Source organism: Antedon bifida, chromosome 8 (assembly GCF_963402885.1).
Source record: "Antedon bifida chromosome 8, ecAntBifi1.1, whole genome shotgun sequence".
Lineage (NCBI taxonomy): Eukaryota > Metazoa > Echinodermata > Crinoidea > Comatulida > Antedonidae > Antedon > Antedon bifida.
The window spans coordinates 6,713,816-6,785,904 of NC_136233.1; positions in this window are offsets into that span (position 1 = coordinate 6,713,816).

The window sequence follows — 72,089 nt, forward strand, 5'->3', positions numbered from 1 at the left end:
TTCACACAAAACATCAAAGTGTACAGAATAGCTTCAAATCGCATTTGGAGACGTTTTAGACCATTTTGTGATTTTCGAAAAAACTTGTTAACATAAAAACACCAAAGAGCTAAGAATATCTTCAAATCGCATTTGGAGACGTTTTAGACCATTTTGTGCATTTCGATGAAACTTTGTTACACAAAAACATCAAAGTGCTTAAAATCACATTTGGAGACGTTTTAAACTATTTTGAGCATTTCGATAAAACTTTTGACACAAAAACAGCAAAGTGCACAAAATAGCTTATTATGGTATTTGAAAACGTTTTAGACCATTTTGAGCATTTTGAGAAAACTTTTTCACACAAAATTTCATAGTGTACAGAATAGCTTCAAATCGCATTAGAAAACGTTTTAGACCATTTTGAGCATTTCAATAAAACTTTTCACACGAAAACATCAATGTGCACAAAAGAGCTTAATATGGTATTTAAAAATGTTTTAAACCATTTTGAGCATTTCGTTAAAACTTTTCACACAAAAACATCAAAGTGTACAGAATAGCTTCAAATCGCATTTGGAGACGTTTAAACCATTTTGTGATTTTTGAAAAAACTTGTTAACATAAAAACACCAAAGTGCTAAGAATAGCTTCAAATCGCATTTGGAGACGTTTTAGACCATTTTGTGATTTTCGAAAAAACTTGTTGACATAAAAACACCAAAGTGCTAAGAATAGCTTCAAATCGCATTTGGAGACGTTTTAGACCATTTTGTAATTTTCGAAAAAACTAGTTAACATAAAAACACCAAAGTGCTAAGAATAGCTTCAAATCGCATTTGGAGACGTTTTAAACCATTTTGTGATTTTCGAAAAAACTTGTTAACATAAAAACACCAAAGTGCTTAGAATAGCTTCAAATCGCATTTGGAGACGTTTTAGACCATTTTGTGCATTTCGATGAAACTTGGTTACACAAAAACATCAAAGTGCTTAAAATCACATTTGAAACCGTTTTAGACCATTTTGAGCATTTCGATAAAACTTTTCACACAAAAACAGCAAAGTGCACAAAATAGCTTAATATGGTATTTGAAAACGTTTTAGACCATTTTGAGCATTTCGACAAAACTTTTTCATACTAAACATCAAAGTGTACAGAATAGCTTCAAATCGCATTTGGAGACGTTTTAGACCATTTTGTGATTTTCGAAAAAACTTGTTAACATAAAAACTACTAAGTGCTTAGAATAGCTTCAAATCGCATTTGGAGACGTTTTAGACCATTTTATGATTTTCGAAAAAACTTGTTAACATAAAAATACCAAAGTTCTAAGAATAGCTTCAAATCGCATTTGGAGACGTTTTAGACCATTTTGTGCATTTCGATGAAACTTGGTTACACAAAAACATCAAAGTGCTTAAAATCAAAATAGAAACCGTTTTAGACCATTTTGAGCATTTCGATAAAACTTTTCACACAAAAACATCAAAGAGCACAAAATAGCTTAATATCGTATTTAAAAACGTTTTAGACCATTTTGAACATTTCGACAAAACTTTTTCACACAAAACATCAAAGTGTACAGAATAGCTTCAAATCGCATTTGGAGACGTTTTAGACCATTTTGTGATTTTCGAAAAAACTTGTTAACATAAAAACACCAAAGTCCTTAGAATAGCTTCAAATCGCATTTGGAGACGTTTTAGACCATTTTGTGCATTTCGATGAAACTTTGTTACACAAAAACATCAAAGTGCTTAAAATCACATTTGGAGACGTTTTAGACCATTTTGAGCATTTCGATAAAACTTTTCACACAAAACATCAAAGTGTACAGAATAGCTTCAAATCGCATTTGGAGACGTTTTAGACAATTTTGAGCATTTCGATAAAACTTTTCACACAAAAACATCAAAGAGCACAAAATAGCTTAATATCGTATTTAAAAACGTTTTAGACCATTTTGAGCATTTCAACAAAACTTTTCACACAAAACATCAAAGTGTACAGAATAGCTTCAAATCGCATTTGGAGACGTTTTAGACCATTTTGTGATTTTCGAAAAAACTTGTTAACATAAAAACACCAAAGAGCTAAGAATATCTTCAAATCGCATTTGGAGACGTTTTAGACCATTTTGTGCATTTCGATGAAACTTTGTTACACAAAAACATCAAAGTGCTTAAAATCACATTAGAAACCGTTTTAGACCATTTTGAGCATTTCGATAAAACTTTTCACACAAAACATCAAAGTGTACAGAATAGCTTCAAATCGCATTTGGAGACGTTTTAGACCATTTTGAGCATTTCGATAAAACTTTTCACACAAAAACATCAAAGAGCACAGAATAGCTTCAAATCGCATTTGGAGACGTTTTAGACCATTTTGTGATTTTCGAAAAAACTTGTTAACATAAAAACACCAAAGAGCTAAGAATATCTTCAAATCGCATTTGGAGACGTTTTAGACCATTTTGTGCATTTCGATGAAACTTTGTTACACAAAAACATCAAAGTGCTTAAAATCACATTTGGAGACGTTTTAGACCATTTTGAGCATTTCGATAAAACTTTTCACACAAAAACAGCAAAGTGCACAAAATAGCTTAATATGGTATTTGAAAACGTTTTAGACCATTTTGAGCATTTAGACAAAACTTTTTCATACTAAACATAAAAGTGTACAGAATAGCTTCAAATCGCATTTGGAGACGTTTTAAACCATTTTTTGATTTTCGAACAAACTTGTTAACATAAAAACTCCAAAGCGCTTAGAATAGCTTCAAATCGCATTTGGAGACGTTTTAGACCATTTTATGATTTTCGAAAAAACTTGTTAACATAAAAATACCAAAGTTTTAAGAATAGCTTCAAATCGCATTTGGAGATGTTTTAGACCATTTTGTGCATTTCGATGAAACTTGGTTACACAAAAACATCAAAGTGCTTAAAATCACATTAGAAACCGTTTTAGACCATTTTGAGCATTTCAATAAAACTTTTCACACAAAACATCAAAGTGTACAGAATAGCTTCAAATCGCATTTGGAGACGTTTTAGACAATTTTGAACATTTCGACAAAACTTTTTCACACAAAACATCAAAGTGTACAGAATAGCTTCAAATCGCATTTGGAGACGTTTTAGACCATTTTGTGATTTTCGAAAAAACTTGTTAACATAAAAACACCAAAGTGCTTAGAATAGCTTCAAATCTCATTTGGAGACGTTTTAGACCATTTTGTGCATTTCGATGAAACTTGGTTACAGAAAAACATCTAAGTGCTTAAAATCACATTAGAAACCGTTTTAGACCATTTTGAGCATTTCGATAAAACTTTTCACACAAAACATCCAAGTGTACAGAATAGCTTCAAATCGCATTTGGAGACGTTTTAGACCATTTTGTGATTTTCGAAAAAACTTGTTACCATAAAAACACCAAAGAGCTAAGAATATCTTCAAATCGCATTTGGAGACGTTTTAGACCATTTTGTGCATTTCGATGAAACTCTGTTACACAAAAACATCAAAGTGCTTAAAATCACATTTGAAACCGTTTTAAACCATTTTGAGCATTTCGATAAAACTTTTCACACAAAAACAGCAAAGTGCACAAAATAGCTTAATATGGTATTTGAAAACGTTTTAGACCATTTTGAGCATTTCGATAAAACTTTTCACACAAAAACATCAAAGAGCACAAAATAGCTTAATATCGTATTTAAAAACGTTTTAGACCATTTTGAACATTTCGACAAAACTTTTTCACACAAAACATCGCAGTGTACAGAATAGCTTCAAATCGCATTTGGAGACGTTTCAGACCATTTTGTGATTTTCGAAAAAACTTGTTAACATAAAAACACCAAAGTGCTTAGAATAGCTTCAAATCGCATTTGGAGACGTTTTAGACCATTTTGTGCATTTCGATGAAACTTGGTTACACAAAAACATCAAAGTGCTTAAAATCACATTAGAAACCGTTTTAGACCATTTTTAGCATTTCGCTAAAACTTTTCACACAAAAACATCAAAGAGCACAAAATAGCTTAATATCGTATTTAAAAACGTTTTAGACCATTTTGAGCATTTCAACAAAACTTTTCACACAAAACATCAAAGTGTACAGAATAGCTTCAAATCGCATTTGGAGACGTTTTAGACCATTTTGTGATTTTCGAAAAAACTTGTTAACATAAAAACACCAAAGAGCTAAGAATATCTTCAAATCGCATTTGGAGACGTTTTAGACCATTTTGTGCATTTCGATGAAACTTTGTTACACAAAAACATCAAAGTGCTTAAAATCACATTTGGAGACGTTTTAAACTATTTTGAGCATTTCGATAAAACTTTTGACACAAAAACAGCAAAGTGCACAAAATAGCTTATTATGGTATTTGAAAACGTTTTAGACCATTTTGAGCATTTTGAGAAAACTTTTTCACACAAAATTTCATAGTGTACAGAATAGCTTCAAATCGCATTAGAAAACGTTTTAGACCATTTTGAGCATTTCAATAAAACTTTTCACACGAAAACATCAATGTGCACAAAAGAGCTTAATATGGTATTTAAAAATGTTTTAAACCATTTTGAGCATTTCGTTAAAACTTTTCACACAAAAACATCAAAGTGTACAGAATAGCTTCAAATCGCATTTGGAGACGTTTAAACCATTTTGTGATTTTTGAAAAAACTTGTTAACATAAAAACACCAAAGTGCTAAGAATAGCTTCAAATCGCATTTGGAGACGTTTTAGACCATTTTGTGATTTTCGAAAAAACTTGTTGACATAAAAACACCAAAGTGCTAAGAATAGCTTCAAATCGCATTTGGAGACGTTTTAGACCATTTTGTAATTTTCGAAAAAACTAGTTAACATAAAAACACCAAAGTGCTAAGAATAGCTTCAAATCGCATTTGGAGACGTTTTAAACCATTTTTTGATTTTCGAAAAAACTTGTTAACATAAAAACACCAAAGTGCTTAGAATAGCTTCAAATCGCATTTGGAGACGTTTTAGACCATTTTGTGCATTTCGATGAAACTTGGTTACACAAAAACATCAAAGTGCTTAAAATCACATTTGAAACCGTTTTAGACCATTTTGAGCATTTCGATAAAACTTTTCACACAAAAACAGCAAAGTGCACAAAATAGCTTAATATGGTATTTGAAAACGTTTTAGACCATTTTGAGCATTTCGACAAAACTTTTTCATACTAAACATCAAAGTGTACAGAATAGCTTCAAATCGCATTTGGAGACGTTTTAGACCATTTTGTGATTTTCGAAAAAACTTGTTAACATAAAAACTACTAAGTGCTTAGAATAGCTTCAAATCGCATTTGGAGACGTTTTAGACCATTTTATGATTTTCGAAAAAACTTGTTAACATAAAAATACCAAAGTTCTAAGAATAGCTTCAAATCGCATTTGGAGACGTTTTAGACCATTTTGTGCATTTCGATGAAACTTGGTTACACAAAAACATCAAAGTGCTTAAAATCAAAATAGAAACCGTTTTAGACCATTTTGAGCATTTCGATAAAACTTTTCACACAAAAACATCAAAGAGCACAAAATAGCTTAATATCGTATTTAAAAACGTTTTAGACCATTTTGAACATTTCGACAAAACTTTTTCACACAAAACATCAAAGTGTACAGAATAGCTTCAAATCGCATTTGGAGACGTTTTAGACCATTTTGTGATTTTCGAAAAAACTTGTTAACATAAAAACACCAAAGTGCTTAAAATCACATTTGGAGACGTTTTAGACCATTTTGAGCATTTCGATAAAACTTTTCACACAAAACATCAAAGTGTACAGAATAGCTTCAAATCGCATTTGGAGACGTTTTAGACAATTTTGAGCATTTCGATAAAACTTTTCACACAAAAACATCAAAGAGCACAAAATAGCTTAATATCGTATTTAAAAACGTTTTAGACCATTTTGAGCATTTCAACAAAACTTTTCACACAAAACATCAAAGTGTACAGAATAGCTTCAAATCGCATTTGGAGACGTTTTAGACCATTTTGTGATTTTCGAAAAAACTTGTTAACATAAAAACACCAAAGAGCTAAGAATATCTTCAAATCGCATTTGGAGACGTTTTAGACCATTTTGTGCATTTCGATGAAACTTTGTTACACAAAAACATCAAAGTGCTTAAAATCACATTAGAAACCGTTTTAGACCATTTTGAGCATTTCGATAAAACTTTTCACACAAAACATCAAAGTGTACAGAATAGCTTCAAATCGCATTTGGAGACGTTTTAAACCATTTTTTGATTTTCGAACAAACTTGTTAACATAAAAACTCCAAAGCGCTTAGAATAGCTTCAAATCGCATTTGGAGACGTTTTAGACCATTTTATGATTTTCGAAAAAACTTGTTAACATAAAAATACCAAAGTTTTAAGAATAGCTTCAAATCGCATTTGGAGATGTTTTAGACCATTTTGTGCATTTCGATGAAACTTGGTTACACAAAAACATCAAAGTGCTTAAAATCACATTAGAAACCGTTTTAGACCATTTTTAGCATTTCGATAAAACTTTTCACACAAAAACATCAAAGAGCACAAAATAGCTTAATATCGTATTTAAAAACGTTTTAGACCATTTTGAACATTTCGACAAAACTTTTTCACACAAAACATCAAAGTGTACAGAATAGCTTCAAATCGCATTTGGAGACGTTTTAGACCATTTTGTGATTTTCGAAAAAACTTGTTAACATAAAAACACCAAAGTGCTTAAAATCACATTTGGAGACGTTTTAGACCATTTTGAGCATTTCGATAAAACTTTTCACACAAAACATCAAAGTGTACAGAATAGCTTCAAATCGCATTTGGAGACGTTTTAGACAATTTTGAGCATTTCGATAAAACTTTTCACACAAAAACATCAAAGAGCACAAAATAGCTTAATATCGTATTTAAAAACGTTTTAGACCATTTTGAGCATTTCAACAAAACTTTTCACACAAAACATCAAAGTGTACAGAATAGCTTCAAATCGCATTTGGAGACGTTTTAGACCATTTTGTGATTTTCGAAAAAACTTGTTAACATAAAAACACCAAAGAGCTAAGAATATCTTCAAATCGCATTTGGAGACGTTTTAGACCATTTTGTGCATTTCGATGAAACTTTGTTACACAAAAACATCAAAGTGCTTAAAATCACATTAGAAACCGTTTTAGACCATTTTGAGCATTTCGATAAAACTTTTCACACAAAACATCAAAGTGTACAGAATAGCTTCAAATCGCATTTGGAGACGTTTTAAACCATTTTTTGATTTTCGAACAAACTTGTTAACATAAAAACTCCAAAGCGCTTAGAATAGCTTCAAATCGCATTTGGAGACGTTTTAGACCATTTTATGATTTTCGAAAAAACTTGTTAACATAAAAATACCAAAGTTTTAAGAATAGCTTCAAATCGCATTTGGAGATGTTTTAGACCATTTTGTGCATTTCGATGAAACTTGGTTACACAAAAACATCAAAGTGCTTAAAATCACATTAGAAACCGTTTTAGACCATTTTTAGCATTTCGATAAAACTTTTCACACAAAACATCAAAGTGTACAGAATAGCTTCAAATCGCATTTGGAGACGTTTTAGACAATTTTGAACATTTCGACAAAACTTTTTCACACAAAACATCAAAGTGTACAGAATAGCTTCAAATCGCATTTGGAGACGTTTTAGACCATTTTGTGATTTTCGAAAAAACTTGTTAACATAAAAACACCAAAGTGCTTAGAATAGCTTCAAATCTCATTTGGAGACGTTTTAGACCATTTTGTGCATTTCGATGAAACTTGGTTACAGAAAAACATCTAAGTGCTTAAAATCACATTAGAAACCGTTTTAGACCATTTTGAGCATTTCGATAAAACTTTTCACACAAAACATCCAAGTGTACAGAATAGCTTCAAATCGCATTTGGAGACGTTTTAGACCATTTTGTGATTTTCGAAAAAACTTGTTACCATAAAAACACCAAAGAGCTAAGAATATCTTCAAATCGCATTTGGAGACGTTTTAGACCATTTTGTGCATTTCGATGAAACTCTGTTACACAAAAACATCAAAGTGCTTAAAATCACATTTGAAACCGTTTTAAACCATTTTGAGCATTTCGATAAAACTTTTCACACAAAAACAGCAAAGTGCACAAAATAGCTTAATATGGTATTTGAAAACGTTTTAGACCATTTTGAGCATTTCGATAAAACTTTTCACACAAAAACATCAAAGAGCACAAAATAGCTTAATATCGTATTTAAAAACGTTTTAGACCATTTTGAACATTTCGACAAAACTTTTTCAAACAAAACATCGCAGTGTACAGAATAGCTTCAAATCGCATTTGGAGACGTTTCAGACCATTTTGTGATTTTCGAAAAAACTTGTTAACATAAAAACACCAAAGTGCTTAGAATAGCTTCAAATCGCATTTGGAGACGTTTTAGACCATTTTGTGCATTTCGATGAAACTTGGTTACACAAAAACATCAAAGTGCTTAAAATCACATTAGAAACCGTTTTAGACCATTTTTAGCATTTCGCTAAAACTTTTCACACAAAAACATCAAAGAGCACAAAATAGCTTAATATCGTATTTAAAAACGTTTTAGACCATTTTGAGCATTTCAACAAAACTTTTCACACAAAACATCAAAGTGTACAGAATAGCTTCAAATCGCATTTGGAGACGTTTTAGACCATTTTGTGATTTTCGAAAAAACTTGTTAACATAAAAACACCAAAGAGCTAAGAATATCTTCAAATCGCATTTGGAGACGTTTTAGACCATTTTGTGCATTTCGATGAAACTTTGTTACACAAAAACATCAAAGTGCTTAAAATCACATTTGGAGACGTTTTAAACTATTTTGAGCATTTCGATAAAACTTTTGACACAAAAACAGCAAAGTGCACAAAATAGCTTATTATGGTATTTGAAAACGTTTTAGACCATTTTGAGCATTTTGAGAAAACTTTTTCACACAAAATTTCATAGTGTACAGAATAGCTTCAAATCGCATTAGAAAACGTTTTAGACCATTTTGAGCATTTCAATAAAACTTTTCACACGAAAACATCAATGTGCACAAAAGAGCTTAATATGGTATTTAAAAACGTTTTAAACCATTTTGAGCATTTCGTTAAAACTTTTCACACAAAAACATTAAAGTTTACAGAATAGCTTCAAATCGCATTTGGAGACGTTTAAACCATTTTGTGATTTTTGAAAAAACTTGTTAACATAAAAACACCAAAGTGCTAAGAATAGCTTCAAATCGCATTTGGAGACGTTTTAGACCATTTTGTAATTTTCGAAAAAACTTGTTAACATAAAAACACCAAAGTGCTAAGAATAGCTTCAAATCGCATTTGGAGACGTTTTAGACCATTTTGTGCATTTCGATGAAACTTGGTTACACAAAAACATCAAAGTGCTTAAAATCACATTAGAAACCGTTTTAGACCATTTTGAGCATTTCGATAAAACTTTTCACACAAAACATCAAAGTGTACAGAATAGCTTCAAATCGCATTTGGAGACGTTTTAGACAATTTTGAGCATTTCGATAAAACTTTTCACACAAAAACAGCAAAGTGCACAAAATAGCTTATTATGGTATTTGAAAACGTTTTAGACCATTTTGAGCATTTTGAGAAAACTTTTTCACACAAAATTTCAAAGTGTACAGAATAGCTTCAAATCGCATTAGAAAACGTTTTAGACCATTTTGAGCATTTCAATAAAACTTTTCACACAAAAACATCAATGTGCACAAAAGAGCTTAATATGGTATTTAAAAACGTTTTAAACCATTTTGAGCATTTCGTTAAAACTTTTCACACAAAAACATCAAAGTGTACAGAATAGCTTCAAATCGCATTTGGAGACGTTTAAACCATTTTGTGATTTTTGAAAAAACTTGTTAACATAAAAACATCAATGTGTACAGAATAGCTTCAAATCGCATTTGGAGACGTTTTAGACCATTTTGTGATTTTCGAAAAAACTTGTTGACATAAAAACACCAAAGTGCTAAGAATAGCTTCAAATCGCATTTGGAGACGTTTTAGACCATTTTGTAATTTTCGAAAAAACTTGTTAACATAAAAACACCAAAGTGCTAAGAATAGCTTCAAATCGCATTTGGAGACGTTTTAGACCATTTTGTGCATTTCGAAAAAACTTGTTAACATAAAAACACCAAAGAGCTGAGAATATCTTCAAATCGCATATATTCATTTTGTGCATTTCGATGAAACTTGGTTACAGAAAAACATCAAAGTGCTTAAAATCACATTAGAAACCGTTTTAGACCATTTTGAGCATTTCGATAAAACTTTTCACACAAAACATCAAAGTGTACAGAATAGCTTCAAATCGCATTTGGAGACGTTTTAGACAATTTTGAGCATTTCGATAAAACTTTTCACACAAAAACAGCAAAGTGCACAAAATAGCTTATTATGGTATTTGAAAACGTTTTAGACCATTTTGAGCATTTTGAGAAAACTTTTTCACACAAAATTTCAAAGTGTACAGAATAGCTTCAAATCGCATTAGAAAACGTTTTAGACCATTTTGAGCATTTCAATAAAACTTTTCACACAAAAACATCAATGTGCACAAAAGAGCTTAATATGGTATTTAAAAACGTTTTAAACCATTTTGAGCATTTCGTTAAAACTTTTCACACAAAAACATCAAAGTGTACAGAATAGCTTCAAATCGCATTTGGAGACGTTTAAACCATTTTGTGATTTTTGAAAAAACTTGTTAACATAAAAACATCAATGTGTACAGAATAGCTTCAAATCGCATTTGGAGACGTTTTAGACCATTTTGTGATTTTCGAAAAAACTTGTTGACATAAAAACACCAAAGTGCTAAGAATAGCTTCAAATCGCATTTGGAGACGTTTTAGACCATTTTGTAATTTTCGAAAAAACTTGTTAACATAAAAACACCAAAGTGCTAAGAATAGCTTCAAATCGCATTTGGAGACGTTTTAGACCATTTTGTGCATTTCGATGAAACTTGGTTACACAAAAACATCAAAGTTCTTAAAATCACATTAGAAACCGTTTTAGACCATTTTGAGCATTTCGATAAAACTTTTCACACAAAACATCAAAGTGTACAGAATAGCTTCAAATCGCATTTGGAGACGTTTTAGACAATTTTGAGCATTTCGATAAAACTTTTCACACAAAAACATAAAAGAGCACAAAATAGCTTAATATCGTATTTAAAAACGTTTTAGACCATTTTGAACATTTCGACAAAACTTTTCACACAAAACATCAAAGTGTACAGAATAGCTTCAAATCGCATTTGGAGACGTTTTAGACCATTTTGTGATTTTCGATAAAACTTGTTAACATAAAAACACCAAAGAGCTAAGAATATCTTCAAATCGCATTTGGAGACGTTTTAGACCATTTTGTGCATTTCGATGAAACTCTGTTACACAAAAACATCAAAGTGCTTAAAATCACATTTGAAACCGTTTTAGACCATTTTGAGCATTTCGATAAAACTTTTCACACAAAAACAGCAAAGTGCACAAAATAGCTTAATATGGTATTTGAAAACGTTTTAGACCATTTTGAGCATTTCGACAAAACTTTTTCACACAAAACATCAAAGTGTACAGAATAGCTTCAAATCGCATTTGGAGACGTTTTAGACCATTTTGTGATTTTCGAAAAAAACTTGTTAACATAAAAACACCAAAGTGCTTAGAATAGCTTCAAATCGCATTTGGAGACGTTTTAGACCATTTTGTGCATTTCGATGAAACTTTATTACACAAAAACATCAAAGTGCTTAAAATCACATTTGGAGACGTTTTAGACCATTTTGAGCATTTCGATAAAACTTTTCACACAAAAACGGCAAAGTGCACAAAATAGCTTAATATGGTATTTGAAAACGTTTTAGACCATTTTGAGCATTTCGACAAAACTTTTTCATACTAAACATCAAAGTGTACAGAATAGCTTCAAATCGCATTTGGAGACGTTTTAGACCATTTTTTGATTTTCGAACAAACTTGTTAACATAAAAACTCCAAAGTGCTTAGAATAGCTTCAAATCGCATTTGGAGACGTTTTAGACCATTTTCTGATTTTCGAAAAAACTTGTTAACATAAAAATACCAAAGTTTTAAGAATAGCTTCAAATCGCATTTGGAGACGTTTTAGACCATTTTGTGCATTTCGATGAAACTTGGTTACACAAAAACATCAAAGTGCTTAAAATCACATTAGAAACCGTTTTAGACCATTTTGAGCATTTCGATAAAACTTTTCACACAAAACATCAAAGTGTACAGAATAGCTTCAAATCGCATTTGGAGACGTTTTAGACAATTTTGAGCATTTCGATAAAACTTTTAACACAAAAACATCAAAGAGCACAAAATAGCTTAATATCGTATTTAAAAACGTTTTAGACCATTTTGAGCATTTCAACAAAACTTTTCACACAAAACATCAAAGTGTACAGAATAGCTTCAAATCGCATTTGGAGACGTTTTAGACCATTTTGTGATTTTCGAAAAAACTTGTTAACATAAAAACACCAAAGAGCTAAGAATATCTTCAAATCGCATTTGGAGACGTTTTAGACCATTTTGTGCATTTCGATGAAACTTTGTTACACAAAAACATCAAAGTGCTTAAAATCACATTAGAAACCGTTTTAGACCATTTTGAGCATTTCGATAAAACTTTTCACACAAAACATCAAAGTGTACAGAATAGCTTCAAATCGCATTTGGAGACGTTTTAGACCATTTTGAGCATTTCGATAAAACTTTTCACACAAAAACATCAAAGAGCACAGAATAGCTTCAAATCACATTTGGAGACGTTTTAGACCATTTTGTGATTTTCGAAAAAACTTGTTAACATAAAAACACCAAAGAGCTAAGAATATCTTCAAATCGCATTTGGAGACGTTTTAGACCATTTTGTGCATTTCGATGAAACTTTGTTACACAAAAACATCAAAGTGCTTAAAATCACATTTGGAGACGTTTTAGACCATTTTGAGCATTTCGATAAAACTTTTCACACAAAAACAGCAAAGTGCACAAAATAGCTTAATATGGTATTTGAAAACGTTTTAGACCATTTTGAGCATTTAGACAAAACTTTTTGATACTAAACATAAAAGTGTACAGAATAGCTTCAAATCGCATTTGGAGACGTTTTAAACCATTTTTTGATTTTCGAACAAACTTGTTAACATAAAAACTCCAAAGTGCTGAGAATAGCTTCAAATCGCATTTGGAGACGTTTTAGACCATTTTCTGATTTTCGAAAAAACTTGTTAACATAAAAATACCAAAGTTTTAAGAATAGCTTCAAATCGCATTTGGAGACGTTTTAGACCATTTTGTGCATTTCGATGAAACTTGGTTACACAAAAACATCAAAGTGCTTAAAATCACATTAGAAACCGTTTTAGACCATTTTGAGCATTTCGATAAAACTTTTCACACAAAAACATCAAAGAGCACAAAATAGCTTAATATCGTATTTGAAAACGTTTTAGACCATTTTGAGCATTTCGACAAAACTTTTTCATACTAAACATCAAAGTGTACAGAATAGCTTCAAATCGCATTTGGAGACGTTTTAGACAATTTTGAGCATTTCGATAAAACTTTTCACACAAAAACATCAGAGAACACAAAATAGCTTAATATCGTATTTAAAAACGTTTTAGACCATTTTGAGCATTTCAACAAAACTTTTCACACAAAACATCAAAGTGTACAGAATAGCTTCAAATCGCATTTGGAGACGTTTTAGACCATTTTGTGATTGTCGAAAAAACTTGTTAACATAAAAACACCAAAGAGCTAAGAATATCTTCAAATCGCATTTGGAGACGTTTTAGACCATTTTGTGCATTTCGATGAAACTTTGTTACACAAAAACATCAAAGTGCTTAAAATCACATTTGGAGACGTTTTAAACTATTTTGAGCATTTCGATAAAACTTTTCACACAAAAACAGCAAAGTGCACAAAATAGCTTATTATGGTATTTGAAAACGTTTTAGACCATTTTGAGCATTTTGAGAAAACTTTTTCACACAAAATTTCAAAGTGTACAGAATAGCTTCAAATCGCATTAGAAAACGTTTTAGACCATTTTGAGCATTTCAATAAAACTTTTCACACGAAAACATCAATGTGCACAAAAGAGCTTAATATGGTATTTAAAAATGTTTTAAACCATTTTGAGCATTTCGTTAAAACTTTTCACACAAAAACATCAAAGTGTACAGAATAGCTTCAAATCGCATTTGGAGACGTTTAAACCATTTTGTGATTTTTGAAAAAACTTGTTAACATAAAAACACCAAAGTGCTAAGAATAGCTTCAAATCGCATTTGGAGACGTTTTAGACCATTTTGTGATTTTCGAAAAAACTTGTTGACATAAAAACACCAAAGTGCTAAGAATAGCTTCAAATCGCATTTGGAGACGTTTTAGACCATTTTGTAATTTTCGAAAAAACTAGTTAACATAAAAACACCAAAGTGCTAAGAATAGCTTCAAATCGCATTTGGAGACGTTTTAAACCATTTTGTGATTTTCGAAAAAACTTGTTAACATAAAAACACCAAAGTGCTTAGAATAGCTTCAAATCGCATTTGGAGACGTTTTAGACCATTTTGTGCATTTCGATGAAACTTGGTTACACAAAAACATCAAAGTGCTTAAAATCACATTTGAAACCGTTTTAGACCATTTTGAGCATTTCGATAAAACTTTTCACACAAAAACAGCAAAGTGCACAAAATAGCTTAATATGGTATTTGAAAACGTTTTAGACCATTTTGAGCATTTCGACAAAACTTTTTCATACTAAACATCAAAGTGTACAGAATAGCTTCAAATCGCATTTGGAGACGTTTTAGACCATTTTGTGATTTTCGAAAAAACTTGTTAACATAAAAACTACTAAGTGCTTAGAATAGCTTCAAATCGCATTTGGAGACGTTTTAGACCATTTTATGATTTTCGAAAAAACTTGTTAACATAAAAATACCAAAGTTCTAAGAATAGCTTCAAATCGCATTTGGAGACGTTTTAGACCATTTTGTGCATTTCGATGAAACTTGGTTACACAAAAACATCAAAGTGCTTAAAATCAAAATAGAAACCGTTTTAGACCATTTTGAGCATTTCGATAAAACTTTTCACACAAAAACATCAAAGAGCACAAAATAGCTTAATATCGTATTTAAAAACGTTTTAGACCATTTTGAACATTTCGACAAAACTTTTTCACACAAAACATCAAAGTGTACAGAATAGCTTCAAATCGCATTTGGAGACGTTTTAGACCATTTTGTGATTTTCGAAAAAACTTGTTAACATAAAAACACCAAAGTCCTTAGAATAGCTTCAAATCGCATTTGGAGACGTTTTAGACCATTTTGTGCATTTCGATGAAACTTTGTTACACAAAAACATCAAAGTGCTTAAAATCACATTTGGAGACGTTTTAGACCATTTTGAGCATTTCGATAAAACTTTTCACACAAAACATCAAAGTGTACAGAATAGCTTCAAATCGCATTTGGAGACGTTTTAGACAATTTTGAGCATTTCGATAAAACTTTTCACACAAAAACATCAAAGAGCACAAAATAGCTTAATATCGTATTTAAAAACGTTTTAGACCATTTTGAGCATTTCAACAAAACTTTTCACACAAAACATCAAAGTGTACAGAATAGCTTCAAATCGCATTTGGAGACGTTTTAGACCATTTTGTGATTTTCGAAAAAACTTGTTAACATAAAAACACCAAAGAGCTAAGAATATCTTCAAATCGCATTTGGAGACGTTTTAGACCATTTTGTGCATTTCGATGAAACTTTGTTACACAAAAACATCAAAGTGCTTAAAATCACATTAGAAACCGTTTTAGACCATTTTGAGCATTTCGATAAAACTTTTCACACAAAACATCAAAGTGTACAGAATAGCTTCAAATCGCATTTGGAGACGTTTTAGACCATTTTGAGCATTTCGATAAAACTTTTCACACAAAAACATCAAAGAGCACAGAATAGCTTCAAATCGCATTTGGAGACGTTTTAGACCATTTTGTGATTTTCGAAAAAACTTGTTAACATAAAAACACCAAAGAGCTAAGAATATCTTCAAATCGCATTTGGAGACGTTTTAGACCATTTTGTGCATTTCGATGAAACTTTGTTACACAAAAACATCAAAGTGCTTAAAATCACATTTGGAGACGTTTTAGACCATTTTGAGCATTTCGATAAAACTTTTCACACAAAAACAGCAAAGTGCACAAAATAGCTTAATATGGTATTTGAAAACGTTTTAGACCATTTTGAGCATTTAGACAAAACTTTTTGATACTAAACATAAAAGTGTACAGAATAGCTTCAAATCGCATTTGGAGACGTTTTAGACCATTTTATGATTTTCGAAAAAACTTGTTAACATAAAAATACCAAAGTTTTAAGAATAGCTTCAAATCGCATTTGGAGATGTTTTAGACCATTTTGTGCATTTCGATGAAACTTGGTTACACAAAAACATCAAAGTGCTTAAAATCACATTAGAAACCGTTTTAGACCATTTTGAGCATTTCAATAAAACTTTTCACACAAAACATCAAAGTGTACAGAATAGCTTCAAATCGCATTTGGAGACGTTTTAGACAATTTTGAACATTTCGACAAAACTTTTTCACACAAAACATCAAAGTGTACAGAATAGCTTCAAATCGCATTTGGAGACGTTTTAGACCATTTTGTGATTTTCGAAAAAACTTGTTAACATAAAAACACCAAAGTGCTAAGAATAGCTTCAAATCGCATTTGGAGACGTTTTAGACCATTTTGTAATTTTCGAAAAAACTTGTTAACATAAAAACACCAAAGTGCTAAGAATAGCTTCAAATCGCATTTGGAGACGTTTTAGACCATTTTGTGCATTTCGATGAAACTTGGTTACAGAAAAACATCTAAGTGCTTAAAATCACATTAGAAACCGTTTTAGACCATTTTGAGCATTTCGATAAAACTTTTCACACAAAACATCCAAGTGTACAGAATAGCTTCAAATCGCATTTGGAGACGTTTTAGACCATTTTGTGATTTTCGAAAAAACTTGTTACCATAAAAACACCAAAGAGCTAAGAATATCTTCAAATCGCATTTGGAGACGTTTTAGACCATTTTGTGCATTTCGATGAAACTCTGTTACACAAAAACATCAAAGTGCTTAAAATCACATTTGAAACCGTTTTAAACCATTTTGAGCATTTCGATAAAACTTTTCACACAAAAACAGCAAAGTGCACAAAATAGCTTAATATGGTATTTGAAAACGTTTTAGACCATTTTGAGCATTTCGATAAAACTTTTCACACAAAAACATCAAAGAGCACAAAATAGCTTAATATCGTATTTAAAAACGTTTTAGACCATTTTGAACATTTCGACAAAACTTTTTTACACAAAACATCGCAGTGTACAGAATAGCTTCAAATCGCATTTGGAGACGTTTCAGACCATTTTGTGATTTTCGAAAAAACTTGTTAACATAAAAACACCAAAGTGCTTAGAATAGCTTCAAATCGCATTTGGAGACGTTTTAGACCATTTTGTGCATTTCGATGAAACTTGGTTACACAAAAACATCAAAGTGCTTAAAATCACATTAGAAACCGTTTTAGACCATTTTTAGCATTTCGCTAAAACTTTTCACACAAAAACATCAAAGAGCACAAAATAGCTTAATATCGTATTTAAAAACGTTTTAGACCATTTTGAGCATTTCAACAAAACTTTTCACACAAAACATCAAAGTGTACAGAATAGCTTCAAATCGCATTTGGAGACGTTTTAGACCATTTTGTGATTTTCGAAAAAACTTGTTAACATAAAAACACCAAAGAGCTAAGAATATCTTCAAATCGCATTTGGAGACGTTTTAGACCATTTTGTGCATTTCGATGAAACTTTGTTACACAAAAACATCAAAGTGCTTAAAATCACATTTGGAGACGTTTTAAACTATTTTGAGCATTTCGATAAAACTTTTGACACAAAAACAGCAAAGTGCACAAAATAGCTTATTATGGTATTTGAAAACGTTTTAGACCATTTTGAGCATTTTGAGAAAACTTTTTCACACAAAATTTCATAGTGTACAGAATAGCTTCAAATCGCATTAGAAAACGTTTTAGACCATTTTGAGCATTTCAATAAAACTTTTCACACGAAAACATCAATGTGCACAAAAGAGCTTAATATGGTATTTAAAAACGTTTTAAACCATTTTGAGCATTTCGTTAAAACTTTTCACACAAAAACATTAAAGTTTACAGAATAGCTTCAAATCGCATTTGGAGACGTTTAAACCATTTTGTGATTTTTGAAAAAACTTGTTAACATAAAAACACCAAAGTGCTAAGAATAGCTTCAAATCGCATTTGGAGACGTTTTAGACCATTTTGTAATTTTCGAAAAAACTTGTTAACATAAAAACACCAAAGTGCTAAGAATAGCTTCAAATCGCATTTGGAGACGTTTTAGACCATTTTGTGCATTTCGATGAAACTTGGTTACACAAAAACATCAAAGTGCTTAAAATCACATTAGAAACCGTTTTAGACCATTTTGAGCATTTCGATAAAACATTTCACACAAAACATCAAAGTGTACAGAATAGCTTCAAATCGCATTTGGAGACGTTTTAGACAATTTTGAGCATTTCGATAAAACTTTCACACAAAAACAGCAAAGTGCACAAAATAGCTTATTATGGTATTTGAAAACGTTTTAGACCATTTTGAGCATTTTGAGAAAACTTTTTCACACAAAATTTCAAAGTGTACAGAATAGCTTCAAATCGCATTAGAAAACGTTTTAGACCATTTTGAGCATTTCAATAAAACTTTTCACACAAAAACATCAATGTGCACAAAAGAGCTTAATATGGTATTTAAAAACGTTTTAAACCATTTTGAGCATTTCGTTAAAACTTTTCACACAAAAACATCAAAGTGTACAGAATAGCTTCAAATCGCATTTGGAGACGTTTAAACCATTTTGTGATTTTTGAAAAAACTTGTTAACATAAAAACATCAATGTGTACAGAATAGCTTCAAATCGCATTTGGAGACGTTTTAGACCATTTTGTGATTTTCGAAAAAACTTGTTGACATAAAAACACCAAAGTGCTAAGAATAGCTTCAAATCGCATTTGGAGACGTTTTAGACCATTTTGTAATTTTCGAAAAAACTTGTTAACATAAAAACACCAAAGTGCTAAGAATAGCTTCAAATCGCATTTGGAGACGTTTTAGACCATTTTGTGCATTTCGATGAAACTTGGTTACACAAAAACATCAAAGTTCTTAAAATCACATTAGAAACCGTTTTAGACCATTTTGAGCATTTCGATAAAACTTTTCACACAAAACATCAAAGTGTACAGAATAGCTTCAAATCGCATTTGGAGACGTTTTAGACAATTTTGAGCATTTCGATAAAACTTTTCACACAAAAACATAAAAGAGCACAAAATAGCTTAATATCGTATTTAAAAACGTTTTAGACCATTTTGAACATTTCGACAAAACTTTTCACACAAAACATCAAAGTGTACAGAATAGCTTCAAATCGCATTTGGAGACGTTTTAGACCATTTTGTGATTTTCGATAAAACTTGTTAACATAAAAACACCAAAGAGCTAAGAATATCTTCAAATCGCATTTGGAGACGTTTTAGACCATTTTGTGCATTTCGATGAAACTCTGTTACACAAAAACATCAAAGTGCTTAAAATCACATTTGAAACCGTTTTAGACCATTTTGAGCATTTCGATAAAACTTTTCACACAAAAACAGCAAAGTGCACAAAATAGCTTAATATGGTATTTGAAAACGTTTTAGACCATTTTGAGCATTTCGACAAAACTTTTTCACACAAAACATCAAAGTGTACAGAATAGCTTCAAATCGCATTTGGAGACGTTTTAGACCATTTTGTGATTTTCGAAAAAAACTTGTTAACATAAAAACACCAAAGTGCTTAGAATAGCTTCAAATCGCATTTGGAGACGTTTTAGACCATTTTGTGCATTTCGATGAAACTTTATTACACAAAAACATCAAAGTGCTTAAAATCACATTTGGAGACGTTTTAGACCATTTTGAGCATTTCGATAAAACTTTTCACACAAAAACGGCAAAGTGCACAAAATAGCTTAATATGGTATTTGAAAACGTTTTAGACCATTTTGAGCATTTCGACAAAACTTTTTCATACTAAACATCAAAGTGTACAGAATAGCTTCAAATCGCATTTGGAGACGTTTTAGACCATTTTTTGATTTTCGAACAAACTTGTTAACATAAAAACTCCAAAGTGCTTAGAATAGCTTCAAATCGCATTTGGAGACGTTTTAGACCATTTTCTGATTTTCGAAAAAAATTGTTAACATAAAAATACCAAAGTTTTAAGAATAGCTTCAAATCGCATTTGGAGACGTTTTAGACCATTTTGTGCATTTCGATGAAACTTGGTTACACAAAAACATCAAAGTGCTTAAAATCACATTAGAAACCGTTTTAGACCATTTTGAGCATTTCGATAAAACTTTTCACACAAAACATCAAAGTGTACAGAATAGCTTCAAATCGCATTTGGAGACGTTTTAGACAATTTTGAGCATTTCGATAAAACTTTTAACACAAAAACATCAAAGAGCACAAAATAGCTTAATATCGTATTTAAAAACGTTTTAGACCATTTTGAGCATTTCAACAAAACTTTTCACACAAAACATCAAAGTGTACAGAATAGCTTCAAATCGCATTTGGAGACGTTTTAGACCATTTTGTGATTTTCGAAAAAACTTGTTAACATAAAAACACCAAAGAGCTAAGAATATCTTCAAATCGCATTTGGAGACGTTTTAGACCATTTTGTGCATTTCGATGAAACTTTGTTACACAAAAACATCAAAGTGCTTAAAATCACATTAGAAACCGTTTTAGACCATTTTGAGCATTTCGATAAAACTTTTCACACAAAACATCAAAGTGTACAGAATAGCTTCAAATCGCATTTGGAGACGTTTTAGACCATTTTGAGCATTTCGATAAAACTTTTCACACAAAAACATCAAAGAGCACAGAATAGCTTCAAATCGCATTTGGAGACGTTTTAGACCATTTTGTGATTTTCGAAAAAACTTGTTAACATAAAAACACCAAAGAGCTAAGAATATCTTCAAATCGCATTTGGAGACGTTTTAGACCATTTTGTGATTTTCGAAAAAACTTGTTAACATAAAAACACCAAAGAGCTAAGAATATCTTCAAATCGCATTTGGAGACGTTTTAGACCATTTTGTGCATTTCGATGAAACTTTGTTACACAAAAACATCAAAGTGCTTAAAATCACATTTGGAGACGTTTTAAACTATTTTGAGCATTTCGATAAAACTTTTGACACAAAAACAGCAAAGTGCACAAAATAGCTTATTATGGTATTTGAAAACGTTTTAGACCATTTTGAGCATTTTGAGAAAACTTTTTCACACAAAATTTCATAGTGTACAGAATAGCTTCAAATCGCATTAGAAAACGTTTTAGACCATTTTGAGCATTTCAATAAAACTTTTCACACGAAAACATCAATGTGCACAAAAGAGCTTAATATGGTATTTAAAAACGTTTTAAACCATTTTGAGCATTTCGTTAAAACTTTTCACACAAAAACATTAAAGTTTACAGAATAGCTTCAAATCGCATTTGGAGACGTTTAAACCATTTTGTGATTTTTGAAAAAACTTGTTAACATAAAAACACCAAAGTGCTAAGAATAGCTTCAAATCGCATTTGGAGACGTTTTAGACCATTTTGTAATTTTCGAAAAAACTTGTTAACATAAAAACACCAAAGTGCTAAGAATAGCTTCAAATCGCATTTGGAGACGTTTTAGACCATTTTGTGCATTTCGATGAAACTTGGTTACACAAAAACATCAAAGTGCTTAAAATCACATTAGAAACCGTTTTAGACCATTTTGAGCATTTCGATAAAACATTTCACACAAAACATCAAAGTGTACAGAATAGCTTCAAATCGCATTTGGAGACGTTTTAGACAATTTTGAGCATTGCGATAAAACTTTCACACAAAAACAGCAAAGTGCACAAAATAGCTTATTATGGTATTTGAAAACGTTTTAGACCATTTTGAGCATTTTGAGAAAACTTTTTCACACAAAATTTCAAAGTGTACAGAATAGCTTCAAATCGCATTAGAAAACGTTTTAGACCATTTTGAGCATTTCAATAAAACTTTTCACACAAAAACATCAATGTGCACAAAAGAGCTTAATATGGTATTTAAAAACGTTTTAAACCATTTTGAGCATTTCGTTAAAACTTTTCACACAAAAACATCAAAGTGTACAGAATAGCTTCAAATCGCATTTGGAGACGTTTAAACCATTTTGTGATTTTTGAAAAAACTTGTTAACATAAAAACATCAATGTGTACAGAATAGCTTCAAATCGCATTTGGAGACGTTTTAGACCATTTTGTGATTTTCGAAAAAACTTGTTGACATAAAAACACCAAAGTGCTAAGAATAGCTTCAAATCGCATTTGGAGACGTTTTAGACCATTTTGTAATTTTCGAAAAAACTTGTTAACATAAAAACACCAAAGTGCTAAGAATAGCTTCAAATCGCATTTGGAGACGTTTTAGACCATTTTGTGCATTTCGATGAAACTTGGTTACACAAAAACATCAAAGTTCTTAAAATCACATTAGAAACCGTTTTAGACCATTTTGAGCATTTCGATAAAACTTTTCACACAAAACATCAAAGTGTACAGAATAGCTTCAAATCGCATTTGGAGACGTTTTAGACAATTTTGAGCATTTCGATAAAACTTTTCACACAAAAACATAAAAGAGCACAAAATAGCTTAATATCGTATTTAAAAACGTTTTAGACCATTTTGAACATTTCGACAAAACTTTTCACACAAAACATCAAAGTGTACAGAATAGCTTCAAATCGCATTTGGAGACGTTTTAGACCATTTTGTGATTTTCGATAAAACTTGTTAACATAAAAACACCAAAGAGCTAAGAATATCTTCAAATCGCATTTGGAGACGTTTTAGACCATTTTGTGCATTTCGATGAAACGCTGTTACACAAAAACATCAAAGTGCTTAAAATCACATTTGAAACCGTTTTAGACCATTTTGAGCATTTCGATAAAACTTTTCACACAAAAACAGCAAAGTGCACAAAATAGCTTAATATGGTATTTGAAAACGTTTTAGACCATTTTGAGCATTTCGACAAAACTTTTTCACACAAAACATCAAAGTGTACAGAATAGCTTCAAATCGCATTTGGAGACGTTTTAGACCATTTTGTGATTTTCGAAAAAAACTTGTTAACATAAAAACACCAAAGTGCTTAGAATAGCTTCAAATCGCATTTGGAGACGTTTTAGACCATTTTGTGCATTTCGATGAAACTTTATTACACAAAAACATCAAAGTGCTTAAAATCACATTTGGAGACGTTTTAGACCATTTTGAGCATTTCGATAAAACTTTTCACACAAAAACGGCAAAGTGCACAAAATAGCTTAATATGGTATTTGAAAACGTTTTAGACCATTTTGAGCATTTCGACAAAACTTTTTCATACTAAACATCAAAGTGTACAGAATAGCTTCAAATCGCATTTGGAGACGTTTTAGACCATTTTTTGATTTTCGAACAAACTTGTTAACATAAAAACTCCAAAGTGCTTAGAATAGCTTCAAATCGCATTTGGAGACGTTTTAGACCATTTTCTGATTTTCGAAAAAAATTGTTAACATAAAAATACCAAAGTTTTAAGAATAGCTTCAAATCGCATTTGGAGACGTTTTAGACCATTTTGTGCATTTCGATGAAACTTGGTTACACAAAAACATCAAAGTGCTTAAAATCACATTAGAAACCGTTTTAGACCATTTTGAGCATTTCGATAAAACTTTTCACACAAAACATCAAAGTGTACAGAATAGCTTCAAATCGCATTTGGAGACGTTTTAGACAATTTTGAGCATTTCGATAAAACTTTTAACACAAAAACATCAAAGAGCACAAAATAGCTTAATATCGTATTTAAAAACGTTTTAGACCATTTTGAGCATTTCAACAAAACTTTTCACACAAAACATCAAAGTGTACAGAATAGCTTCAAATCGCATTTGGAGACGTTTTAGACCATTTTGTGATTTTCGAAAAAACTTGTTAACATAAAAACACCAAAGAGCTAAGAATATCTTCAAATCGCATTTGGAGACGTTTTAGACCATTTTGTGCATTTCGATGAAACTTTGTTACACAAAAACATCAAAGTGCTTAAAATCACATTAGAAACCGTTTTAGACCATTTTGAGCATTTCGATAAAACTTTTCACACAAAACATCAAAGTGTACAGAATAGCTTCAAATCGCATTTGGAGACGTTTTAGACCATTTTGAGCATTTCGATAAAACTTTTCACACAAAAACATCAAAGAGCACAGAATAGCTTCAAATCGCATTTGGAGACGTTTTAGACCATTTTGTGATTTTCGAAAAAACTTGTTAACATAAAAACACCAAAGAGCTAAGAATATCTTCAAATCGCATTTGGAGACGTTTTAGACCATTTTGTGCATTTCGATGAAACTTTGTTACACAAAAACATCAAAGTGCTTAAAATCACATTTGGAGACGTTTTAGACCATTTTGAGCATTTCGATAAAACTTTTCACACAAAAACAGCAAAGTGCACAAAATAGCTTAATATGGTATTTGAAAACGTTTTAGACCATTTTGAGCATTTAGACAAAACTTTTTGATACTAAACATAAAAGTGTACAGAAAAGCTTCAAATCGCATTTGGAGACGTTTTAAACCATTTTTTGATTTTCGAACAAACTTGTTAACATAAAAACTCCAAAGTTTTAAGAATAGCTTCAAATCGCATTTGGAGACGTTTTAGACCATTTTGTGCATTTCGATGAAACTTGGTTACACAAAAACATCAAAGTGCTTAAAATCACATTAGAAACCGTTTTAGACCATTTTGAGCATTTCGATAAAACTTTTCACACAAAAACATCAAAGAGCACAAAATAGCTTAATATCGTATTTGAAAACGTTTTAGACCATTTTGAGCATTTCGACAAAACTTTTTCATACTAAACATCAAAGTGTACAGAATAGCTTCAAATCGCATTTGGAGACGTTTTAGACAATTTTGAGCATTTCGATAAAACTTTTCACACAAAAACATCAGAGAACACAAAATAGCTTAATATCGTATTTAAAAACGTTTTAGACCATTTTGAGCATTTCAACAAAACTTTTCACACAAAACATCAAAGTGTACAGAATAGCTTCAAATCGCATTTGGAGACGTTTTAGACCATTTTGTGATTGTCGAAAAAACTTGTTAACATAAAAACACCAAAGAGCTAAGAATATCTTCAAATCGCATTTGGAGACGTTTTAGACCATTTTGTGCATTTCGATGAAACTTTGTTACACAAAAACATCAAAGTGCTTAAAATCACATTTGGAGACGTTTTAAACTATTTTGAGCATTTCGATAAAACTTTTCACACAAAAACAGCAAAGTGCACAAAATAGCTTATTATGGTATTTGAAAACGTTTTAGACCATTTTGAGCATTTTGAGAAAACTTTTTCACACAAAATTTCAAAGTGTACAGAATAGCTTCAAATCGCATTAGAAAACGTTTTAGACCATTTTGAGCATTTCAATAAAACTTTTCACACGAAAACATCAATGTGCACAAAAGAGCTTAATATGGTATTTAAAAATGTTTTAAACCATTTTGAGCATTTCGTTAAAACTTTTCACACAAAAACATCAAAGTGTACAGAATAGCTTCAAATCGCATTTGGAGACGTTTAAACCATTTTGTGATTTTTGAAAAAACTTGTTAACATAAAAACACCAAAGTGCTAAGAATAGCTTCAAATCGCATTTGGAGACGTTTTAGACCATTTTGTGATTTTCGAAAAAACTTGTTGACATAAAAACACCAAAGTGCTAAGAATAGCTTCAAATCGCATTTGGAGACGTTTTAGACCATTTTGTAATTTTCGAAAAAACTAGTTAACATAAAAACACCAAAGTGCTAAGAATAGCTTCAAATCGCATTTGGAGACGTTTTAAACCATTTTGTGATTTTCGAAAAAACTTGTTAACATAAAAACACCAAAGTGCTTAGAATAGCTTCAAATCGCATTTGGAGACGTTTTAGACCATTTTGTGCATTTCGATGAAACTTGGTTACACAAAAACATCAAAGTGCTTAAAATCACATTTGAAACCGTTTTAGACCATTTTGAGCATTTCGATAAAACTTTTCACACAAAAACAGCAAAGTGCACAAAATAGCTTAATATGGTATTTGAAAACGTTTTAGACCATTTTGAGCATTTCGACAAAACTTTTTCATACTAAACATCAAAGTGTACAGAATAGCTTCAAATCGCATTTGGAGACGTTTTAGACCATTTTGTGATTTTCGAAAAAACTTGTTAACATAAAAACTACTAAGTGCTTAGAATAGCTTCAAATCGCATTTGGAGACGTTTTAGACCATTTTATGATTTTCGAAAAAACTTGTTAACATAAAAATACCAAAGTTCTAAGAATAGCTTCAAATCGCATTTGGAGACGTTTTAGACCATTTTGTGCATTTCGATGAAACTTGGTTACACAAAAACATCAAAGTGCTTAAAATCAAAATAGAAACCGTTTTAGACCATTTTGAGCATTTCGATAAAACTTTTCACACAAAAACATCAAAGAGCACAAAATAGCTTAATATCGTATTTAAAAACGTTTTAGACCATTTTGAACATTTCGACAAAACTTTTTCACACAAAACATCAAAGTGTACAGAATAGCTTCAAATCGCATTTGGAGACGTTTTAGACCATTTTGTGATTTTCGAAAAAACTTGTTAACATAAAAACACCAAAGTCCTTAGAATAGCTTCAAATCGCATTTGGAGACGTTTTAGACCATTTTGTGCATTTCGATGAAACTTTGTTACACAAAAACATCAAAGTGCTTAAAATCACATTTGGAGACGTTTTAGACCATTTTGAGCATTTCGATAAAACTTTTCACACAAAACATCAAAGTGTACAGAATAGCTTCAAATCGCATTTGGAGACGTTTTAGACAATTTTGAGCATTTCGATAAAACTTTTCACACAAAAACATCAAAGAGCACAAAATAGCTTAATATCGTATTTAAAAACGTTTTAGACCATTTTGAGCATTTCAACAAAACTTTTCACACAAAACATCAAAGTGTACAGAATAGCTTCAAATCGCATTTGGAGACGTTTTAGACCATTTTGTGATTTTCGAAAAAACTTGTTAACATAAAAACACCAAAGAGCTAAGAATATCTTCAAATCGCATTTGGAGACGTTTTAGACCATTTTGTGCATTTCGATGAAACTTTGTTACACAAAAACATCAAAGTGCTTAAAATCACATTAGAAACCGTTTTAGACCATTTTGAGCATTTCGATAAAACTTTTCACACAAAACATCAAAGTGTACAGAATAGCTTCAAATCGCATTTGGAGACGTTTTAGACCATTTTGAGCATTTCGATAAAACTTTTCACACAAAAACATCAAAGAGCACAGAATAGCTTCAAATCGCATTTGGAGACGTTTTAGACCATTTTGTGATTTTCGAAAAAACTTGTTAACATAAAAACACCAAAGAGCTAAGAATATCTTCAAATCGCATTTGGAGACGTTTTAGACCATTTTGAGCATTTCGATAAAACTTTTCACACAAAAACATCAAAGAGCACAGAATAGCTTCAAATCGCATTTGGAGACGTTTTAGACCATTTTGTGATTTTCGAAAAAACTTGTTAACATAAAAACACCAAAGAGCTAAGAATATCTTCAAATCGCATTTGGAGACGTTTTAGACCATTTTGTGCATTTCGATGAAACTTTGTTACACAAAAACATCAAAGTGCTTAAAATCACATTTGGAGACGTTTTAGACCATTTTGAGCATTTCGATAAAACTTTTCACACAAAAACAGCAAAGTGCACAAAATAGCTTAATATGGTATTTGAAAACGTTTTAGACCATTTTGAGCATTTAGACAAAACTTTTTGATACTAAACATAAAAGTGTACAGAATAGCTTCAAATCGCATTTGGAGACGTTTTAAACCATTTTTTGATTTTCGAACAAACTTGTTAACATAAAAACTCCAAAGCGCTTAGAATAGCTTCAAATCGCATTTGGAGACGTTTTAGACCATTTTATGATTTTCGAAAAAACTTGTTAACATAAAAATACCAAAGTTTTAAGAATAGCTTCAAATCGCATTTGGAGATGTTTTAGACCATTTTGTGCATTTCGATGAAACTTGGTTACACAAAAACATCAAAGTGCTTAAAATCACATTAGAAACCGTTTTAGACCATTTTGAGCATTTCAATAAAACTTTTCACACAAAACATCAAAGTGTACAGAATAGCTTCAAATCGCATTTGGAGACGTTTTAGACAATTTTGAACATTTCGACAAAACTTTTTCACACAAAACATCAAAGTGTACAGAATAGCTTCAAATCGCATTTGGAGACGTTTTAGACCATTTTGTGATTTTCGAAAAAACTTGTTAACATAAAAACACCAAAGTGCTTAGAATAGCTTCAAATCTCATTTGGAGACGTTTTAGACCATTTTGTGCATTTCGATGAAACTTGGTTACAGAAAAACATCTAAGTGCTTAAAATCACATTAGAAACCGTTTTAGACCATTTTGAGCATTTCGATAAAACTTTTCACACAAAACATCCAAGTGTACAGAATAGCTTCAAATCGCATTTGGAGACGTTTTAGACCATTTTGTGATTTTCGAAAAAACTTGTTACCATAAAAACACCAAAGAGCTAAGAATATCTTCAAATCGCATTTGGAGACGTTTTAGACCATTTTGTGCATTTCGATGAAACTCTGTTACACAAAAACATCAAAGTGCTTAAAATCACATTTGAAACCGTTTTAAACCATTTTGAGCATTTCGATAAAACTTTTCACACAAAAACAGCAAAGTGCACAAAATAGCTTAATATGGTATTTGAAAACGTTTTAGACCATTTTGAGCATTTCGATAAAACTTTTCACACAAAAACATCAAAGAGCACAAAATAGCTTAATATCGTATTTAAAAACGTTTTAGACCATTTTGAACATTTCGACAAAACTTTTTCACACAAAACATCGCAGTGTACAGAATAGCTTCAAATCGCATTTGGAGACGTTTCAGACCATTTTGTGATTTTCGAAAAAACTTGTTAACATAAAAACACCAAAGAGCTAAGAATATCTTCAAATCGCATTTGGAGACGTTTTAGACCATTTTGTGCATTTCGATGAAACTTTGTTACACAAAAACATCAAAGTGCTTAAAATCACATTTGGAGACGTTTTAGACCATTTTGAGCATTTCGATAAAACTTTTCACACAAAAACAGCAAAGTGCACAAAATAGCTTAATATGGTATTTGAAAACGTTTTAGACCATTTTGAGCATTTAGACAAAACTTTTTGATACTAAACATAAAAGTGTACAGAATAGCTTCAAATCGCATTTGGAGACGTTTTAAACCATTTTTTGATTTTCGAACAAACTTGTTAACATAAAAACTCCAAAGCGCTTAGAATAGCTTCAAATCGCATTTGGAGACGTTTTAGACCATTTTATGATTTTCGAAAAAACTTGTTAACATAAAAATACCAAAGTTTTAAGAATAGCTTCAAATCGCATTTGGAGATGTTTTAGACCATTTTGTGCATTTCGATGAAACTTGGTTACACAAAAACATCAAAGTGCTTAAAATCACATTAGAAACCGTTTTAGACCATTTTGAGCATTTCAATAAAACTTTTCACACAAAACATCAAAGTGTACAGAATAGCTTCAAATCGCATTTGGAGACGTTTTAGACAATTTTGAACATTTCGACAAAACTTTTTCACACAAAACATCAAAGTGTACAGAATAGCTTCAAATCGCATTTGGAGACGTTTTAGACCATTTTGTGATTTTCGAAAAAACTTGTTAACATAAAAACACCAAAGTGCTTAGAATAGCTTCAAATCTCATTTGGAGACGTTTTAGACCATTTTGTGCATTTCGATGAAACTTGGTTACAGAAAAACATCTAAGTGCTTAAAATCACATTAGAAACCGTTTTAGACCATTTTGAGCATTTCGATAAAACTTTTCACACAAAACATCCAAGTGTACAGAATAGCTTCAAATCGCATTTGGAGACGTTTTAGACCATTTTGTGATTTTCGAAAAAACTTGTTACCATAAAAACACCAAAGAGCTAAGAATATCTTCAAATCGCATTTGGAGACGTTTTAGACCATTTTGTGCATTTCGATGAAACTCTGTTACACAAAAACATCAAAGTGCTTAAAATCACATTTGAAACCGTTTTAAACCATTTTGAGCATTTCGATAAAACTTTTCACACAAAAACAGCAAAGTGCACAAAATAGCTTAATATGGTATTTGAAAACGTTTTAGACCATTTTGAGCATTTCGATAAAACTTTTCACACAAAAACATCAAAGAGCACAAAATAGCTTAATATCGTATTTAAAAACGTTTTAGACCATTTTGAACATTTCGACAAAACTTTTTCACACAAAACATCGCAGTGTACAGAATAGCTTCAAATCGCATTTGGAGACGTTTCAGACCATTTTGTGATTTTCGAAAAAACTTGTTAACATAAAAACACCAAAGTGCTTAGAATAGCTTCAAATCGCATTTGGAGACGTTTTAGACCATTTTGTGCATTTCGATGAAACTTGGTTACACAAAAACATCAAAGTGCTTAAAATCACATTAGAAACCGTTTTAGACCATTTTTAGCATTTCGCTAAAACTTTTCACACAAAAACATCAAAGAGCACAAAATAGCTTAATATCGTATTTAAAAACGTTTTAGACCATTTTGAGCATTTCAACAAAACTTTTCACACAAAACATCAAAGTGTACAGAATAGCTTCAAATCGCATTTGGAGACGTTTTAGACCATTTTGTGATTTTCGAAAAAACTTGTTAACATAAAAACACCAAAGAGCTAAGAATATCTTCAAATCGCATTTGGAGACGTTTTAGACCATTTTGTGCATTTCGATGAAACTTTGTTACACAAAAACATCAAAGTGCTTAAAATCACATTTGGAGACGTTTTAAACTATTTTGAGCATTTCGATAAAACTTTTGACACAAAAACAGGAAAGTGCACAAAATAGCTTATTATGGTATTTGAAAACGTTTTAGACCATTTTGAGCATTTTGAGAAAACTTTTTCACACAAAATTTCATAGTGTACAGAATAGCTTCAAATCGCATTAGAAAACGTTTTAGACCATTTTGAGCATTTCAATAAAACTTTTCACACGAAAACATCAATGTGCACAAAAGAGCTTAATATGGTATTTAAAAACGTTTTAAACCATTTTGAGCATTTCGTTAAAACTTTTCACACAAAAACATTAAAGTTTACAGAATAGCTTCAAATCGCATTTGGAGACGTTTAAACCATTTTGTGATTTTTGAAAAAACTTGTTAACATAAAAACACCAAAGTGCTAAGAATAGCTTCAAATCGCATTTGGAGACGTTTTAGACCATTTTGTAATTTTCGAAAAAACTTGTTAACATAAAAACACCAAAGTGCTAAGAATAGCTTCAAATCGCATTTGGAGACGTTTTAGACCATTTTGTGCATTTCGATGAAACTTGGTTACACAAAAACATCAAAGTGCTTAAAATCACATTAGAATCCGTTTTAGACCATTTTGAGCATTTCGATAAAACTTTTCACACAAAACATCAAAGTGTACAGAATAGCTTCAAATCGCATTTGGAGACGTTTTAGACAATTTTGAGCATTTCGATAAAACTTTCACACAAAAACAGCAAAGTGCACAAAATAGCTTATTATGGTATTTGAAAACGTTTTAGACCATTTTGAGCATTTTGAGAAAACTTTTTCACACAAAATTTCAAAGTGTACAGAATAGCTTCAAATCGCATTAGAAAACGTTTTAGACCATTTTGAGCATTTCAATAAAACTTTTCACACAAAAACATCAATGTGCACAAAAGAGCTTAATATGGTATTTAAAAACGTTTTAAACCATTTTGAGCATTTCGTTAAAACTTTTCACACAAAAACATCAAAGTGTACAGAATAGCTTCAAATCGCATTTGGAGACGTTTAAACCATTTTGTGATTTTTGAAAAAACTTGTTAACATAAAAACATCAATGTGTACAGAATAGCTTCAAATCGCATTTGGAGACGTTTTAGACCATTTTGTGATTTTCGAAAAAACTTGTTGACATAAAAACACCAAAGTGCTAAGAATAGCTTCAAATCGCATTTGGAGACGTTTTAGACCATTTTGTAATTTTCGAAAAAACTTGTTAACATAAAAACACCAAAGTGCTAAGAATAGCTTCAAATCGCATTTGGAGACGTTTTAGACCATTTTGTGCATTTCGATGAAACTTGGTTACACAAAAACATCAAAGTTCTTAAAATCACATTAGAAACCGTTTTAGACCATTTTGAGCATTTCGATAAAACTTTTCACACAAAACATCAAAGTGTACAGAATAGCTTCAAATCGCATTTGGAGACGTTTTAGACAATTTTGAGCATTTCGATAAAACTTTTCACACAAAAACATAAAAGAGCACAAAATAGCTTAATATCGTATTTAAAAACGTTTTAGACCATTTTGAACATTTCGACAAAACTTTTCACACAAAACATCAAAGTGTACAGAATAGCTTCAAATCGCATTTGGAGACGTTTTAGACCATTTTGTGATTTTCGATAAAACTTGTTAACATAAAAACACCAAAGAGCTAAGAATATCTTCAAATCGCATTTGGAGACGTTTTAGACCATTTTGTGCATTTCGATGAAACTCTGTTACACAAAAACATCAAAGTGCTTAAAATCACATTTGAAACCGTTTTAGACCATTTTGAGCATTTCGATAAAACTTTTCACACAAAAACAGCAAAGTGCACAAAATAGCTTAATATGGTATTTGAAAACGTTTTAGACCATTTTGAGCATTTCGACAAAACTTTTTCACACAAAACATCAAAGTGTACAGAATAGCTTCAAATCGCATTTGGAGACGTTTTAGACCATTTTGTGATTTTCGAAAAAAACTTGTTAACATAAAAACACCAAAGTGCTTAGAATAGCTTCAAATCGCATTTGGAGACGTTTTAGACCATTTTGTGCATTTCGATGAAACTTTATTACACAAAAACATCAAAGTGCTTAAAATCACATTTGGAGACGTTTTAGACCATTTTGAGCATTTCGATAAAACTTTTCACACAAAAACGGCAAAGTGCACAAAATAGCTTAATATGGTATTTGAAAACGTTTTAGACCATTTTGAGCATTTCGACAAAACTTTTTCATACTAAACATCAAAGTGTACAGAATAGCTTCAAATCGCATTTGGAGACGTTTTAGACCATTTTTTGATTTTCGAACAAACTTGTTAACATAAAAACTCCAAAGTGCTTAGAATAGCTTCAAATCGCATTTGGAGACGTTTTAGACCATTTTCTGATTTTCGAAAAAACTTGTTAACATAAAAATACCAAAGTTTTAAGAATAGCTTCAAATCGCATTTGGAGACGTTTTAGACCATTTTGTGCATTTCGATGAAACTTGGTTACACAAAAACATCAAAGTGCTTAAAATCACATTAGAAACCGTTTTAGACCATTTTGAGCATTTCGATAAAACTTTTCACACAAAACATCAAAGTGTACAGAATAGCTTCAAATCGCATTTGGAGACGTTTTAGACAATTTTGAGCATTTCGATAAAACTTTTAACACAAAAACATCAAAGAGCACAAAATAGCTTAATATCGTATTTAAAAACGTTTTAGACCATTTTGAGCATTTCAACAAAACTTTTCACACAAAACATCAAAGTGTACAGAATAGCTTCAAATCGCATTTGGAGACGTTTTAGACCATTTTGTGATTTTCGAAAAAACTTGTTAACATAAAAACACCAAAGAGCTAAGAATATCTTCAAATCGCATTTGGAGACGTTTTAGACCATTTTGTGCATTTCGATGAAACTTTGTTACACAAAAACATCAAAGTGCTTAAAATCACATTAGAAACCGTTTTAGACCATTTTGAGCATTTCGATAAAACTTTTCACACAAAACATCAAAGTGTACAGAATAGCTTCAAATCGCATTTGGAGACGTTTTAGACCATTTTGAGCATTTCGATAAAACTTTTCACACAAAAACATCAAAGAGCACAGAATAGCTTCAAATCGCATTTGGAGACGTTTTAGACCATTTTGTGATTTTCGAAAAAACTTGTTAACATAAAAACACCAAAGAGCTAAGAATATCTTTAAATCGCATTTGGAGAGGTTTTAGACCATTTTGTGCATTTCGATGAAACTTTGTTACACAAAAACATCAAAGTGCTTAAAATCACATTTGGAGACGTTTTAGACCATTTTGAGCATTTCGATAAAACTTTTCACACAAAAACAGCAAAGTGCACAAAATAGCTTAATATGGTATTTGAAAACGTTTTAGACCATTTTGAGCATTTAGACAAAACTTTTTGATACTAAACATAAAAGTGTACAGAATAGCTTCAAATCGCATTTGGAGACGTTTTAAACCATTTTTTGATTTTCGAACAAACTTGTTAACATAAAAACTCCAAAGTGCTGAGAATAGCTTCAAATCGCATTTGGAGACGTTTTAGACCATTTTCTGATTTTCGAAAAAACTTGTTAACATAAAAATACCAAAGTTTTAAGAATAGCTTCAAATCGCATTTGGAGACGTTTTAGACCATTTTGTGCATTTCGATGAAACTTGGTTACACAAAAACATCAAAGTGCTTAAAATCACATTAGAAACCGTTTTAGACCATTTTGAGCATTTCGATAAAACTTTTCACACAAAAACATCAAAGAGCACAAAATAGCTTAATATCGTATTTGAAAACGTTTTAGACCATTTTGAGCATTTCGACAAAACTTTTTCATACTAAACATCAAAGTGTACAGAATAGCTTCAAATCGCATTTGGAGACGTTTTAGACAATTTTGAGCATTTCGATAAAACTTTTCACACAAAAACATCAGAGAACACAAAATAGCTTAATATCGTATTTAAAAACGTTTTAGACCATTTTGAGCATTTCAACAAAACTTTTCACACAAAACATCAAAGTGTACAGAATAGCTTCAAATCGCATTTGGAGACGTTTTAGACCATTTTGTGATTGTCGAAAAAACTTGTTAACATAAAAACACCAAAGAGCTAAGAATATCTTCAAATCGCATTTGGAGACGTTTTAGACCATTTTGTGCATTTCGATGAAACTTTGTTACACAAAAACATCAAAGTGCTTAAAATCACATTTGGAGACGTTTTAAACTATTTTGAGCATTTCGATAAAACTTTTCACACAAAAACAGCAAAGTGCACAAAATAGCTTATTATGGTATTTGAAAACGTTTTAGACCATTTTGAGCATTTTGAGAAAACTTTTTCACACAAAATTTCAAAGTGTACAGAATAGCTTCAAATCGCATTAGAAAACGTTTTAGACCATTTTGAGCATTTCAATAAAACTTTTCACACGAAAACATCAATGTGCACAAAAGAGCTTAATATGGTATTTAAAAACGTTTTAAACCATTTTGAGCATTTCGTTAAAACTTTTCACACAAAAACATCAAAGTGTACAGAATAGCTTCAAATCGCATTTGGAGACGTTTAAACCATTTTGTGATTTTTGAAAAAACTTGTTAACATAAAAACACCAAAGTGCTAAGAATAGCTTCAAATCGCATTTGGAGACGTTTTAGACAATTTTGAGCATTTCGATAAAACTTTTCACACAAAAACATAAAAGAGCACAAAATAGCTTAATATCGTATTTAAAAACGTTTTAGACCATTTTGAACATTTCGACAAAACTTTTCACACAAAACATCAAAGTGTACAGAATAGCTTCAAATCGCATTTGGAGACGTTTTAGACCATTTTGTGATTTTCGATAAAACTTGTTAACATAAAAACACCAAAGAGCTAAGAATATCTTCAAATCGCATTTGGAGACGTTTTAGACCATTTTGTGCATTTCGATGAAACTCTGTTACACAAAAACATCAAAGTGCTTAAAATCACATTTGAAACCGTTTTAGACAATTTTGAGCATTTCGATAAAACTTTTCACACAAAAACATCAAAGAGCACAAAATAGCTTAATATCGTATTTAAAAACGTTTTAGACCATTTTGAGCATTTCAACAAAACTTTTCACACAAAACATCAAAGTGTACAGAATAGCTTCAAATCGCATTTGGAGACGTTTTAGAACATTTTGTGATTTTCGAAAAAACTTGTTAACATAAAAACACCAAAGAGCTAAGAATATCTTCAAATCGCATTTGGAGACGTTTTAGACCATTTTGTGCATTTCGATGAAACTTTGTTACACAAAAACATCAAAGTGCTTAAAATCACATTTGGAGACGTTTTAAACTATTTTGAGCATTTCGATAAAACTTTTGACACAAAAACAGCAAAGTGCACAAAATAGCTTATTATGGTATTTGAAAACGTTTTAGACCATTTTGAGCATTTTGAGAAAACTTTTTCACACAAAATTTCAAAGTGTACAGAATAGCTTCAAATCGCATTAGAAAACGTTTTAGACCATTTTGAGCATTTCAATAAAACTTTTCACACGAAAACATCAATGTGCACAAAAGAGCTTAATATGGTATTTAAAAACGTTTTAAACCATTTTGAGCATTTCGTTAAAACTTTTCACACAAAAACATTAAAGTGTACAGAATAGCTTCAAATCGCATTTGGAGACGTTTAAACCATTTTGTGATTTTTGAAAAGACTTGTTAACATAAAAACACCAAAGTGCTAAGAATAGCTTCAAATCGCATTTGGAGACGTTTTAGACCATTTTGTAATTTTCGAAAAAACTTGTTGACATAAAAACACCAAAGTGCTAAGAATAGCTTCAAATCGCATTTGGAGACGTTTTAGACCATTTTGTAATTTTCGAAAAAACTTGGTTACACAAAAACATCAAAGTGCTAAGAATAGCTTCAAATCGCATTTGGAGACGTTTTAGACCATTTTGTGCATTTCGATGAAACTTGGTTACACAAAAACATCAAAGTTCTTAAAATCACATTAGAAACCGTTTTAGACCATTTTGAGCATTTCGATAAAACTTTTCACACAAAACATCAAAGTGTACAGAATAGCTTCAAATCGCATTTGGAGACGTTTTAGACAATTTTGAGCATTTCGATAAAACTTTTCACACAAAAACATAAAAGAGCACAAAATAGCTTAATATCGTATTTAAAAACGTTTTAGACCATTTTGAACATTTCGACAAAACTTTTCACACAAAACATCAAAGTGTACAGAATAGCTTCAAATCGCATTTGGAGACGTTTTAGACCATTTTGTGATTTTCGATAAAACTTGTTAACATAAAAACACCAAAGAGCTAAGAATATCTTCAAATCGCATATGGAGACGTTTTAGACCATTTTGTGCATTTCGATGAAACTCTGTTACACAAAAACATCAAAGTGCTTAAAATCACATTTGAAACCGTTTTAGACCATTTTGAGCATTTCGATAAAACTTTTCACACAAAAACAGCAAAGTGCACAAAATAGCTTAATATGGTATTTGAAAACGTTTTAGACCATTTTGAGCATTTCGACAAAACTTTTTCACACAAAACATCAAAGTGTACAGAATAGCTTCAAATCGCATTTGGAGACGTTTTAGACCATTTTGTGATTTTCGAAAAAAACTTGTTAACATAAAAACACCAAAGTGCTTAGAATAGCTTCAAATCGCATTTGGAGACGTTTTAGACCATTTTGTGCATTTCGATGAAACTTTATTACACAAAAACATCAAAGTGCTTAAAATCACATTTGGAGACGTTTTAGACCATTTTGAGCATTTCGATAAAACTTTTCACACAAAAACGGCAAAGTGCACAAAATAGCTTAATATGGTATTTGAAAACGTTTTAGACCATTTTGAGCATTTCGACAAAACTTTTTCATACTAAACATCAAAGTGTACAGAATAGCTTCAAATCGCATTTGGAGACGTTTTAGACCATTTTTTGATTTTCGAACAAACTTGTTAACATAAAAACTCCAAAGTGCTTAGAATAGCTTCAAATCGCATTTGGAGACGTTTTAGACCATTTTCTGATTTTCGAAAAAACTTGTTAACATAAAAATACCAAAGTTTTAAGAATAGCTTCAAATCGCATTTGGAGACTTTTTAGACCATTTTGTGCATTTCGATGAAACTTGGTTACACAAAAACATCAAAGTGCTTAAAATCACATTAGAAACCGTTTTAGACCATTTTGAGCATTTCGATAAAACTTTTCACACAAAACATCAAAGTGTACAGAATAGCTTCAAATCGCATTTGGAGACGTTTTAGACAATTTTGAGCATTTCGATAAAACTTTTAACACAAAAACATCAAAGAGCACAAAATAGCTTAATATCGTATTTAAAAACGTTTTAGACCATTTTGAGCATTTCAACAAAACTTTTCACACAAAACATCAAAGTGTACAGAATAGCTTCAAATCGCATTTGGAGACGTTTTAGACCATTTTGTGATTTTCGAAAAAACTTGTTAACATAAAAACACCAAAGAGCTAAGAATATCTTCAAATCGCATTTGGAGACGTTTTAGACCATTTTGTGCATTTCGATGAAACTCTGTTACACAAAAACATCAAAGTGCTTAAAATCACATTAGAAACCGTTTTAGACCATTTTGAGCATTTCGATAAAACTTTTCACACAAAAACAGCAAAGTGCACAAAATAGCTTAATATGGTATTTGAAAACGTTTTAGACCATTTTGAGCATTTCGATAAAACTTTTCACACAAAAACATCAAAGAGCACAAAATAGCTTAATATCGTATTTAAAAACGTTTTAGACCATTTTGAACATTTCGACAAAACTTTTTCACACAAAACATCGCAGTGTACAGAATAGCTTCAAATCGCATTTGGAGACGTTTCAGACCATTTTGTGATTTTCGAAAAAACTTGTTAACATAATAACACCAAAGTGCTTAGAATAGCTTCAAATCGCATTTGGAGACGTTTTAGACCATTTTGTGCATTTCGATGAAACTTGGTTACACAAAAACATCAAAGTGCTTAAAATCACATTAGAAACCGTTTTAGACCATTTTTAGCATTTCGCTAAAACTTTTCACACAAAAACATCAAAGAGCACAAAATAGCTTAATATCGTATTTAAAAACGTTTTAGACCATTTTGAGCATTTCAACAAAACTTTTCACACAAAACATCAAAGTGTACAGAATAGCTTCAAATCGCATTTGGAGACGTTTTAGACCATTTTGTGATTTTCGAAAAAACTTGTTAACATAAAAACACCAAAGAGCTAAGAATATCTTCAAATCGCATTTGGAGACGTTTTAGACCATTTTGTGCATTTCGATGAAACTTTGTTACACAAAAACATCAAAGTGCTTAAAATCACATTTGGAGACGTTTTAAACTATTTTGAGCATTTCGATAAAACTTTTGACACAAAAACAGCAAAGTGCACAAAATAGCTTATTATGGTATTTGAAAACGTTTTAGACCATTTTGAGCATTTTGAGAAAACTTTTTCACACAAAATTTCATAGTGTACAGAATAGCTTCAAATCGCATTAGAAAACGTTTTAGACCATTTTGAGCATTTCAATAAAACTTTTCACACGAAAACATCAATGTGCACAAAAGAGCTTAATATGGTATTTAAAAATGTTTTAAACCATTTTGAGCATTTCGTTAAAACTTTTCACACAAAAACATCAAAGTGTACAGAATAGCTTCAAATCGCATTTGGAGACGTTTAAACCATTTTGTGATTTTTGAAAAAACTTGTTAACATAAAAACACCAAAGTGCTAAGAATAGCTTCAAATCGCATTTGGAGACGTTTTAGACCATTTTGTGATTTTCGAAAAAACTTGTTGACATAAAAACACCAAAGTGCTAAGAATAGCTTCAAATCGCATTTGGAGACGTTTTAGACCATTTTGTAATTTTCGAAAAAACTAGTTAACATAAAAACACCAAAGTGCTAAGAATAGCTTCAAATCGCATTTGGAGACGTTTTAAACCATTTTGTGATTTTCGAAAAAACTTGTTAACATAAAAACACCAAAGTGCTTAGAATAGCTTCAAATCGCATTTGGAGACGTTTTAGACCATTTTGTGCATTTCGATGAAACTTGGTTACACAAAAACATCAAAGTGCTTAAAATCACATTTGAAACCGTTTTAGACCATTTTGAGCATTTCGATAAAACTTTTCACACAAAAACAGCAAAGTGCACAAAATAGCTTAATATGGTATTTGAAAACGTTTTAGACCATTTTGAGCATTTCGACAAAACTTTTTCATACTAAACATCAAAGTGTACAGAATAGCTTCAAATCGCATTTGGAGACGTTTTAGACCATTTTGTGATTTTCGAAAAAACTTGTTAACATAAAAACTACTAAGTGCTTAGAATAGCTTCAAATCGCATTTGGAGACGTTTTAGACCATTTTATGATTTTCGAAAAAACTTGTTAACATAAAAATACCAAAGTTCTAAGAATAGCTTCAAATCGCATTTGGAGACGTTTTAGACCATTTTGTGCATTTCGATGAAACTTGGTTACACAAAAACATCAAAGTGCTTAAAATCAAAATAGAAACCGTTTTAGACCATTTTGAGCATTTCGATAAAACTTTTCACACAAAAACATCAAAGAGCACAAAATAGCTTAATATCGTATTTAAAAACGTTTTAGACCATTTTGAACATTTCGACAAAACTTTTTCACACAAAACATCAAAGTGTACAGAATAGCTTCAAATCGCATTTGGAGACGTTTTAGACCATTTTGTGATTTTCGAAAAAACTTGTTAACATAAAAACACCAAAGTCCTTAGAATAGCTTCAAATCGCATTTGGAGACGTTTTAGACCATTTTGTGCATTTCGATGAAACTTTCTTACACAAAAACATCAAAGTGCTTAAAATCACATTTGGAGACGTTTTAGACCATTTTGAGCATTTCGATAAAACTTTTCACACAAAACATCAAAGTGTACAGAATAGCTTCAAATCGCATTTGGAGACGTTTTAGACAATTTTGAGCATTTCGATAAAACTTTTCACACAAAAACATCAAAGAGCACAAAATAGCTTAATATCGTATTTAAAAACGTTTTAGACCATTTTGAGCATTTCAACAAAACTTTTCACACAAAACATCAAAGTGTACAGAATAGCTTCAAATCGCATTTGGAGACGTTTTAGACCATTTTGTGATTTTCGAAAAAACTTGTTAACATAAAAACACCAAAGAGCTAAGAATATCTTCAAATCGCATTTGGAGACGTTTTAGACCATTTTGTGCATTTCGATGAAACTTTGTTACACAAAAACATCAAAGTGCTTAAAATCGCATTAGAAAACGTTTTAGACCATTTTGAGCATTTCAATAAAACTTTTCACACAAAAACATCAATGTGCACAAAAGAGCTTAATATGGTATTTAAAAACGTTTTAAACCATTTTGAGCATTTCGTTAAAACTTTTCACACAAAAACATCAAAGTGTACAGAATAGCTTCAAATCGCATTTGGAGACGTTTAAACCATTTTGTGATTTTTGAAAAAACTTGTTAACATAAAAACATCAATGTGTACAGAATAGCTTCAAATCGCATTTGGAGACGTTTTAGACCATTTTGTGATTTTCGAAAAAACTTGTTGACATAAAAACACCAAAGTGCTAAGAATAGCTTCAAATCGCATTTGGAGACGTTTTAGACCATTTTGTAATTTTCGAAAAAACTTGTTAACATAAAAACACCAAAGTGCTAAGAATAGCTTCAAATCGCATTTGGAGACGTTTTAGACCATTTTGTGCATTTCGATGAAACTTGGTTACACAAAAACATCAAAGTTCTTAAAATCACATTAGAAACCGTTTTAGACCATTTTGAGCATTTCGATAAAACTTTTCACACAAAACATCAAAGTGTACAGAATAGCTTCAAATCGCATTTGGAGACGTTTTAGACAATTTTGAGCATTTCGATAAAACTTTTCACACAAAAACATAAAAGAGCACAAAATAGCTTAATATCGTATTTAAAAACGTTTTAGACCATTTTGAACATTTCGACAAAACTTTTCACACAAAACATCAAAGTGTACAGAATAGCTTCAAATCGCATTTGGAGACGTTTTAGACCATTTTGTGATTTTCGATAAAACTTGTTAACATAAAAACACCAAAGAGCTAAGAATATCTTCAAATCGCATTTGGAGACGTTTTAGACCATTTTGTGCATTTCGATGAAACTCTGTTACACAAAAACATCAAAGTGCTTAAAATCACATTTGAAACCGTTTTAGACCATTTTGAGCATTTCGATAAAACTTTTCACACAAAAACAGCAAAGTGCACAAAATAGCTTAATATGGTATTTGAAAACGTTTTAGACCATTTTGAGCATTTCGACAAAACTTTTTCACACAAAACATCAAAGTGTACAGAATAGCTTCAAATCGCATTTGGAGACGTTTTAGACCATTTTGTGATTTTCGAAAAAAACTTGTTAACATAAAAACACCAAAGTGCTTAGAATAGCTTCAAATCGCATTTGGAGACGTTTTAGACCATTTTGTGCATTTCGATGAAACTTTATTACACAAAAACATCAAAGTGCTTAAAATCACATTTGGAGACGTTTTAGACCATTTTGAGCATTTCGATAAAACTTTTCACACAAAAACGGCAAAGTGCACAAAATAGCTTAATATGGTATTTGAAAACGTTTTAGACCATTTTGAGCATTTCGACAAAACTTTTTCATACTAAACATCAAAGTGTACAGAATAGCTTCAAATCGCATTTGGAGACGTTTTAGACCATTTTTTGATTTTCGAACAAACTTGTTAACATAAAAACTCCAAAGTGCTTAGAATAGCTTCAAATCGCATTTGGAGACGTTTTAGACCATTTTCTGATTTTCGAAAAAACTTGTTAACATAAAAATACCAAAGTTTTAAGAATAGCTTCAAATCGCATTTGGAGACGTTTTAGACCATTTTGTGCATTTCGATGAAACTTGGTTACACAAAAACATCAAAGTGCTTAAAATCACATTAGAAACCGTTTTAGACCATTTTGAGCATTTCGATAAAACTTTTCACACAAAACATCAAAGTGTACAGAATAGCTTCAAATCGCATTTGGAGACGTTTTAGACAATTTTGAGCATTTCGATAAAACTTTTAACACAAAAACATCAAAGAGCACAAAATAGCTTAATATCGTATTTAAAAACGTTTTAGACCATTTTGAGCATTTCAACAAAACTTTTCACACAAAACATCAAAGTGTACAGAATAGCTTCAAATCGCATTTGGAGACGTTTTAGACCATTTTGTGATTTTCGAAAAAACTTGTTAACATAAAAACACCAAAGAGCTAAGAATATCTTCAAATCGCATTTGGAGACGTTTTAGACCATTTTGTGCATTTCGATGAAACTTTGTTACACAAAAACATCAAAGTGCTTAAAATCACATTAGAAACCGTTTTAGACCATTTTGAGCATTTCGATAAAACTTTTCACACAAAACATCAAAGTGTACAGAATAGCTTCAAATCGCATTTGGAGACGTTTTAGACCATTTTGAGCATTTCGATAAAACTTTTCACACAAAAACATCAAAGAGCACAGAATAGCTTCAAATCGCATTTGGAGACGTTTTAGACCATTTTGTGATTTTCGAAAAAACTTGTTAACATAAAAACACCAAAGAGCTAAGAATATCTTCAAATCGCATTTGGAGACGTTTTAGACCATTTTGTGCATTTCGATGAAACTTTGTTACACAAAAACATCAAAGTGCTTAAAATCACATTTGGAGACGTTTTAGACCATTTTGAGCATTTAGACAAAACTTTTTGATACTAAACATAAAAGTGTACAGAAAAGCTTCAAATCGCATTTGGAGACGTTTTAAACCATTTTTTGATTTTCGAACAAACTTGTTAACATAAAAACTCCAAAGTGCTGAGAATAGCTTCAAATCGCATTTGGAGACGTTTTAGACCATTTTCTGATTTTCGAAAAAACTTGTTAACATAAAAATACCAAAGTTTTAAGAATAGCTTCAAATCGCATTTGGAGACGTTTTAGACCATTTTGTGCATTTCGATGAAACTTGGTTACACAAAAACATCAAAGTGCTTAAAATCACATTAGAAACCGTTTTAGACCATTTTGAGCATTTCGATAAAACTTTTCACACAAAAACATCAAAGAGCACAAAATAGCTTAATATCGTATTTGAAAACGTTTTAGACCATTTTGAGCATTTCGACAAAACTTTTTCATACTAAACATCAAAGTGTACAGAATAGCTTCAAATCGCATTTGGAGACGTTTTAGACAATTTTGAGCATTTCGATAAAACTTTTCACACAAAAACATCAGAGAACACAAAATAGCTTAATATCGTATTTAAAAACGTTTTAGACCATTTTGAGCATTTCAACAAAACTTTTCACACAAAACATCAAAGTGTACAGAATAGCTTCAAATCGCATTTGGAGACGTTTTAGACCATTTTGTGATTGTCGAAAAAACTTGTTAACATAAAAACACCAAAGAGCTAAGAATATCTTCAAATCGCATTTGGAGACGTTTTAGACCATTTTGTGCATTTCGATGAAACTTTGTTACACAAAAACATCAAAGTGCTTAAAATCACATTTGGAGACGTTTTAAACTATTTTGAGCATTTCGATAAAACTTTTCACACAAAAACAGCAAAGTGCACAAAATAGCTTATTATGGTATTTGAAAACGTTTTAGACCATTTTGAGCATTTTGAGAAAACTTTTTCACACAAAATTTCAAAGTGTACAGAATAGCTTCAAATCGCATTAGAAAACGTTTTAGACCATTTTGAGCATTTCAATAAAACTTTTCACACGAAAACATCAATGTGCACAAAAGAGCTTAATATGGTATTTAAAAATGTTTTAAACCATTTTGAGCATTTCGTTAAAACTTTTCACACAAAAACATCAAAGTGTACAGAATAGCTTCAAATCGCATTTGGAGACGTTTAAACCATTTTGTGATTTTTGAAAAAACTTGTTAACATAAAAACACCAAAGTGCTAAGAATAGCTTCAAATCGCATTTGGAGACGTTTTAGACCATTTTGTGATTTTCGAAAAAACTTGTTGACATAAAAACACCAAAGTGCTAAGAATAGCTTCAAATCGCATTTGGAGACGTTTTAGACCATTTTGTAATTTTCGAAAAAACTAGTTAACATAAAAACACCAAAGTGCTAAGAATAGCTTCAAATCGCATTTGGAGACGTTTTAAACCATTTTGTGATTTTCGAAAAAACTTGTTAACATAAAAACACCAAAGTGCTTAGAATAGCTTCAAATCGCATTTGGAGACGTTTTAGACCATTTTGTGCATTTCGATGAAACTTGGTTACACAAAAACATCAAAGTGCTTAAAATCACATTTGAAACCGTTTTAGACCATTTTGAGCATTTCGATAAAACTTTTCACACAAAAACAGCAAAGTGCACAAAATAGCTTAATAAGGGCGTGTGGCGCAGTGTGTTGGACGTTGGACTACCGATCGTCAGACCTAGGTTCGAATCCAACTCTCGCCGCATTGCTTGTATCCGTAGGCAAGATACTTTACTTACGTTGCCTCTCTCCACCCAGGTGTATAAATGGGTACCCAGTTAGATCTACACACAACTTTGCGCTGGTTACCGGCTGCATTATGGGAGTATGTTTCCATACGTGTTTGATCCCAAAAAAAATACTGGGGTAATAATGCTTGTAAAGCGCCTTTGAGCATGATTACTCATGAAAAGGGCGCTATATAAATGTGGTATTATTATATTATTATTATTAATATGGTATTTGAAAACGTTTTAGACCATTTTGAGCATTTCGACAAAACTTTTTCATACTAAACATCAAAGTGTACAGAATAGCTTCAAATCGCATTTGGAGACGTTTTAGACCATTTTGTGATTTTCGAAAAAACTTGTTAACATAAAAACTACTAAGTGCTTAGAATAGCTTCAAATCGCATTTGGAGACGTTTTAGACCATTTTATGATTTTCGAAAAAACTTGTTAACATAAAAATACCAAAGTTCTAAGAATAGCTTCAAATCGCATTTGGAGACGTTTTAGACCATTTTGTGCATTTCGATGAAACTTGGTTACACAAAAACATCAAAGTGCTTAAAATCAAAATAGAAACCGTTTTAGACCATTTTGAGCATTTCGATAAAACTTTTCACACAAAAACATCAAAGAGCACAAAATAGCTTAATATCGTATTTAAAAACGTTTTAGACCATTTTGAACATTTCGACAAAACTTTTTCACACAAAACATCAAAGTGTACAGAATAGCTTCAAATCGCATTTGGAGACGTTTTAGACCATTTTGTGATTTTCGAAAAAACTTGTTAACATAAAAACACCAAAGTCCTTAGAATAGCTTCAAATCGCATTTGGAGACGTTTTAGACCATTTTGTGCATTTCGATGAAACTTTGTTACACAAAAACATCAAAGTGCTTAAAATCACATTTGGAGACGTTTTAGACCATTTTGAGCATTTCGATAAAACTTTTCACACAAAACATCAAAGTGTACAGAATAGCTTCAAATCGCATTTGGAGACGTTTTAGACAATTTTGAGCATTTCGATAAAACTTTTCACACAAAAACATCAAAGAGCACAAAATAGCTTAATATCGTATTTAAAAACGTTTTAGACCATTTTGAGCATTTCAACAAAACTTTTCACACAAAACATCAAAGTGTACAGAATAGCTTCAAATCGCATTTGGAGACGTTTTAGACCATTTTGTGATTTTCGAAAAAACTTGTTAACATAAAAACACCAAAGAGCTAAGAATATCTTCAAATCGCATTTGGAGACGTTTTAGACCATTTTGTGCATTTCGATGAAACTTTGTTACACAAAAACATCAAAGTGCTTAAAATCACATTAGAAACCGTTTTAGACCATTTTGAGCATTTCGATAAAACTTTTCACACAAAACATCAAAGTGTACAGAATAGCTTCAAATCGCATTTGGAGACGTTTTAGACCATTTTGAGCATTTCGATAAAACTTTTCACACAAAAACATCAAAGAGCACAGAATAGCTTCAAATCGCATTTGGAGACGTTTTAGACCATTTTGTGATTTTCGAAAAAACTTGTTAACATAAAAACACCAAAGAGCTAAGAATATCTTCAAATCGCATTTGGAGACGTTTTAGACCATTTTGTGCATTTCGATGAAACTTTGTTACACAAAAACATCAAAGTGCTTAAAATCACATTTGGAGACGTTTTAGACCATTTTGAGCATTTCGATAAAACTTTTCACACAAAAACAGCAAAGTGCACAAAATAGCTTAATATGGTATTTGAAAACGTTTTAGACCATTTTGAGCATTTAGACAAAACTTTTTGATACTAAACATAAAAGTGTACAGAATAGCTTCAAATCGCATTTGGAGACGTTTTAAACCATTTTTTGATTTTCGAACAAACTTGTTAACATAAAAACTCCAAAGCGCTTAGAATAGCTTCAAATCGCATTTGGAGACGTTTTAGACCATTTTATGATTTTCGAAAAAACTTGTTAACATAAAAATACCAAAGTTTTAAGAATAGCTTCAAATCGCATTTGGAGATGTTTTAGACCATTTTGTGCATTTCGATGAAACTTGGTTACACAAAAACATCAAAGTGCTTAAAATCACATTAGAAACCGTTTTAGACCATTTTGAGCATTTCAATAAAACTTTTCACACAAAACATCAAAGTGTACAGAATAGCTTCAAATCGCATTTGGAGACGTTTTAGACAATTTTGAACATTTCGACAAAACTTTTTCACACAAAACATCAAAGTGTACAGAATAGCTTCAAATCGCATTTGGAGACGTTTTAGACCATTTTGTGATTTTCGAAAAAACTTGTTAACATAAAAACACCAAAGTGCTTAGAATAGCTTAAAATCTCATTTGGAGACGTTTTAGACCATTTTGTGCATTTCGATGAAACTTGGTTACAGAAAAACATCTAAGTGCTTAAAATCACATTAGAAACCGTTTTAGACCATTTTGAGCATTTCGATAAAACTTTTCACACAAAACATCCAAGTGTACAGAATAGCTTCAAATCGCATTTGGAGACGTTTTAGACCATTTTGTGATTTTCGAAAAAACTTGTTACCATAAAAACACCAAAGAGCTAAGAATATCTTCAAATCGCATTTGGAGACGTTTTAGACCATTTTGTGCATTTCGATGAAACTCTGTTACACAAAAACATCAAAGTGCTTAAAATCACATTTGAAACCGTTTTAAACCATTTTGAGCATTTCGATAAAACTTTTCACACAAAAACAGCAAAGTGCACAAAATAGCTTAATATGGTATTTGAAAACGTTTTAGACCATTTTGAGCATTTCGATAAAACTTTTCACACAAAAACATCAAAGAGCACAAAATAGCTTAATATCGTATTTAAAAACGTTTTAGACCATTTTGAACATTTCGACAAAACTTTTTCACACAAAACATCGCAGTGTACAGAATAGCTTCAAATCGCATTTGGAGACGTTTCAGACCATTTTGTGATTTTCGAAAAAACTTGTTAACATAAAAACACCAAAGTGCTTAGAATAGCTTCAAATCGCATTTGGAGACGTTTTAGACCATTTTGTGCATTTCGATGAAACTTGGTTACACAAAAACATCAAAGTGCTTAAAATCACATTAGAAACCGTTTTAGACCATTTTTAGCATTTCGCTAAAACTTTTCACACAAAAACATCAAAGAGCACAAAATAGCTTAATATCGTATTTAAAAACGTTTTAGACCATTTTGAGCATTTCAACAAAACTTTTCACACAAAACATCAAAGTGTACAGAATAGCTTCAAATCGCATTTGGAGACGTTTTAGACCATTTTGTGATTTTCGAAAAAACTTGTTAACATAAAAACACCAAAGAGCTAAGAATATCTTCAAATCGCATTTGGAGACGTTTTAGACCATTTTGTGCATTTCGATGAAACTTTGTTACACAAAAACATCAAAGTGCTTAAAATCACATTTGGAGACGTTTTAAACTATTTTGAGCATTTCGATAAAACTTTTGACACAAAAACAGCAAAGTGCACAAAATAGCTTATTATGGTATTTGAAAACGTTTTAGACCATTTTGAGCATTTTGAGAAAACTTTTTCACACAAAATTTCATAGTGTACAGAATAGCTTCAAATCGCATTAGAAAACGTTTTAGACCATTTTGAGCATTTCAATAAAACTTTTCACACGAAAACATCAATGTGCACCAAAGAGCTTAATATGGTATTTAAAAACGTTTTAAACCATTTTGAGCATTTCGTTAAAACTTTTCACACAAAAACATTAAAGTTTACAGAATAGCTTCAAATCGCATTTGGAGACGTTTAAACCATTTTGTGATTTTTGAAAAAACTTGTTAACATAAAAACACCAAAGTGCTAAGAATAGCTTCAAATCGCATTTGGAGACGTTTTAGACCATTTTGTAATTTTCGAAAAAACTTGTTAACATAAAAACACCAAAGTGCTAAGAATAGCTTCAAATCGCATTTGGAGACGTTTTAGACCATTTTGTGCATTTCGATGAAACTTGGTTACACAAAAACATCAAAGTGCTTAAAATCACATTAGAAACCGTTTTAGACCATTTTGAGCATTTCGATAAAACTTTTCACACGAAAACATCAATGTGTACAGAATAGCTTCAAATCGCATTTGGAGACGTTTTAGACAATTTTGAGCATTTCGATAAAACTTTCACACAAAAACAGCAAAGTGCACAAAATAGCTTATTATGGTATTTGAAAACGTTTTAGACCATTTTGAGCATTTTGAGAAAACTTTTTCACACAAAATTTCAAAGTGTACAGAATAGCTTCAAATCGCATTAGAAAACGTTTTAGACCATTTTGAGCATTTCAATAAAACTTTTCACACAAAAACATCAATGTGCACAAAAGAGCTTAATATGGTATTTAAAAACGTTTTAAACCATTTTGAGCATTTCGTTAAAACTTTTCACACAAAAACATCAAAGTGTACAGAATAGCTTCAAATCGCATTTGGAGACGTTTAAACCATTTTGTGATTTTTGAAAAAACTTGTTAACATAAAAACATCAATGTGTACAGAATAGCTTCAAATCGCATTTGGAGACGTTTTAGACCATTTTGTGATTTTCGAAAAAACTTGTTGACATAAAAACACCAAAGTGCTAAGAATAGCTTCAAATCGCATTTGGAGACGTTTTAGACCATTTTGTAATTTTCGAAAAAACTTGTTAACATAAAAACACCAAAGTGCTAAGAATAGCTTCAAATCGCATTTGGAGACGTTTTAGACCATTTTGTGCATTTCGATGAAACTTGGTTACACAAAAACATCAAAGTTCTTAAAATCACATTAGAAACCGTTTTAGACCATTTTGAGCATTTCGATAAAACTTTTCACACAAAACATCAAAGTGTACAGAATAGCTTCAAATCGCATTTGGAGACGTTTTAGACAATTTTGAGCATTTCGATAAAACTTTTCACAAAAAAACATAAAAGAGCACAAAATAGCTTAATATCGTATTTAAAAACGTTTTAGACCATTTTGAACATTTCGACAAAACTTTTCACACAAAACATCAAAGTGTACAGAATAGCTTCAAATCGCATTTGGAGACGTTTTAGACCATTTTGTGATTTTCGATAAAACTTGTTAACATAAAAACACCAAAGAGCTAAGAATATCTTCAAATCGCATTTGGAGACGTTTTAGACCATTTTGTGCATTTCGATGAAACTCTGTTACACAAAAACATCAAAGTGCTTAAAATCACATTTGAAACCGTTTTAGACCATTTTGAGCATTTCGATAAAACTTTTCACACAAAAACAGCAAAGTGCACAAAATAGCTTAATATGGTATTTGAAAACGTTTTAGACCATTTTGAGCATTTCGACAAAACTTTTTCACACAAAACATCAAAGTGTACAGAATAGCTTCAAATCGCATTTGGAGACGTTTTAGACCATTTTGTGATTTTCGAAAAAAACTTGTTAACATAAAAACACCAAAGTGCTTAGAATAGCTTCAAATCGCATTTGGAGACGTTTTTGACCATTTTGTGCATTTCGATGAAACTTTATTACACAAAAACATCAAAGTGCTTAAAATCACATTTGGAGACGTTTTAGACCATTTTGAGCATTTCGATAAAACTTTTCACACAAAAACGGCAAAGTGCACAAAATAGCTTAATATGGTATTTGAAAACGTTTTAGACCATTTTGAGCATTTCGACAAAACTTTTTCATACTAAACATCAAAGTGTACAGAATAGCTTCAAATCGCATTTGGAGACGTTTTAGACCATTTTTTGATTTTCGAACAAACTTGTTAACATAAAAACTCCAAAGTGCTTAGAATAGCTTCAAATCGCATTTGGAGACGTTTTAGACCATTTTCTGATTTTCGAAAAAACTTGTTAACATAAAAATACCAAAGTTTTAAGAATAGCTTCAAATCGCATTTGGAGACGTTTTAGACCATTTTGTGCATTTCGATGAAACTTGGTTACACAAAAACATCAAAGTGCTTAAAATCACATTAGAAACCGTTTTAGACCATTTTGAGCATTTCGATAAAACTTTTCACACAAAACATCAAAGTGTACAGAATAGCTTCAAATCGCATTTGGAGACGTTTTAGACAATTTTGAGCATTTCGATAAAACTTTTAACACAAAAACATCAAAGAGCACAAAATAGCTTAATATCGTATTTAAAAACGTTTTAGACCATTTTGAGCATTTCAACAAAACTTTTCACACAAAACATCAAAGTGTACAGAATAGCTTCAAATCGCATTTGGAGACGTTTTAGACCATTTTGTGATTTTCGAAAAAACTTGTTAACATAAAAACACCAAAGAGCTAAGAATATCTTCAAATCGCATTTGGAGACGTTTTAGACCATTTTGTGCATTTCGATGAAACTTTGTTACACAAAAACATCAAAGTGCTTAAAATCACATTAGAAACCGTTTTAGACCATTTTGAGCATTTCGATAAAACTTTTCACACAAAACATCAAAGTGTACAGAATAGCTTCAAATCGCATTTGGAGACGTTTTAGACCATTTTGAGCATTTCGATAAAACTTTTCATACAAAAACATCAAAGAGCACAGAATAGCTTCAAATCGCATTTGGAGACGTTTTAGACCATTTTGTGATTTTCGAAAAAACTTGTTAACATAAAAACACCAAAGAGCTAAGAATATCTTTAAATCGCATTTGGAGAGGTTTTAGACCATTTTGTGCATTTCGATGAAACTTTGTTACACAAAAACATCAAAGTGCTTAAAATCACATTTGGAGACGTTTTAGACCATTTTGAGCATTTAGACAAAACTTTTTGATACTAAACATAAAAGTGTACAGAAAAGCTTCAAATCGCATTTGGAGACGTTTTAAACCATTTTTTGATTTTCGAACAAACTTGTTAACATAAAAACTCCAAAGTGCTGAGAATAGCTTCAAATCGCATTTGGAGACGTTTTAGACCATTTTCTGATTTTCGAAAAAACTTGTTAACATAAAAATACCAAAGTTTTAAGAATAGCTTCAAATCGCATTTGGAGACGTTTTAGACCATTTTGTGCATTTCGATGAAACTTGGTTACACAAAAACATCAAAGTGCTTAAAATCACATTAGAAACCGTTTTAGACCATTTTGAGCATTTCGATAAAACTTTTCACACAAAAACATCAAAGAGCACAAAATAGCTTAATATCGTATTTGAAAACGTTTTAGACCATTTTGAGCATTTCGACAAAACTTTTTCATACTAAACATCAAAGTGTACAGAATAGCTTCAAATCGCATTTGGAGACGTTTTAGACAATTTTGAGCATTTCGATAAAACTTTTCACACAAAAACATCAGAGAACACAAAATAGCTTAATATCGTATTTAAAAACGTTTTAGACCATTTTGAGCATTTCAACAAAACTTTTCACACAAAACATCAAAGTGTACAGAATAGCTTCAAATCGCATTTGGAGACGTTTTAGACCATTTTGTGATTGTCGAAAAAACTTGTTAACATAAAAACACCAAAGAGCTAAGAATATCTTCAAATCGCATTTGGAGACGTTTTAGACCATTTTGTGCATTTCGATGAAACTTTGTTACACAAAAACATCAAAGTGCTTAAAATCACATTTGGAGACGTTTTAAACTATTTTGAGCATTTCGATAAAACTTTTCACACAAAAACAGCAAAGTGCACAAAATAGCTTATTATGGTATTTGAAAACGTTTTAGACCATTTTGAGCATTTTGAGAAAACTTTTTCACACAAAATTTCAAAGTGTACAGAATAGCTTCAAATCGCATTAGAAAACGTTTTAGACCATTTTGAGCATTTCAATAAAACTTTTCACACGAAAACATCAATGTGCACAAAAGAGCTTAATATGGTATTTAAAAATGTTTTAAACCATTTTGAGCATTTCGTTAAAACTTTTCACACAAAAACATCAAAGTGTACAGAATAGCTTCAAATCGCATTTGGAGACGTTTAAACCATTTTGTGATTTTTGAAAAAACTTGTTAACATAAAAACACCAAAGTGCTAAGAATAGCTTCAAATCGCATTTGGAGACGTTTTAGACCATTTTGTGATTTTCGAAAAAACTTGTTGACATAAAAACACCAAAGTGCTAAGAATAGCTTCAAATCGCATTTGGAGACGTTTTAGACCATTTTGTAATTTTCGAAAAAACTAGTTAACATAAAAACACCAAAGTGCTAAGAATAGCTTCAAATCGCATTTGGAGACGTTTTAAACCATTTTGTGATTTTCGAAAAAACTTGTTAACATAAAAACACCAAAGTGCTTAGAATAGCTTCAAATCGCATTTGGAGACGTTTTAGACCATTTTGTGCATTTCGATGAAACTTGGTTACACAAAAACATCAAAGTGCTTAAAATCACATTTGAAACCGTTTTAGACCATTTTGAGCATTTCGATAAAACTTTTCACACAAAAACAGCAAAGTGCACAAAATAGCTTAATATGGTATTTGAAAACGTTTTAGACCATTTTGAGCATTTCGACAAAACTTTTTCATACTAAACATCAAAGTGTACAGAATAGCTTCAAATCGCATTTGGAGACGTTTTAGACCATTTTGTGATTTTCGAAAAAACTTGTTAACATAAAAACTACTAAGTGCTTAGAATAGCTTCAAATCGCATTTGGAGACGTTTTAGACCATTTTATGATTTTCGAAAAAACTTGTTAACATAAAAATACCAAAGTTCTAAGAATAGCTTCAAATCGCATTTGGAGACGTTTTAGACCATTTTGTGCATTTCGATGAAACTTGGTTACACAAAAACATCAAAGTGCTTAAAATCAAAATAGAAACCGTTTTAGACCATTTTGAGCATTTCGATAAAACTTTTCACACAAAAACATCAAAGAGCACAAAATAGCTTAATATCGTATTTAAAAACGTTTTAGACCATTTTGAACATTTCGACAAAACTTTTTCACACAAAACATCAAAGTGTACAGAATAGCTTCAAATCGCATTTGGAGACGTTTTAGACCATTTTGTGATTTTCGAAAAAACTTGTTAACATAAAAACACCAAAGTCCTTAGAATAGCTTCAAATCGCATTTGGAGACGTTTTAGACCATTTTGTGCATTTCGATGAAACTTTGTTACACAAAAACATCAAAGTGCTTAAAATCACATTTGGAGACGTTTTAGACCATTTTGAGCATTTCGATAAAACTTTTCACACAAAACATCAAAGTGTACAGAATAGCTTCAAATCGCATTTGGAGACGTTTTAGACAATTTTGAGCATTTCGATAAAACTTTTCACACAAAAACATCAAAGAGCACAAAATAGCTTAATATCGTATTTAAAAACGTTTTAGACCATTTTGAGCATTTCAACAAAACTTTTCACACAAAACATCAAAGTGTACAGAATAGCTTCAAATCGCATTTGGAGACGTTTTAGACCATTTTGTGATTTTCGAAAAAACTTGTTAACATAAAAACACCAAAGAGCTAAGAATATCTTCAAATCGCATTTGGAGACGTTTTAGACCATTTTGTGCATTTCGATGAAACTTTGTTACACAAAAACATCAAAGTGCTTAAAATCACATTAGAAACCGTTTTAGACCATTTTGAGCATTTCGATAAAACTTTTCACACAAAACATCAAAGTGTACAGAATAGCTTCAAATCGCATTTGGAGACGTTTTAGACCATTTTGAGCATTTCGATAAAACTTTTCACACAAAAACATCAAAGAGCACAGAATAGCTTCAAATCGCATTTGGAGACGTTTTAGACCATTTTGTGATTTTCGAAAAAACTTGTTAACATAAAAACACCAAAGAGCTAAGAATATCTTCAAATCGCATTTGGAGACGTTTTAGACCATTTTGTGCATTTCGATGAAACTTTGTTACACAAAAACATCAAAGTGCTTAAAATCACATTTGGAGACGTTTTAGACCATTTTGAGCATTTCGATAAAACTTTTCACACAAAAACAGCAAAGTGCACAAAATAGCTTAATATGGTATTTGAAAACGTTTTAGACCATTTTGAGCATTTAGACAAAACTTTTTGATACTAAACATAAAAGTGTACAGAATAGCTTCAAATCGCATTTGGAGACGTTTTAAACCATTTTTTGATTTTCGAACAAACTTGTTAACATAAAAACTCCAAAGCGCTTAGAATAGCTTCAAATCGCATTTGGAGACGTTTTAGACCATTTTATGATTTTCGAAAAAACTTGTTAACATAAAAATACCAAAGTTTTAAGAATAGCTTCAAATCGCATTTGGAGATGTTTTAGACCATTTTGTGCATTTCGATGAAACTTGGTTACACAAAAACATCAAAGTGCTTAAAATCACATTAGAAACCGTTTTAGACCATTTTGAGCATTTCAATAAAACTTTTCACACAAAACATCAAAGTGTACAGAATAGCTTCAAATCGCATTTGGAGACGTTTTAGACAATTTTGAACATTTCGACAAAACTTTTTCACACAAAACATCAAAGTGTACAGAATAGCTTCAAATCGCATTTGGAGACGTTTTAGACCATTTTGTGATTTTCGAAAAAACTTGTTAACATAAAAACACCAAAGTGCTTAGAATAGCTTAAAATCTCATTTGGAGACGTTTTAGACCATTTTGTGCATTTCGATGAAACTTGGTTACAGAAAAACATCTAAGTGCTTAAAATCACATTAGAAACCGTTTTAGACCATTTTGAGCATTTCGATAAAACTTTTCACACAAAACATCCAAGTGTACAGAATAGCTTCAAATCGCATTTGGAGACGTTTTAGACCATTTTGTGATTTTCGAAAAAACTTGTTACCATAAAAACACCAAAGAGCTAAGAATATCTTCAAATCGCATTTGGAGACGTTTTAGACCATTTTGTGCATTTCGATGAAACTCTGTTACACAAAAACATCAAAGTGCTTAAAATCACATTTGAAACCGTTTTAAACCATTTTGAGCATTTCGATAAAACTTTTCACACAAAAACAGCAAAGTGCACAAAATAGCTTAATATGGTATTTGAAAACGTTTTAGACCATTTTGAGCATTTCGATAAAACTTTTCACACAAAAACATCAAAGAGCACAAAATAGCTTAATATCGTATTTAAAAACGTTTTAGACCATTTTGAACATTTCGACAAAACTTTTTCACACAAAACATCGCAGTGTACAGAATAGCTTCAAATCGCATTTGGAGACGTTTCAGACCATTTTGTGATTTTCGAAAAAACTTGTTAACATAAAAACACCAAAGTGCTTAGAATAGCTTCAAATCGCATTTGGAGACGTTTTAGACCATTTTGTGCATTTCGATGAAACTTGGTTACACAAAAACATCAAAGTGCTTAAAATCACATTAGAAACCGTTTTAGACCATTTTTAGCATTTCGCTAAAACTTTTCACACAAAAACATCAAAGAGCACAAAATAGCTTAATATCGTATTTAAAAACGTTTTAGACCATTTTGAGCATTTCAACAAAACTTTTCACACAAAACATCAAAGTGTACAGAATAGCTTCAAATCGCATTTGGAGACGTTTTAGACCATTTTGTGATTTTCGAAAAAACTTGTTAACATAAAAACACCAAAGAGCTAAGAATATCTTCAAATCGCATTTGGAGACGTTTTAGACCATTTTGTGCATTTCGATGAAACTTTGTTACACAAAAACATCAAAGTGCTTAAAATCACATTTGGAGACGTTTTAAACTATTTTGAGCATTTCGATAAAACTTTTGACACAAAAACAGCAAAGTGCACAAAATAGCTTATTATGGTATTTGAAAACGTTTTAGACCATTTTGAGCATTTTGAGAAAACTTTTTCACACAAAATTTCATAGTGTACAGAATAGCTTCAAATCGCATTAGAAAACGTTTTAGACCATTTTGAGCATTTCAATAAAACTTTTCACACGAAAACATCAATGTGCACAAAAGAGCTTAATATGGTATTTAAAAACGTTTTAAACCATTTTGAGCATTTCGTTAAAACTTTTCACACAAAAACATTAAAGTTTACAGAATAGCTTCAAATCGCATTTGGAGACGTTTAAACCATTTTGTGATTTTTGAAAAAACTTGTTAACATAAAAACACCAAAGTGCTAAGAATAGCTTCAAATCGCATTTGGAGACGTTTTAGACCATTTTGTAATTTTCGAAAAAACTTGTTAACATAAAAACACCAAAGTGCTAAGAATAGCTTCAAATCGCATTTGGAGACGTTTTAGACCATTTTGTGCATTTCGATGAAACTTGGTTACACAAAAACATCAAAGTGCTTAAAATCACATTAGAAACCGTTTTAGACCATTTTGAGCATTTCGATAAAACTTTTCACACGAAAACATCAATGTGTACAGAATAGCTTCAAATCGCATTTGGAGACGTTTTAGACAATTTTGAGCATTTCGATAAAACTTTCACACAAAAACAGCAAAGTGCACAAAATAGCTTATTATGGTATTTGAAAACGTTTTAGACCATTTTGAGCATTTTGAGAAAACTTTTTCACACAAAATTTCAAAGTGTACAGAATAGCTTCAAATCGCATTAGAAAACGTTTTAGACCATTTTGAGCATTTCAATAAAACTTTTCACACAAAAACATCAATGTGCACAAAAGAGCTTAATATGGTATTTAAAAACGTTTTAAACCATTTTGAGCATTTCGTTAAAACTTTTCACACAAAAACATCAAAGTGTACAGAATAGCTTCAAATCGCATTTGGAGACGTTTAAACCATTTTGTGATTTTTGAAAAAACTTGTTAACATAAAAACATCAATGTGTACAGAATAGCTTCAAATCGCATTTGGAGACGTTTTAGACCATTTTGTGATTTTCGAAAAAACTTGTTGACATAAAAACACCAAAGTGCTAAGAATAGCTTCAAATCGCATTTGGAGACGTTTTAGACCATTTTGTAATTTTCGAAAAAACTTGTTAACATAAAAACACCAAAGTGCTAAGAATAGCTTCAAATCGCATTTGGAGACGTTTTAGACCATTTTGTGCATTTCGATGAAACTTGGTTACACAAAAACATCAAAGTTCTTAAAATCACATTAGAAACCGTTTTAGACCATTTTGAGCATTTCGATAAAACTTTTCACACAAAACATCAAAGTGTACAGAATAGCTTCAAATCGCATTTGGAGACGTTTTAGACAATTTTGAGCATTTCGATAAAACTTTTCACAAAAAAACATAAAAGAGCACAAAATAGCTTAATATCGTATTTAAAAACGTTTTAGACCATTTTGAACATTTCGACAAAACTTTTCACACAAAACATCAAAGTGTACAGAATAGCTTCAAATCGCATTTGGAGACGTTTTAGACCATTTTGTGATTTTCGATAAAACTTGTTAACATAAAAACACCAAAGAGCTAAGAATATCTTCAAATCGCATTTGGAGACGTTTTAGACCATTTTGTGCATTTCGATGAAACTCTGTTACACAAAAACATCAAAGTGCTTAAAATCACATTTGAAACCGTTTTAGACCATTTTGAGCATTTCGATAAAACTTTTCACACAAAAACAGCAAAGTGCACAAAATAGCTTAATATGGTATTTGAAAACGTTTTAGACCATTTTGAGCATTTCGACAAAACTTTTTCACACAAAACATCAAAGTGTACAGAATAGCTTCAAATCGCATTTGGAGACGTTTTAGACCATTTTGTGATTTTCGAAAAAAACTTGTTAACATAAAAACACCAAAGTGCTTAGAATAGCTTCAAATCGCATTTGGAGACGTTTTTGACCATTTTGTGCATTTCGATGAAACTTTATTACACAAAAACATCAAAGTGCTTAAAATCACATTTGGAGACGTTTTAGACCATTTTGAGCATTTCGATAAAACTTTTCACACAAAAACGGCAAAGTGCACAAAATAGCTTAATATGGTATTTGAAAACGTTTTAGACCATTTTGAGCATTTCGACAAAACTTTTTCATACTAAACATCAAAGTGTACAGAATAGCTTCAAATCGCATTTGGAGACGTTTTAGACCATTTTTTGATTTTCGAACAAACTTGTTAACATAAAAACTCCAAAGTGCTTAGAATAGCTTCAAATCGCATTTGGAGACGTTTTAGACCATTTTCTGATTTTCGAAAAAACTTGTTAACATAAAAATACCAAAGTTTTAAGAATAGCTTCAAATCGCATTTGGAGACGTTTTAGACCATTTTGTGCATTTCGATGAAACTTGGTTACACAAAAACATCAAAGTGCTTAAAATCACATTAGAAACCGTTTTAGACCATTTTGAGCATTTCGATAAAACTTTTCACACAAAACATCAAAGTGTACAGAATAGCTTCAAATCGCATTTGGAGACGTTTTAGACAATTTTGAGCATTTCGATAAAACTTTTAACACAAAAACATCAAAGAGCACAAAATAGCTTAATATCGTATTTAAAAACGTTTTAGACCATTTTGAGCATTTCAACAAAACTTTTCACACAAAACATCAAAGTGTACAGAATAGCTTCAAATCGCATTTGGAGACGTTTTAGACCATTTTGTGATTTTCGAAAAAACTTGTTAACATAAAAACACCAAAGAGCTAAGAATATCTTCAAATCGCATTTGGAGACGTTTTAGACCATTTTGTGCATTTCGATGAAACTTTGTTACACAAAAACATCAAAGTGCTTAAAATCACATTAGAAACCGTTTTAGACCATTTTGAGCATTTCGATAAAACTTTTCACACAAAACATCAAAGTGTACAGAATAGCTTCAAATCGCATTTGGAGACGTTTTAGACCATTTTGAGCATTTCGATAAAACTTTTCATACAAAAACATCAAAGAGCACAGAATAGCTTCAAATCGCATTTGGAGACGTTTTAGACCATTTTGTGATTTTCGAAAAAACTTGTTAACATAAAAACACCAAAGAGCTAAGAATATCTTTAAATCGCATTTGGAGAGGTTTTAGACCATTTTGTGCATTTCGATGAAACTTTGTTACACAAAAACATCAAAGTGCTTAAAATCACATTTGGAGACGTTTTAGACCATTTTGAGCATTTCGATAAAACTTTTCACACAAAAACAGCAAAGTGCACAAAATAGCTTAATATGGTATTTGAAAACGTTTTAGACCATTTTGAGCATTTAGACAAAACTTTTTGATACTAAACATAAAAGTGTACAGAATAGCTTCAAATCGCATTTGGAGACGTTTTAAACCATTTTTTGATTTTCGAACAAACTTGTTAACATAAAAACTCCAAAGTGCTGAGAATAGCTTCAAATCGCATTTGGAGACGTTTTAGACCATTTTCTGATTTTCGAAAAAACTTGTTAACATAAAAATACCAAAGTTTTAAGAATAGCTTCAAATCGCATTTGGAGACGTTTTAGACCATTTTGTGCATTTCGATGAAACTTGGTTACACAAAAACATCAAAGTGCTTAAAATCACATTAGAAACCGTTTTAGACCATTTTGAGCATTTCGATAAAACTTTTCACACAAAAACATCAAAGAGCACAAAATAGCTTAATATCGTATTTGAAAACGTTTTAGACCATTTTGAGCATTTCGACAAAACTTTTTCATACTAAACATCAAAGTGTACAGAATAGCTTCAAATCGCATTTGGAGACGTTTTAGACAATTTTGAGCATTTCGATAAAACTTTTCACACAAAAACATCAGAGAACACAAAATAGCTTAATATCGTATTTAAAAACGTTTTAGACCATTTTGAGCATTTCAACAAAACTTTTCACACAAAACATCAAAGTGTACAGAATAGCTTCAAATCGCATTTGGAGACGTTTTAGACCATTTTGTGATTGTCGAAAAAACTTGTTAACATAAAAACACCAAAGAGCTAAGAATATCTTCAAATCGCATTTGGAGACGTTTTAGACCATTTTGTGCATTTCGATGAAACTTTGTTACACAAAAACATCAAAGTGCTTAAAATCACATTTGGAGACGTTTTAAACTATTTTGAGCATTTCGATAAAACTTTTCACACAAAAACAGCAAAGTGCACAAAATAGCTTATTATGGTATTTGAAAACGTTTTAGACCATTTTGAGCATTTTGAGAAAACTTTTTCACACAAAATTTCAAAGTGTACAGAATAGCTTCAAATCGCATTAGAAAACGTTTTAGACCATTTTGAGCATTTCAATAAAACTTTTCACACGAAAACATCAATGTGCACAAAAGAGCTTAATATGGTATTTAAAAACGTTTTAAACCATTTTGAGCATTTCGTTAAAACTTTTCACACAAAAACATCAAAGTGTACAGAATAGCTTCAAATCGCATTTGGAGACGTTTAAACCATTTTGTGATTTTTGAAAAAACTTGTTAACATAAAAACACCAAAGTGCTAAGAATAGCTTCAAATCGCATTTGGAGACGTTTTAGACAATTTTGAGCATTTCGATAAAACTTTTCACACAAAAACATAAAAGAGCACAAAATAGCTTAATATCGTATTTAAAAACGTTTTAGACCATTTTGAACATTTCGACAAAACTTTTCACACAAAACATCAAAGTGTACAGAATAGCTTCAAATCGCATTTGGAGACGTTTTAGACCATTTTGTGATTTTCGATAAAACTTGTTAACATAAAAACACCAAAGAGCTAAGAATATCTTCAAATCGCATTTGGAGACGTTTTAGACCATTTTGTGCATTTCGATGAAACTCTGTTACACAAAAACATCAAAGTGCTTAAAATCACATTTGAAACCGTTTTAGACAATTTTGAGCATTTCGATAAAACTTTTCACACAAAAACATCAAAGAGCACAAAATAGCTTAATATCGTATTTAAAAACGTTTTAGACCATTTTGAGCATTTCAACAAAACTTTTCACACAAAACATCAAAGTGTACAGAATAGCTTCAAATCGCATTTGGAGACGTTTTAGAACATTTTGTGATTTTCGAAAAAACTTGTTAACATAAAAACACCAAAGAGCTAAGAATATCTTCAAATCGCATTTGGAGACGTTTTAGACCATTTTGTGCATTTCGATGAAACTTTGTTACACAAAAACATCAAAGTGCTTAAAATCACATTTGGAGACGTTTTAAACTATTTTGAGCATTTCGATAAAACTTTTGACACAAAAACAGCAAAGTGCACAAAATAGCTTATTATGGTATTTGAAAACGTTTTAGACCATTTTGAGCATTTTGAGAAAACTTTTTCACACAAAATTTCAAAGTGTACAGAATAGCTTCAAATCGCATTAGAAAACGTTTTAGACCATTTTGAGCATTTCAATAAAACTTTTCACACGAAAACATCAATGTGCACAAAAGAGCTTAATATGGTATTTAAAAACGTTTTAAACCATTTTGAGCATTTCGTTAAAACTTTTCACACAAAAACATTAAAGTGTACAGAATAGCTTCAAATCGCATTTGGAGACGTTTAAACCATTTTGTGATTTTTGAAAAGACTTGTTAACATAAAAACACCAAAGTGCTAAGAATAGCTTCAAATCGCATTTGGAGACGTTTTAGACCATTTTGTAATTTTCGAAAAAACTTGTTGACATAAAAACACCAAAGTGCTAAGAATAGCTTCAAATCGCATTTGGAGACGTTTTAGACCATTTTGTAATTTTCGAAAAAACTTGGTTACACAAAAACATCAAAGTGCTAAGAATAGCTTCAAATCGCATTTGGAGACGTTTTAGACCATTTTGTGCATTTCGATGAAACTTGGTTACACAAAAACATCAAAGTTCTTAAAATCACATTAGAAACCGTTTTAGACCATTTTGAGCATTTCGATAAAACTTTTCACACAAAACATCAAAGTGTACAGAATAGCTTCAAATCGCATTTGGAGACGTTTTAGACAATTTTGAGCATTTCGATAAAACTTTTCACACAAAAACATAAAAGAGCACAAAATAGCTTAATATCGTATTTAAAAACGTTTTAGACCATTTTGAACATTTCGACAAAACTTTTCACACAAAACATCAAAGTGTACAGAATAGCTTCAAATCGCATTTGGAGACGTTTTAGACCATTTTGTGATTTTCGATAAAACTTGTTAACATAAAAACACCAAAGAGCTAAGAATATCTTCAAATCGCATTTGGAGACGTTTTAGACCATTTTGTGCATTTCGATGAAACTCTGTTACACAAAAACATCAAAGTGCTTAAAATCACATTTGAAACCGTTTTAGACCATTTTGAGCATTTCGATAAAACTTTTCACACAAAAACAGCAAAGTGCACAAAATAGCTTAATATGGTATTTGAAAACGTTTTAGACCATTTTGAGCATTTCGACAAAACTTTTTCACACAAAACATCAAAGTGTACAGAATAGCTTCAAATCGCATTTGGAGACGTTTTAGACCATTTTGTGATTTTCGAAAAAAACTTGTTAACATAAAAACACCAAAGTGCTTAGAATAGCTTCAAATCGCATTTGGAGACGTTTTAGACCATTTTGTGCATTTCGATGAAACTTTATTACACAAAAACATCAAAGTGCTTAAAATCACATTTGGAGACGTTTTAGACCATTTTGAGCATTTCGATAAAACTTTTCACACAAAAACGGCAAAGTGCACAAAATAGCTTAATATGGTATTTGAAAACGTTTTAGACTATTTTGAGCATTTCGACAAAACTTTTTCATACTAAACATCAAAGTGTACAGAATAGCTTCAAATCGCATTTGGAGACGTTTTAGACCATTTTTTGATTTTCGAACAAACTTGTTAACATAAAAACTCCAAAGTGCTTAGAATAGCTTCAAATCGCATTTGGAGACGTTTTAGACCATTTTCTGATTTTCGAAAAAACTTGTTAACATAAAAATACCAAAGTTTTAAGAATAGCTTCAAATCGCATTTGGAGACGTTTTAGACCATTTTGTGCATTTCGATGAAACTTGGTTACACAAAAACATCAAAGTGCTTAAAATCACATTAGAAACCGTTTTAGACCATTTTGAGCATTTCGATAAAACTTTTCACACAAAACATCAAAGTGTACAGAATAGCTTCAAATCGCATTTGGAGACGTTTTAGACAATTTTGAGCATTTCGATAAAACTTTTAACACAAAAACATCAAAGAGCACAAAATAGCTTAATATCGTATTTAAAAACGTTTTAGACCATTTTGAGCATTTCAACAAAACTTTTCACACAAAACATCAAAGTGTACAGAATAGCTTCAAATCGCATTTGGAGACGTTTTAGACCATTTTGTGATTTTCGAAAAAACTTGTTAACATAAAAACACCAAAGAGCTAAGAATATCTTCAAATCGCATTTGGAGACGTTTTAAACCATTTTGTGCATTTCGATGAAACTTTGTTACACAAAAACATCAAAGTGCTTAAAATCACATTAGAAACCGTTTTAGACCATTTTGAGCATTTCGATAAAACTTTTCACACAAAACATCAAACTGTACAGAATAGCTTCAAATCGCATTTGGAGACGTTTTAGACCATTTTGAGCATTTCGATAAAACTTTTCACACAAAAACATCAAAGAGCACAGAATAGCTTCAAATCGCATTTGGAGACGTTTTAGACCATTTTGTGATTTTCGAAAAAACTTGTTAACATAAAAACACCAAAGAGCTAAGAATATCTTCAAATCGCATTTGGAGACGTTTTAGACCATTTTGTGCATTTCGATGAAACTTTGTTACACAAAAACATCAAAGTGCTTAAAATCACATTTGGAGACGTTTTAGACCATTTTGAGCATTTCGATAAAACTTTTCACACAAAAACAGCAAAGTGCACAAAATAGCTTAATATGGTATTTGAAAACGTTTTAGACCATTTTGAGCATTTAGACAAAACTTTTTGATACTAAACATAAAAGTGTACAGAATAGCTTCAAATCGCATTTGGAGACGTTTTAAACCATTTTTTGATTTTCGAACAAACTTGTTAACATAAAAACTCCAAAGTGCTGAGAATAGCTTCAAATCGCATTTGGAGACGTTTTAGACCATTTTCTGATTTTCGATGAAACTTGGTTACACAAAAACATCAAAGTGCTTAAAATCACATTAGAAACCGTTTTAGACCATTTTGAGCATTTCGATAAAACTTTTCACACAAAAACATCAAAGAGCACAAAATAGCTTAATATCGTATTTGAAAACGTTTTAGACCATTTTGAGCATTTCGACAAAACTTTTTCATACTAAACATCAAAGTGTACAGAATAGCTTCAAATCGCATTTGGAGACGTTTTAGACAATTTTGAGCATTTCGATAAAACTTTTCACACAAAAACATCAGAGAACACAAAATAGCTTAATATCGTATTTAAAAACGTTTTAGACCATTTTGAGCATTTCAACAAAACTTTTCACACAAAACATCAAAGTGTACAGAATAGCTTCAAATCGCATTTGGAGACGTTTTAGACCATTTTGTGATTGTCGAAAAAACTTGTTAACATAAAAACACCAAAGAGCTAAGAATATCTTCAAATCGCATTTGGAGACGTTTTAGACCATTTTGTGCATTTCGATGAAACTTTGTTACACAAAAACATCAAAGTGCTTAAAATCACATTTGGAGACGTTTTAAACTATTTTGAGCATTTCGATAAAACTTTTCACACAAAAACAGCAAAGTGCACAAAATAGCTTATTATGGTATTTGAAAACGTTTTAGACCATTTTGAGCATTTTGAGAAAACTTTTTCACACAAAATTTCAAAGTGTACAGAATAGCTTCAAATCGCATTAGAAAACGTTTTAGACCATTTTGAGCATTTCAATAAAACTTTTCACACGAAAACATCAATGTGCACAAAAGAGCTTAATATGGTATTTAAAAATGTTTTAAACCATTTTGAGCATTTCGTTAAAACTTTTCACACAAAAACATCAAAGTGTACAGAATAGCTTCAAATCGCATTTGGAGACGTTTAAACCATTTTGTGATTTTTGAAAAAACTTGTTAACATAAAAACACCAAAGTGCTAAGAATAGCTTCAAATCGCATTTGGAGACGTTTTAGACCATTTTGTGATTTTCGAAAAAACTTGTTGACATAAAAACACCAAAGTGCTAAGAATAGCTTCAAATCGCATTTGGAGACGTTTTAGACCATTTTGTAATTTTCGAAAAAACTAGTTAACATAAAAACACCAAAGTGCTAAGAATAGCTTCAAATCGCATTTGGAGACGTTTTAAACCATTTTGTGATTTTCGAAAAAACTTGTTAACATAAAAACACCAAAGTGCTTAGAATAGCTTCAAATCGCATTTGGAGACGTTTTAGACCATTTTGTGCATTTCGATGAAACTTGGTTACACAAAAACATCAAAGTGCTTAAAATCACATTTGAAACCGTTTTAGACCATTTTGAGCATTTCGATAAAACTTTTCACACAAAAACAGCAAAGTGCACAAAATAGCTTAATATGGTATTTGAAAACGTTTTAGACCATTTTGAGCATTTCGACAAAACTTTTTCATACTAAACATCAAAGTGTACAGAATAGCTTCAAGTCGCATTTGGAGACGTTTTAGACCATTTTGTGATTTTCGAAAAAACTTGTTAACATAAAAACTACTAAGTGCTTAGAATAGCTTCAAATCGCATTTGGAGACGTTTTAGACCATTTTATGATTTTCGAAAAAACTTGTTAACATAAAAATACCAAAGTTCTAAGAATAGCTTCAAATCGCATTTGGAGACGTTTTAGACCATTTTGTGCATTTCGATGAAACTTGGTTACACAAAAACATCAAAGTGCTTAAAATCAAAATAGAAACCGTTTTAGACCATTTTGAGCATTTCGATAAAACTTTTCACACAAAAACATCAAAGAGCACAAAATAGCTTAATATCGTATTTAAAAACGTTTTAGACCATTTTGAACATTTCGACAAAACTTTTTCACACAAAACATCAAAGTGTACAGAATAGCTTCAAATCGCATTTGGAGACGTTTTAGACCATTTTGTGATTTTCGAAAAAACTTGTTAACATAAAAACACCAAAGTCCTTAGAATAGCTTCAAATCGCATTTGGAGACGTTTTAGACCATTTTGTGCATTTCGATGAAACTTTGTTACACAAAAACATCAAAGTGCTTAAAATCACATTTGGAGACGTTTTAAACCATTTTGAGCATTTCGATAAAACTTTTCACACAAAACATCAAAGTGTACAGAATAGCTTCAAATCGCATTTGGAGACGTTTTAGACAATTTTGAGCATTTCGATAAAACTTTTCACACAAAAACATCAAAGAGCACAAAATAGCTTAATATCGTATTTAAAAACGTTTTAGACCATTTTGAGCATTTCAACAAAACTTTTCACACAAAACATCAAAGTGTACAGAATAGCTTCAAATCGCATTTGGAGACGTTTTAGACCATTTTGTGATTTTCGAAAAAACTTGTTAACATAAAAACACCAAAGAGCTAAGAATATCTTCAAATCGCATTTGGAGACGTTTTAGACCATTTTGTGCATTTCGATGAAACTTTGTTACACAAAAACATCAAAGTGCTTAAAATCACATTAGAAACCGTTTTAGACCATTTTGAGCATTTCGATAAAACTTTTCACACAAAACATCAAAGTGTACAGAATAGCTTCAAATCGCATTTGGAGACGTTTTAGACCATTTTGAGCATTTCGATAAAACTTTTCACACAAAAACATCAAAGAGCACAGAATAGCTTCAAATCGCATTTGGAGACGTTTTAGACCATTTTGTGATTTTCGAAAAAACTTGTTAACATAAAAACACCAAAGAGCTAAGAATATCTTCAAATCGCATTTGGAGACGTTTTAGACCATTTTGTGCATTTCGATGAAACTTTGTTACACAAAAACATCAAAGTGCTTAAAATCACATTTGGAGACGTTTTAGACCATTTTGAGCATTTCGATAAAACTTTTCACACAAAAACAGCAAAGTGCACAAAATAGCTTAATATGGTATTTGAAAACGTTTTAGACCATTTTGAGCATTTAGACAAAACTTTTTGATACTAAACATAAAAGTGTACAGAATAGCTTCAAATCGCATTTGGAGACGTTTTAAACCATTTTTTGATTTTCGAACAAACTTGTTAACATAAAAACTCCAAAGCGCTTAGAATAGCTTCAAATCGCATTTGGAGACGTTTTAGACCATTTTATGATTTTCGAAAAAACTTGTTAACATAAAAATACCAAAGTTTTAAGAATAGCTTCAAATCGCATTTGGAGATGTTTTAGACCATTTTGTGCATTTCGATGAAACTTGGTTACACAAAAACATCAAAGTGCTTAAAATCACATTAGAAACCGTTTTAGACCATTTTGAGCATTTCAATAAAACTTTTCACACAAAACATCAAAGTGTACAGAATAGCTTCAAATCGCATTTGGAGACGTTTTAGACAATTTTGAACATTTCGACAAAACTTTTTCACACAAAACATCAAAGTGTACAGAATAGCTTCAAATCGCATTTGGAGACGTTTTAGACCATTTTGTGATTTTCGAAAAAACTTGTTAACATAAAAACACCAAAGTGCTTAGAATAGCTTCAAATCTCATTTGGAGACGTTTTAGACCATTTTGTGCATTTCGATGAAACTTGGTTACAGAAAAACATCTAAGTGCTTAAAATCACATTAGAAACCGTTTTAGACCATTTTGAGCATTTCGATAAAACTTTTCACACAAAACATCCAAGTGTACAGAATAGCTTCAAATCGCATTTGGAGACGTTTTAGACCATTTTGTGATTTTCGAAAAAACTTGTTACCATAAAAACACCAAAGAGCTAAGAATATCTTCAAATCGCATTTGGAGACGTTTTAGACCATTTTGTGCATTTCGATGAAACTCTGTTACACAAAAACATCAAAGTGCTTAAAATCACATTTGAAACCGTTTTAAACCATTTTGAGCATTTCGATAAAACTTTTCACACAAAAACAGCAAAGTGCACAAAATAGCTTAATATGGTATTTGAAAACGTTTTAGACCATTTTGAGCATTTCGATAAAACTTTTCACACAAAAACATCAAAGAGCACAAAATAGCTTAATATCGTATTTAAAAACGTTTTAGACCATTTTGAACATTTCGACAAAACTTTTTCACACAAAACATCGCAGTGTACAGAATAGCTTCAAATCGCATTTGGAGACGTTTCAGACCATTTTGTGATTTTCGAAAAAACTTGTTAACATAAAAACACCAAAGTGCTTAGAATAGCTTCAAATCGCATTTGGAGACGTTTTAGACCATTTTGTGCATTTCGATGAAACTTGGTTACACAAAAACATCAAAGTGCTTAAAATCACATTAGAAACCGTTTTAGACCATTTTTAGCATTTCGCTAAAACTTTTCACACAAAAACATCAAAGAGCACAAAATAGCTTAATATCGTATTTAAAAACGTTTTAGACCATTTTGAGCATTTCAACAAAACTTTTCACACAAAACATCAAAGTGTACAGAATAGCTTCAAATCGCATTTGGAGACGTTTTAGACCATTTTGTGATTTTCGAAAAAACTTGTTAACATAAAAACACCAAAGAGCTAAGAATATCTTCAAATCGCATTTGGAGACGTTTTAGACCATTTTGTGCATTTCGATGAAACTTTGTTACACAAAAACATCAAAGTGCTTAAAATCACATTTGGAGACGTTTTAAACTATTTTGAGCATTTCGATAAAACTTTTGACACAAAAACAGCAAAGTGCACAAAATAGCTTATTATGGTATTTGAAAACGTTTTAGACCATTTTGAGCATTTTGAGAAAACTTTTTCACACAAAATTTCATAGTGTACAGAATAGCTTCAAATCGCATTAGAAAACGTTTTAGACCATTTTGAGCATTTCAATAAAACTTTTCACACGAAAACATCAATGTGCACAAAAGAGCTTAATATGGTATTTAAAAACGTTTTAAACCATTTTGAGCATTTCGTTAAAACTTTTCACACAAAAACATTAAAGTTTACAGAATAGCTTCAAATCGCATTTGGAGACGTTTAAACCATTTTGTGATTTTTGAAAAAACTTGTTAACATAAAAACACCAAAGTGCTAAGAATAGCTTCAAATCGCATTTGGAGACGTTTTAGACCATTTTGTAATTTTCGAAAAAACTTGTTAACATAAAAACACCAAAGTGCTAAGAATAGCTTCAAATCGCATTTGGAGACGTTTTAGACCATTTTGTGCATTTCGATGAAACTTGGTTACACAAAAACATCAAAGTGCTTAAAATCACATTAGAAACCGTTTTAGACCATTTTGAGCATTTCGATAAAACTTTTCACACGAAAACATCAATGTGTACAGAATAGCTTCAAATCGCATTTGGAGACGTTTTAGACAATTTTGAGCATTTCGATAAAACTTTCACACAAAAACAGCAAAGTGCACAAAATAGCTTATTATGGTATTTGAAAACGTTTTAGACCATTTTGAGCATTTTGAGAAAACTTTTTCACACAAAATTTCAAAGTGTACAGAATAGCTTCAAATCGCATTAGAAAACGTTTTAGACCATTTTGAGCATTTCAATAAAACTTTTCACACAAAAACATCAATGTGCACAAAAGAGCTTAATATGGTATTTAAAAACGTTTTAAACCATTTTGAGCATTTCGTTAAAACTTTTCACACAAAAACATCAAAGTGTACAGAATAGCTTCAAATCGCATTTGGAGACGTTTAAACCATTTTGTGATTTTTGAAAAAACTTGTTAACATAAAAACATCAATGTGTACAGAATAGCTTCAAATCGCATTTGGAGACGTTTTAGACCATTTTGTGATTTTCGAAAAAACTTGTTGACATAAAAACACCAAAGTGCTAAGAATAGCTTCAAAT